This window comes from Monodon monoceros, unplaced genomic scaffold (assembly GCF_005190385.1).
Source record: "Monodon monoceros isolate NGI ecotype Baffin Bay Population unplaced genomic scaffold, NGI_Narwhal_1 Super_Scaffold_13, whole genome shotgun sequence".
NCBI classification, from domain to species: Eukaryota; Metazoa; Chordata; class Mammalia; order Artiodactyla; family Monodontidae; genus Monodon; species Monodon monoceros.
The window spans coordinates 27636824-27697771 of NW_021703769.1; the positions used below are offsets into that span (position 1 = coordinate 27636824).

The 60948-nt window shown below is 42.0% G+C and overlaps 1 protein-coding gene across 2 annotated transcripts; it reads left to right on the plus strand.

The window, feature by feature from the left end:
* The first annotated feature begins 7547 nt into the window (after positions 1-7547).
* Positions 7548-60137, plus strand: PSMF1 (proteasome inhibitor subunit 1). Of its 2 annotated transcripts, XM_029220371.1 has the most exons (7): positions 7548-7838; positions 14036-14188; positions 15693-15775; positions 27565-27747; positions 57456-57509; positions 58647-58805; positions 59339-60137. In XM_029220371.1, exons 1-7 carry the CDS (start codon positions 7710-7712, stop codon positions 59388-59390), a joined length of 813 nt encoding a protein of 270 aa, XP_029076204.1. In that variant the 5' UTR covers positions 7548-7709; the 3' UTR covers positions 59391-60137. The 2 variants fall into 2 exon arrangements, with proteins under 2 accessions (XP_029076204.1, XP_029076205.1); XM_029220372.1 differs by lacking the exons at positions 57456-57509; positions 58647-58805; positions 59339-60137 and adding an exon at positions 52462-53610 and having other exon boundaries at positions 7572-7838.
* The last annotated feature ends 811 nt before the right edge of the window (positions 60138-60948 follow it).

A 60948-nucleotide genomic window follows, 5' to 3' on the forward strand; every position in this document is an offset into this window, starting at 1 on the left:
CTCTTTGGCCCGAGTAGTGAAACCAGAAAACCGTGCAGTCATGGCAGCTGCTCCGTCACACATATACCAGCACAAAATGACCAATTCCGTTTTCCTGATATGTAATCATTCAAATACTTGAATAATTATTCAGCTGTGGTGTTCCCTGGCAACAAAAGTGCACATAACATAGCCTCATGCATATCCTCCTGAAAAATGTATCTCACAAAAACAAGCATTGTTGCCTTGTTGTCAACATCGGTAGACTTGTCATCCTGGATTGCGTACCACGGTGACTCATTAATCCTCTCTAACAATTGTGCCTCAATATCCTCTGCTATTACAACAATTCGTCTAGTTATGGTGGTAGCCGAAAGAGGAACACGTGCCACTATTGAACTGCAGCCTCTCCTAATAGTTCACGACAAATGTCCTTAGCAGCAGGCAGGATCAACTCTTCACCAATAGTAAAGGGCTTCTTAGCTTTAGCAATGCAGTTAGCCACTAAGAATGATGCTCTCAGTGCAGACGCATTTGATGAAGTAGTGGCCTTCAATAATTGCTTCTGTTCCTCGTGTCCACATTTTTTCTTTTGAAAAACTCCAAAGGCTTGTCTTTTAACGCAGGGTGCTTGGTCTCCATGTAGTGAAGCAGTTCTGAAGGTTTCATGGCTTCGTTGGATGGCTGGTCTCCACATATTATACAAAGCGGGCTTGGAGAATGAGAATCACCTGTTGCAATGAATCCATAATTTAAGTAGGACTCTTGGTATTTTCTTTTAAATGCAGCTTTCTTTTTGTTGGCGGTCTTAGAGTCTTCTGCTGTCTCATCATTGGGTCTTTCCTCCTTTTCAAAGAAGCTCTCCAGCGATGCTTGTGTTTTACTCATTTTGGCTAGAGTTAGCTTGTGGGCTTACCAAAACTGTGACTGAGACAAGTACGCAGTGCGGGAAAGAGGCACGGACAGAAGTGGTAAATAAAATAATGGGCGGGGGGTCACATGCAGACTAAAATAAGTGTCGGATTCTGTCTTAAAACCTGCCACCAGATGCAGCTGTATGATTGAAGTACATCAACTCACTTGCCACTTTAAAGCCTGCCACCAGATGCAGCTTGTCACTTACTGATAGGGTTTTGATATGAGTCTGCAAGCAACTGATTTATTATGGTTTCTGTGCAGTCACACCTCTCTGCTAATGATAATCTGCATTTGCAGCCACTCCCCAGCACTAGCATCACGGCCTCAGCTCCACCTCAGATCATCAGGCATTAGATTCTCACAAGGAACACGCAACCTAGATCCCTCGCATGCGCAGTTCACAGTAGAGTTCGCGCTCCTATGAGAATCTAATGCTGCTGCTGATCTGACAGGAGGCAGAGCTCGGGAAGTAATGCCAGCGATGGGGAGTGGCTGTAAATACAGATGAAGCTTTGCTGGCTCACCCGCCGCTCACCTCCTTCTGTGTGGGCCTGTTCCTAGCAGGCCACGGACCGGTACCGGTTTGTGGCCTGGGGGTTGGGAACCCCTGATCTAGATGACCTACAGTCTGGCAATAACTTCTTAGATACAATACCAAAGGCACAATTCATGAAAGAAAGAATCAATAAGCTGGATTTCATTAAAATTTAAAAAGTCTCCTCTGCTAAAGACGCTATCAAGAGTATAAAAGACAAGCCACAGACTCGGAGAAAATATTTGCAAAAGTCATATCTGATAAAGGACTTTAATCCAAAATGTACAAAGAATTCTTAACAACAATAAGAGTTGTTCAACAATAAGAAAATAACCTGATTAAAAATTGGGCCAAAGACCTGAACAGACACCTCATCAAAGAAGATACACAGATGGCAAATAAGCATACGAAAAGATGCCCCACATCATATATCATCAGGGAAATGCAAATGAAAGCAATGAGATACACCTATTAGAATGGCCAAAATTCTGAACACTGACAACATGAAATGCTGGTGAGAATATGAAGCAACAGGACCTCATTGCTTGTGGGAATGCAAAATGGTACAGCAGCTTTGGAAGCAGTTTCTTACAAAACTAAACGTACTCTTACCATACTATTCAGGAATTATGTTCCTTGGTATTTACCCAAAGGAACTGAAAACTTATATTCACACGAACGCCTGCCCATGTATGTTTATAACAGCTTTACTTATAATTGCTAAAACTTGGAAACAACCAAGATGTCCTTCAGTAGGTGAATGGGTAAACTGTGGTACATCCAGATAGTGGAATGTTATGCAATGCTTAAAAACAAAAAAACAGACCAAAAAAAAAAGCTATCAAGCCATGAAACATATGGAAGAATCGTAAATGCGTATTACTGAGTGAAAGAAGCCAGTCTGAAAAGACTACATACTGTATGATTCCAGCTCTATGATATTTTGGAAAAGGCAAAACTGTGAAGATTAAAAAGAACGGTGCTTACCAAGGATTAAGAGGAAGGAAGAGATGAATAGGTGGAGAGCAGAGGATTTTTAGGGCAGTGAAATTAAATTTCTCTGTATGAAACTATAATGGTGGAAACATGTCATTATACATTTGTCCAAACCCATAGAATGTACAACACCTAGAGTGAACCCTAATGTAAACTATGAACTGTGGTAATAATGATGTGTCAGTGTAAGTTCACCAATTATAAAAAATGTAGTACTCTGTGGGGGATATTGATAAAGGGAGAGGCTGCGCATGTGTTGGGGGAGAGGGTATGTGGGAAATCTCTGTCCTTCCTCCCAGTTTTTGCTGTGAATATGAAACTGCTCTAAAAATAATGCCTATTTGAAAACAACCTAATTCAAAAATGGGCAAAGGACTTGCACAGACAGTTCTTCAAAGAAGATATACAAATGGCCCATAAGCACGTGGATAGATGCTCAACGTCACTAATCATTAGGGAAATGCAAATCAAAACCACAATGAGATACCGCCTCATACCCATTAGGATGGCCACTATCAAAAAATAAAACCAAAAACAACAAGCGCTGGCAATGATGTAGAGAAATGTGAACCATTGTGCACTGTTGGGAATGTAAAATGTTATAGCCTCAGTGGAAAACAGTATGGCAATTCCTCATAAAATTAAAAATAGAATTACCATTGGTTCAGCAATTCTACTCCTAGGTATATATTCAAAACGACTGAAATCAAAGTCTTAAAGAAATATTTGTACACACATGTTCACAGAAGCATTATTCATAATAGCCAAAAGATGGAAGCAACCTAAGTGTCCACCAACCGATGAGTGGATAAGCAAAATGTGATATGTATAGATATTCCATTAGATAGATAGATATATAAATATAGATAGATAGATAGATATCTATGATACAGATATATACATGGAATATTATTCAGCCTTAAAAAGGAAAGAAATTCTGAGACACGCTACAACATGGATGAAACTTGAAGACATTAAGCTGTGAAATAAGCCAGTTACAAAAAGACAATACTGTACGATTCCACTTAAATGAGGGATCTAGAGTAGTCAGATCTTTAGAGACACGATTCTACAGAAAGCAGAATGATGATCATCAGGGACTGGGAAGAGACGGGAATGGGGAGTTAAGGTTTAATGGATACAAAGTTTCAGTTTTGCAAGATAAAATGAGTTCTGAAGATGAATGTTGGAGACTGCACAACAATATGTATGTACTTAATATCACTGAACTGTACACTTCTAAATAATTAAGATAGTTAAATTTTGTCATGTGTATTTTACCACAATAAAAGACTTTCAAAAAACTAAGTTATATTATATATATACATATATATAATTTTTTTTAAGAGTTATCTCCTCCAGGTGTCAAATATGCTGGGCACCCCATCGACAAGGGGAATGGGAAGTTCAGATACTATTGAACAGTATTAATCACGGAGGGCTTCTCGGAGGAGGTGTAGTGGTTGAGCTGATGCTAGGCCAAAGGGGTAGGATTCCAGTGGTGAATGATTCCACCTCAGTGTTCATCTGGATCCTGCTTCTCAGCTCACTGCTTCACAGTTTCCATGGAGACAGTTTCCAGAGAACTTGGAATACCCATGTTGCTGTCACTTGGCAACCAAGAACTGGTAGCTGCAGCAACCTGCCACGTTCTTTCCATCATCCTGGGCCCTCATCTCCGGCATGGGCTCTGTACAGCCCAGGCACTGGGGGCCCAGCTAGGGAGGCACCTTCCACCTGCTTTCCTCTCAGCCACTCACAGGCCTCACGGGGACAACTGAGACTCTTGTTGATGGAGGTAAGTCCACAGAAAATGCTAGATGGACTGGGGTCAGAACACAGACAACCTCCAGCCCCACAGGATTCTCCCATTTGCTTCCATCCATGGAGGACCCTGGGGTCCAGTGTGGATGGAACACAGTCCTGATCTCAAGGGACTCACAGCCTGGTGCAAGAGACAGAGCTCACTTCATTCTTTCAGTACCCAGATGCTAGTGCCTACTCCATGCTGGCTGCTGACCCACAGACTAGGGTGCGGGGGATGAGGCACAAAGCAGACTCCATGGTGCCCCACTCACTCCTCAGCAGGCACCTCTAAGAACCACAGACTTCTTTCTTTAAACTTCGCAATTCTCTGCCTGAGGGCTTTTCATGCCCCCAGAAGCAGCCCTTGACCTGTGGCAGATGGGAGTCAGTGAACAAAACACACCAGTTCCCTTGCCTTCAATTGAAACAACTCTGAGACATGTCCTACACTGTTTGCCAGAGTTGCCTGGCAGGACTGAGCTCCAGGTGCCCAGAGCTCCTGGCTTGAGCACATAACATACATTGGCTGCCTTTCATCCCGTGTCACTTCTCTACTCCCTTATTGCTATCTCCTGGAATCAGCTCCCCAATAAACCACTCAAATCCTCATCTCAAATTAGCTTCTGAGGGAACCCAAGCTAACAGGGATGATGTATAACAAGGAACCAAAGTTCTGTGAGATGCGAGCTCTAACCGATTGCACGCAAAGCAGTGGCTGAACCAAAGGGAGCTGTCTGCCCGGGGCAGGCAATAGTGGTAGGGGGGACATTGTCTTTAAAAACTTAAAAGCAGTAATAACATGGACCAACAGCCAGTCTACTTTTTATTATCACCATGAACCAGTCATTCTAACCAACTTCAGTGATAAAATTCCCCTCCCCACTGAAGCTGATAGATCTCACTGTTCCATGCCTGCTCCTTGGCACTCCACTGAGGCCAGCTGCACTGAGGAGAGAGTCACTGTGGGCAGAGGAGATGGGGGAAGGCCTCAGTTTGTAGCAGTGACCTTCTAATCACCCAGTACCAGCTGCCTGGTACAGTCCTCCAAGTGTCCCTCTGCCATGGCAGTTTTCACTAGGTTACCTCTATCTGTAATTTTTTTTAACCACTAGACAGTGAGCTCCATAGAGGCAGGAACTACGGCTTGGTCGTCTGGGACTTGCTCATAGTAGACACTTAGGAATGGGGCTGCTACTGGGTGGGTACTTTTGTGCAGTGCACAGCCTGCATCACTATCCATGGCAACCCGGCCTATGGAGGTTTAGTGAATTAGTGAATGAACGAATGAATGAATTGGTGAGAACTTCCAATAAGTGGGGAAAGACACTGCAAGCGGAAGAGACAGAGCAAGCAAAAGTAGGAAGCTTGTAAGTGCAAAGCTTCTTAGTGGAAAGGGCAAATAGCTTTATGTCACAGGCAGTACATCTCAGGAGTTCCATAGCCACCAGCTTTAGCATCACCCAGAGTGTCGTCAACATACCTGCACTCCACCTCAGAAATGCTCAGCCAGAATCTCTGCAGATGGGGTTCAAGAATTTGGGCATCCCAGGGGAACCCCAAGAACACAAAATTTGGAAAAGTACAGGGCCAGCTAACAAAGTGAGTGGTGGACTGCAAAGTGGTGAGACTGGCCCAGTTGGCCTGAGCCCAGGCCAATAATTCATTCATTCAGCATTCATTCATTCAATAAGTATATATTGAGCCACGAAGGCATTCAGGTATATACCTGTGCACAAGACAGACATGGTCCCTTCTCCCTTGTCACAGTTTAGTGGGAAGACAGTCATTAAATAATTAAGCAAATAAATATCTAATATAGTGTCAGCTTATGAGTAATGCTTTGCAAGAAAGAAAGCAAGGTAAGGGGTTAAGAATAGAAGGTTATTTTAGATGGGATGTCAGGGAAGCCCTCTGCTGAGACTGACAGGAGGTGAGGGAAGGAGTCACTTAAAATGAAAGAGCAAACCATGCAGATGTTTGGGGAAAGAGCAATCCAGGCAGAGGGAGTATATGCAAAGGCCTAGAGAATAGAACATGTGGAAGAGGGAGACTGGTTAGGAAGCTTCTGCAATACTCCAAGTATGAGATGCCAGAGGCTCAGACCAGGGTGGAGGCAGTGGAGGTGGGTGGAAGTGGTCCGGTTCAGAATATATTTTGAGGGTTAAGTTGACTAGCTTTGCTGTTGCATCAGATGTGGGTGTGAAAGAAGAGGGGAGTCAAGGTTATTGCAGTCAAGAGTGCAGGGAAATTGGAGGGAGTAATGTTAGAGAGAGACATTGGGGTGGGGAGCACAGACCACAGGAAGGTTCCTGCAGACCATGGGAAGGACTTACTTTTCTTTTGAGTGTGATGGAAGCCCTGGGAGGGTTTTGAGTAGAGAAGCGATGTGATCTGGCATGTGTTCTAACAGCATCTCCAGTTGCAGAGCGTAGAACAGACTTCAGGGAGACAGAGGTGGAGTATGGCAGTTTAGAGGCTGGTGCAGACATCCAAGCGAGAGATGATGATGGCTTGCAGTGTGCTGACTGGGATGGGAAAACTCAATTTATTTGAGTAAAAACAGTAAGTGGTCAAAATCATGAAGGAGACAGACAAATAAATGACTGACGTTTGGTAGTGGATCAGGAGCGCCAGCTCTCCAGTCAGCAGCTGCGTCTTCTTGGGGGAAGCGGCTTCCATTCTCCAAGCTGGTGACAAATCTGCAAAATGGGAATGATAATGGAACATACCTCATAGAGTTTTTGATAGGGTGATGTGAATGTTTTGACACAGGATCTAGCACACAGTAAACATTTAATAAATGTTATCCAAGGAGCCAGACTGCTAGATCGCAGTACCATCTCTGCCACTCACTCATCTTTGTGACATTTACCCCTCTGTGTGTCTGTTTACCCATCAGTAAAATGGAGCTATCAAATACCAACTTTATGGGGTTGGGTGGTGAGGATTAAATAAATGAATACAAGTAAAGCATTTAGAATAATGTTCCATGGAGCAAGTACCGCATAAGTGTCAATTATTATTCTGAATATATTATAGCCCTATTTCATTACCTCTTCTCCCACCAGCATACGTCCGCCCCATTCTGCAGATGGGAGGTCTGTGGCTCAGAACAAGGTAACCTCTCTTCAAACGATGCCACAACCTACGTGTAGCGGATCTGCCCGCTGCAGGGAAGACGGAGATTCCAGCTTTGAAGGACCTTGTCCCCAGGGGTCCTGTCCCGCCCACGCGCTGCCTGTCGGAACCCTTTAGCGTCTCCCTTCTGTTTCCAGCCGGGCGCGCTGGCGCAGCAGCGCCGGAGCGGGAAGCTACTTCCGGCGGCCACACCCCAACGCAGAGCGTCTCCATTTTGGCCGCGCAGGTGGAGACTCGACGAGAGCACGCGGAGTAGGGGAGTGGAGTCCACAGAACTGTGAGGGCCGAGTCGGCTCACCGGACTTTCTTCCTCCGCCCGCAGAAGCCGGGGGCTCTCATGGCAGGCTTGGAGGTACTGTTCGCGTCGGCGGCGCCGGCCATCATCTGCGCGCAGGACGCGCTCGTCTGCTTCCTGCACTGGGAGGTGGTCACGCATGGCTACTACGGCTTGGGTGCCGGCGACCAGGTACGCCACGGAGCTGCCCCGGGGCCAGTGTGGAGGGGGTAAGGTGTCTTCTGCCCAAACCCAGAGGACCGGAGGCTCGGTCCAAAGTGCCTGACCTTCCCTCCTCCCAGGTCTGGGTCCTAGGAGTCATGACACCATGGGTACCTGTAGTCTACGGGTCGGGGAGGTGCTCTGTTGTCCTAGCCTAGCTGGCACAACACGATTTGAAAACCCAAGGACAGAACTCGCTGCAGCACAGGCTGGCAGTCTCCGAGGCCGGGATCGTGCGGATCTGGCAGCGAGACAGGGGTTCCTCTCCTGAGTACTCCTCACCTACCCGAACTCCGCCAAGCTCCTTCCCACGCTGCTGGGTGGGGTGGGGCTGTACCCAGTACTACCTTCCTCATACTGTAGTCGAGCGCCCACCAGACATCTGGATCCAGGCACAGGTGTGGGGGGAGGTTGGGCCGACTCAGCTCCAGTCAAGGGCCCTTAGAGCTCGGACAACCCTTCACGCTTTAGTGAAGGGCCTGGTGCAGCCCACTCACCGTTATGGTCTTCACTCAGGCTCCGGGGGAACAGCCACCTCCCACACACGTACAGACATGCACCCTGGGTGTAGGGCCAAGTAAGTTTCCTCGCCAACAGCTGTCATCCCCACAGAGCCCCAGGACTGGCGGGCCCGGCCGACCTCACTGATTCTTTGCCGTAGCATTCTCCCATCTTCCCTGCCGCTTCCCTGTGACTCTCCCCGTATACGTCATTGCACACACCAGCTTCCTGTGAGAACTGGGCCTGGGCCCCTTACTGCCCCTTCGTTTCCCTTCTGCTCCATCCGAGGAAGTATCCTCCCATACACACGCTCAGGACTCACTGCCTGCCCCTGACTGTCCCTCTCGCCTCGCTCTCAGAACCGGGACCAGCTCTGGGGAGCGGGGCGCTTCACTCCTTTCGTCTCACAGTGAGCTTTTAACCTCACTCGCATTTCTGACTGCTTTAGCTCTCAGATACCCTAATCCTTTGTTAGTTTCTCAGGTATACATCCAGCGTCTTAATCTTCCCTCTTCTGACACAGAGCTTTAGGGATCCCTCCTCAGACAGTTTACACATCCTGGGCTTCTAGAGCCAGGTTCGCCCCGCCACCCCCACTGCTCCATTTCTCTGTCCCTTAAAACTCGTGACCAAGACTATCACACCCCCTCATGCTTTACCCTCACCAACAGGAATAAGAAACACAAGAACTGTCATGGATTTCTGGCTCTTTTTTTCCCCCCCTCAGACCTCAAGTGTCTCAGTGGGACCCCAGATACACAGAGTAAGCTTCTCCACCACCACCTCCAGGCTCACGGGAAAAGAAGGACCAGCCTTACACACAGACACACACTCACCCACCCACACACCCTGGAAGCAGGAACCATTCTCCCTCCCAGATGCCTTTGTTCCTGGCCTTTCTGTTCACCTTTTGCTTCCTTCCACTTACCTTGCCTTTCAACATTTCAGACCTTGGGATCAGGTAGAGGCAGGGCCCGGAATCCTGAGTGTCAGGTTTCCACTTCCAGTATGTAATCACCCCAAAAGAAACCTTATGTCTCCTCGCTTGCCTCATTCCAGCTTTCTAATCTTTAACAGCTCTTTCACTTGCCCCAGGCATTTCATTTCACCTTTTCCTGGGACATTCTCCCAGAAAGCTGATGTGTAGGATGGTGCAGGGGACGGTGGAATTGGAGAGGGGGTAAGACTTGTTCCTGACCTTGGGGCTCCCCTTTCGACTCTCAGCGCTGCCCCCCCACCCCTCCCTGCCCCTTGCCCTGTCCTTCAGATCTAACAGGTTTGCCCTGCTTTCTCCCCTCCTCATATACCTCACTCTCTGTATTTTACTCTCAGCTAGCTACTGCTGCCCTGACACACTGTTAGAACCTCTCCCCCCAGGAACAGGAACTTGTTACAGAGAGCCTGTGTGACTCCCTTCTCTTCTTCCCCTTCAGCACTGCAGATCTGCTCCCACCACTCGTCCCCTCACAAATCCTGTCAGCAACTCTGTCTGAGTCACTTTGACAGCTTAGGGACATCAGTTCATGTAGGTCATTGCCTCCTCCTAACTGGCACCATCCCCTTGCCATGTACTCCAGGCTTCCAAATTTTCAGAAAGAACACAATCTCATTTCAATTCTGGTCTAAAAAAATAAATAAGAGATCCTTAACTGAATCCCAGAGGTCCATCTAATTCTAGTCTGTTGATGATGCCACATGTCGAGTTCATGCAAGCCAGAAAAAGATGCTGGCTCCAGACATCCTAGGGAGGCCCGGGGGAGTGTGGATGGTGATTTTGAAGGCATTGCCCACTGTCCATCTGTCCACACCAGTGCTGAATCAAGCATGTTCCCCCATGGTGGGGGATGGGCATTTGTTCTGCGCACTAGAGCATGGTGTGTTTTTGCTTCTCTCTGCCCCTTAAGTGCCACTGGAGTTCAGGTTGCACTTGTCCTCCTCTCGCTTCTGCTGAGTTTACTTTCATTCAGAGTAGAAACCTTTTGGAGGCGCATCTTTCCTGTTAGTTTATTTAAGAGAGGTTTTAGTTTTCCAGTGTGGGGCCAGCAGTCTCAGCTGAGACCAGTAGTATTTGCCAAGTTCAGAGGATGTTTATGTTGCCTCTCCAGCCACCTCCTCCTTCCCACCCTTCTGGGGATGATAAGAGAGAGAGGAAGGTCCTGAAATTGTGTACTTGATCATTTAATATGTTGACAGTTAAATAGAAAGCTAAATTGTCTGCTTTTCTCTTTGGTTTTGTGTCCTCTGGTACAGGGGAATTGTGTACATAAAACTTGATTAGAAGAACGATACAGCTTCAATAAAAAATTCAATATTTGAATTTGGATTTCTTTCTTGAAGTCAGCACCGCTCCTCATAAGAGCTTTACAGCTGGGTCAGGTGGCTTAAGTAGCAAGGGAATGGAGATGGCTGTAGACTTAATTTTGAGAATATTGTTTTCTGTTGTAGGAATCTAAAGATTATGACAAAAGAGAGAAGATGCCCCAAATGATCTTCTTTGGGTGCATTTTAGCCCAGGGACGCTGGAATGAACTCATGGCCATTAAAGAATGCTTCCAGCCCCAGGATTTTGCCTAAGGGGACAACTATCTTTACTTTTGGGGGGCCCATCTGGGGGACTTGGCTGGGAAAATCTCCAGCTATAGCATGGGCAATCAGGAGCTCTGAATGCCAAACTGAGCTCTGCACTTGACTTACCATGACCTTAGGCAGTTTTCAGCCCCCCTTAGATTTTTTTTCATCCGAACAAGTTAAACAGCACAACCATGGCTGCTTTCCAATCGTAGCTCTTTGGGAGGTCTGATATTTGATGTCCCGCTCTAGAGGGCAGTTGAATGCCATGTTTGGCTTGATATCACCAAGGCCAGTCTCTTTCAGTCCCACCTGTTTTCCCATATCAGGGCAGCCCTTGAGCTGGGGAACATTGGTTCCACTGCAGTGAGAGGTATCAGTCTCACTAGGCCCTAGGATTCTCTCTTGCTCTGGAAGCCTGAGGTTATGGGAGAGTGAGCAGGCTGAATTATTTATACTCCAAGAAGAAATTCTGGTGGGTTGAATGCTGTAATGGAGGGTATAAATATAAATTCAAAGGCCCTTGATAGAACAAAGACAAAGCATGTCATCAAATTCTTGGCTTCCAAAGTAAACCTTAAATCCAGGACACTAAACATGGTTATAGGAAATTTACCCAGTTGAGGGTGAGGGGATAGTTTCTCTTTCTTTTAGCAGAGTGGGCTGATTAGTTTCACTTTTGTTTTCTGTCACTCTCATTTCTCTGCTTCAGGCCTGAGTTTCCTTGTCATTTAGCCAGGTTTGAAACCATGCCAGTTGCAATGTCTTGAATTTTATTTGGGACCACTTTCCCAGTTTGATTCCTGAGCCCCAGAGGTGACCAAAGCGGCCCACGATCTCCATTCTTGGCCTTCCGTTGTCCTTGGTGAGGTGTGAGGTCTGTGTTGCTGGATCTTTGTCTTTTGTTGTTGTTTTTCATCTTTGGTCGCACTCCCTCCCGCCGTAGTCTCATGAATACAGATCTTCCCAGTCCACTTGCTGCGTGTTTAGCTGTAGAACTATGCTTCTATGAAAACAATATATAGATTTTTTGTGTGTTTTAAAATTTTTTACATAAATGGTACCTGGCTGTAAATCTCATTTTTAAAAAATTTTTCTTTGTCACATTGTTTACTTTTATCTATAATACTGCAGTTAGATCTAGTTTGTTCCTTCTAACTGCTATACAGTATTCCACTGTGAACATATTTTGCATTTTAACTCCCATTTGGTTCCTCCAACAGGGTTGTGATGAAGATCCCTTGTCATATTCCCTGTGCCTCTGTGCACAGGATTTCTTCCAGGAGTGAAGGTTTTGGGTCACGGGGTGTCAGCTTACCTGATTGCACTGAATATTACCAGATTGCTCTCCAAAAGGGTTGTAAGAGTGTGGACGGCCACCAGCAGCGCCTGGAGGTTGCCATTCTCCCCACACCCACACAAACACTGGCAAAAAAATAGAAAAATAGATAACAGCAGTCTAATGGGTGGATCCTGGTATCTCATATTTTAGCCTATGTGTGTCTGAGTGCTAGAAAAGTTGAATGATCCTATACACTGTTAGCTGCTCTTATCTTTTGCTTGTTCATACCTTTTTCAAGTGGGTTCCCAATTTTTATTGTTCATTTTCCAGGCATTCCCTTTTTGTACTAGTTATTAATTTGTGTTGTGCCAGCTAGGCTAGGACATAGCTCATCCTAGCCCGTGACTGCCTGTTAACTTTGTCTGTAGTATCTGTTGTTGATCTGGAGCTTTAAATTATGAGCAGTGTCAAAGACAGCACTTTTTTTTTTGTGGACTCATTTAAGAAATCTTTCCCCACCTGGAAATCACTGTATTAGTTTTTACTATCGAGGTAGTTTCAGAACTATTTCTCAAACGTTAGTATGTAAAAAGAAAGTCCTAGGATTTTTTTTTTAAAGAGATGAGGCCATCACAACTCACAGTGATGCATTTTTACTCCCATTAGGTTGGCAAAAATTTTTAAATTGGACAATAGCAATGTTGCTGACCTCGTGGAACAAGAACTCTCATACATACATTGCTCATGGGAGTGTAAATCCATACTTCTTTTGAAAACAATTTGACTTTATCTTATAAATTAAAAGTTCTTCCCCTAGAGATACTCTGTAGGAGTTCATCCATATGTGTACTAGGAGATGTGTACAAGAATGTTCATAACAGCATTGTTTATAATAGCAAAACAAATAAACTGGAAGCACTCCAAACATCCATCAACAAGTGAGTTTGTAACTTGCAGCATATTCATGCAATGATGGGCTATATGGCTGTGAACTATGTAGCAAAAACTGTACAGTGAGTCAGCTATAGTTAAGTGCATTGACATGGATGAATCTCAAAACAATATTGATTGAAAACGGCAGATAAAAGTGATGCTGTTTATATAAAATTCAAAAACATTTGAAACAGTATATTTTTAGGGTTTGTGTATAGTAACACAACTATAAGGAAAAGTAAAGAAATTTTTAAAACAGCTTAGTGATTACCCATGAGGAAGGAGGAGGGAGATTCATTGGGGATAGGCTACTCAAGGCTTGAACAGGATTGGCCACGTTCTGTTTCTTAAGCTGGCTGTAGGTACGTACATAGGTGTCCATTTTATAATTCTTTTTTTATCTTGTACGTGTGCTATATTTTGTTTGTATGAAAGTTGTTCATAATTTTTATTAAGGCACTACAGTAGTCTGGAGAGGTGTACATTAGAATCTGTAGTTTTACTCAACACTTTTGTGATCCCTTTGCACATGGCCTGAATTCCAAACTTCGAGAAACACTGTCTTAGAATTTCACAGTATCCCTTTAGGTGACTGGCCTTATTCTTGACAGGGGGATAGAGAAGAGATTGTTAAACCAAGGCTACAGATTCTTGACATGTTCCAGTGCTCTGTCACAAAGGCAGTCAGATATGAGGGAGGATCACTAGAGCAGGAGTCCGGAGACCCCAGACCTCTGACTTGCTGTAAGACCTTGGACATTTTACTTCTCCTGACCTCCGTGTCTTCATCAGTGAAGTGAGGGAGTGGGATTAGATTATCTGTAAGGTCCTTTTTAGATCTGAGGTCATGATCTTTCACCTCTCATCTCTGGTGTCTTCTCAGCCGGGTCCCAATGATAAGAAATCAGAACTGCTGCCAGCGGAATGGAACAACAATAAAGACCTGTACGTCCTCCGGTATGAGTCAAAGGATGGGTCCAGAAAGCTCCTTGTGAAGGCTGTCACTGTGGAGAACAGCATGATCATCAATGTGCTGGTGAGGCCCTAGGACACAGAGGGCTCTGCTGATGGGAGTAGACCTTGGGATCGCCTTTTTGAAACCCATTTAAGAACCCTCAATGTTTGTGAAGACTTTACTCAGTGATCCTACTTCCAGAACTTTATTCTGAGGCCAGGACCCTAAATGTAGAAATGCTTTGTGTTCAGAGATGTTCCCTGCCTATTACTGTAAGAGGAGGGACTTTCCTTCACAGAGGAATAGTTAAGGTAAATCCATTCAGGGACAGCTTGGGAGAAAAAAGCTTATTGTAGCCTTGGGGGCTACTTTTAGTTCTTTAGATAAGCTTAGCTTTCTGCCGCCTTGGAGCCTGTATACTTCATGTTTCCTATGCTGGAAAGCTCTTCCTCTGTACCATTGCCACCTCACACAGATACACACCCTCCACCCTTCCTTTAGCCTGACTGACTCCCTCTTGTTTTTCACTTACTCAAAAAGTTCAGTCCTGACTACTTACTCTCATCTGCCAGAAAAATCTAAATTATGCCTCTGCTTCATCATTTTATTTTCCTGCCTGGTACTTAACACAGTTTGTAATTAGTGTGCTTATTTATGCTTTGGTGTAATATTTGTGTTCTACCACTATAGCAGAATATTCTGTAGTCTATGTAATATAGACTGTAAGCACCCTGAGGGCAGTGACTCTTTTTTTAAGTTTGGCCTGGTTGTCTGTATTTATACAAAAGTATCATGCAGTCTGTATTGTGCTGCACTTTGCTTTTTTTCCCTCAGTGTGTTTTGGAGGTCTTTACATGGGAATGCATATAGCTATACCTTATTCATTTTAGCCACTATGTAGTATTCCATAATACCATAATTTGTTTATCCGTCTCCCTTTTGATGAACGTTTAGATTTTGTATCACACAGGGTTCTTAGTTATAAACGACAGAATCCCCTCAGGTTTGTTTAAACAGTCAGGTTTATTAAAAGAACTGGGATAACTCACTGAATTGTTGGGAGGGCTGGAGAAACAGTTTCAAGGCTGGGCTTCCAGGGCATTGCTCCAAACCATGCCATGGAAACCACTGCTGCTGCCACCACCCCAGGGCATTAGGTACTGGCTGACTGCCAACCCAGGTGCCCCTTCTCAGGAGCCACTGATGTTGTGACCCCTGCTGCCTCTGCTGCTACTCTTGATAGCAAGACGTCTGCCCCTTACTCAGCCTGTTTATCCATGGTGCTCACCTCCAAGTTGAAGTTGTGCATCCATTTGGCACCTCAGTTACATGCCTGTGTCCAAGCTGCAAAAGAGCCTGGGAAGTAGGTTTTTTTGGGCTCTGCCTCAGAAAGGCATTATTCCTAGATCAGAGAAGTCCCCAAGCATGAGACATGCACTTCATCTATTACAAACAGTCCTTATATATGTCTCTTTGTATTTCTTTAGGTTGAGTATTAAATTGTTCCTCTCCCCCCACTGCCCCGCCACTTACTCATTAGACCAGAAATACCCCAGTGTCTCATTTTCTCTTTTCATTTTTCTAGGAACATGGCTCACAGCAAGTGTCAGACTTGACCCTGAACTTGAATGATTATATCGATTCAGAACACCTGGTTGACTTCCACAGGTATTTCTAAGGGTTGGCCTTTCCCTGGGAAAAAGAAGAGAGAACCAGTGGCCAGATAGATATAAGGAATGGACTTGAGGTGTCAGAGAATGGAGGAGGGTTAACAGAAGGATCTTTCTCTCTTGGGCACAGTCACTTCTCATTTCTCTTTTCTGTTTATTTGAAGAGAAGATTCACGTGGGAAATGCCACTTGAAATAAAATGATGCAATCAAGAGTCCACAAGTCTACAGGGTAGAGATGGGGCCTAGCCAGTGGAGTCAGTCGGAGTGAGTTCCTAGGAGGAAAAAGTGTACCTAATCTGGTACACTCCATCCCCCAATTTTTAAAATAGACTTCATTTTTTACAGCAGTTTTAGGTTCACAGCAAAATTGAGTGGTAAGTGCAGAGAGTTTCCTTGAACCTCCCCCCTGCCCTGCACTCTCACAGTCCTGCCCAGAGTAGTGCATTTGTTATAGTTGATGAACCTACGCTGGCACACATTATCACCCAGATTCCATTCTTGGTGGTGTTGGAATGTGTTTACTTTTGTAAGAAACTGCCAAACTGTCTTCCAGACTGGCTGTACCATTTTGCCTTCCCACCGGCAGTGAATGAGAGTTCCCTGTTGCTCCACATCCTTGTCAGTGTTTCAGATTTTGGCCATTCTAATAGGTGTGTAGTGGTATCTCATTTTTGTTTTAATTTGCAGCTCCCTGATGACATATGATGTTGAGCATCTTTTCATATGCTTATTTGCCATCTGTTTATCTTCTCTGGTGAGGTGTCCAGGTGTTTGGCCCATTTTTTAATCGAGTTTTCTTATGGTTGAGTTTTAGGAGTTCTTTGTATATTTTGGGTAACAGTCATTAATCATATATGTGTTTTGCAAGTATTTTCTTCAAGTCTGACTTGTCTTGACTTTTTATTTTGAAATTTGCAACCCCACAGAAAAGAGGGTTTGCAAAAATATTACAATGAACACCCATATACCCATCACCTAGGTTCACCAATTTTTAACATTTTGCCACTTTTGCTTAGTTTTTCTGTATGCTTTTTTGTTCTTGAACCATCTGAGAATTATTTCCAGACTTTATAAACCTTAACCCCTAAATATTTCATCATGTATCTCCTTGTTCTTACACAGACATCCTCCTGTTAACACAATCAGGAAATGTAGAATTGATGCATTAATGTCATTTAATACACAGTCCATGTTCAGATTTCTGTAGTCATCCCAGCAGTGTCCTTTTTAGCTAGTCTTTTGGTTTTAGGTTTGAGGTATTTTTTTCTTATCCAACCAAATACCACACACTGCATTTATTTTCACATCTTTTCAATTACCTTTCATCTAGAACAGTTTCCTAGACTTTTGTTGTTCTTAGCATTGGTATTTTTGAAGACTTGAGGTCAGTTGTTGTGTAGGACATTCAGATTGTTTCCTCACCATTTGATCCAGGTTGAACATTTTCAACAAGAACACTGTGTAAGGGAAGCTGTGTTCTCCTAAGTGTTTTACATCAGGCACGTGGCATCTATCTTATTGTTGATTTTGTTCAGTTTGATCATTTGGTTAGGACAGTATCTGCCACCTTTCTCTCCAGTAAAGGCATCTGTTTTCCTTTGTGTTTAATAAGTGATCTGTGGTATTATATTAGCAGACTGAATTTTCTGCCTCCCAACAGTCTTTTACCCAGTGGTTTTAGCATCTGTTGATGATTCTTGCATGAATCAGCTATTACTGTGATGATTGTAAAACAGTAATTTTCTATGTTTATAATTCTTTCTACATTTATTAGTTAGATTTTTTAATTAAAAGCTTTCTATTCTCCCCCTTATTTTTAATTTTTTAAATTTTTAAATTGATTTTTGGCTGCATTGGGTCTTCATTGCTGCACGTGAGCTTTCTCTAGTTGAAGCGAGCAGGGGCTACTCTTCATTGCGGTGTGCGGGCTTCTCATTGTGGTGGCTTCTCTTGTTGCAGAGCACAGGCTCTAGGCACGCGGGCTTCTGTAGTTGTGGCACACGGGCTTAGCTGCTCCGCGGCATGTGGGATCTTCCCGGACCAAGCTCGAACCCATGTCACTTGCATTGGCAGGTGGATTCTTAACCACTGCGCCACCGGGGAAGTCCCTATTTTTAATTTTTAAAATATCAAAATAGACTCCTGGGTTATTTTTTATTCAAAGTTATATTCCATTTCTGTCATTCTTTGAATGCTCAGCTTGTTCCAGAGTTGACCAGTAGGAATTCCCTCGAGCTACCTCAGCTGTCTTTTTGACATGTCACCATGTCAGAGCGTTTTCACACTTCTTGGCACAATGAGGTGTTCTGCCCTCACCTTGTACTTTACTTGCCCCTGCCTTGAAACCAGGGATTTTTCTAAAGAAACATGATTTCTGTTGGTGGGTAATAGTTTCCAAAATCTGGGCCCTGAGTGTGCTCATTAATATGAAGGATGTCATTGCTTTCAGGCTTTTTCAGAGAACAGAGCTAGGAAACTTTCCTGGAGTTTTTTTTTTTTTCCCTTAACATTTCAAACTGATACTTTTATTTTTAATTTAACACTGCAGAATTTGTATTCTCTTATTCTGTACTTGTAACTCCCTTCTGTGTTGAGAACCCTGATGCCCAACAGCCTCAAAATACTTACTCATTTGTTTGATTCTAAAATACACACAGATAGTTTTTGAACTGCTACATCAGTGCCGACCAAGAACAGATCTACTAAATAAAGTCACAAATACAATTTCTTTCCAGTTCTTTTTGTCCTTTGACTGTGTCCCACTGAGCATGTATATTGTCAGAGTATTGTGTTCAAAATGTACTTAGATTTAATGCTTGTTGGTCCATCAGTGTAATGAAATTATCTGTTTGATAGATAGTTGGGCCCATTTGTTTCCACTTTATTCCATTTTGGGGACTTTATCCCCATCCTCATTGACCTCTTCAGGGTTTTGGAGGAAGCCTGGCATCACTATAAATTCAGTCGTGAGAACTGCCTGGAAACCCTGTTGGATTTAATTGCATCTAATCAGCGATAACCATCTTTAACCCGCTCCACTTCTCTCAGACTTCGGACAACCTGCCCGCATCATTCTGGCCACCCCTCTTTGTCTCCATCCTTCTTTCATGCATCCTCTATGTGAGGAGATCCCAACTTCCACTCCTGGTCATCACCCTCCAGTCAGTTTCCCACACAGCAGTTGGACCAGCGTTTTTAAAACACAGATCAGGTTGTGATTAAAAGTCTTGCTTGGGGACTTCCCTGGTGGCGCAGTGGTTGAGAGTCCGCCTGCCGATGCAGGGGACGCGGGTTTGTGCCCCGGTCCGGGAGGATCCCACATGCTGCGGAGCGGCTGGGCCTGTGAGCCGTGGCCACTGAGCCTGCGCGTCCGGAGCCTGTGCTCCGCAATGGGAGAGGCCACAACAGTGAGAGGCCCGCGTACCGCAAAAAAACAAAACAAAACAAAACAAAAGTCTTGCTTGAAATCCCTCAGTGATACCACCTCACACATGTTAGGAAGGCTACTATCAAAAAAACAAAATAACAATTAGTAAGGATGTGGAGAAATTGGAACCCTTGTACACTGTAGGTGAAAATGTAAAATGGTACAGCAACTATGAAAAGTGGTGTGGTGGTTTCTCAGAAAATTAATTACCATATGATCCAGCAATTCCACTTCTAGACATAAACCCAGTAGAACTGAAAGCAGGGTCTCAAAGAGATAATTGTGCACCCACGTTCATAGAAGCGTTTTTCATAGTAGCCAAAAGGTGGAAGCAGTGTAAGTGCCCATGAATACCTAGGACAGATGAACGGATAAACAAAATGTATATACAGACAATGGAATATTACTCAGCTTTAAAAAGGAAGGAAATGCTAACAAATGCTTCAGCATGGATAAACCTTGAGGACATTGTGCTAAACAAAATAAGCCAATCACAAGACAAATTCTATATGGTAATACGTATATGAAGTACCTAGAATAGTCAGACTCATAGAGACAGAAAGTAAAATAGTGGTTGCCAGGGACTGGAAGAGGGGAGAATAGGGAATTATTGTTGAATGGGTACAGAGTTTCAGTTTTGTAAGAGGAAGCGTTTTGAAGATAGGTGGTGGTGGTGGTGATAGCACAACAACGTGAATATACTTAATACTACTGAACCGTACACTTAAACTGGTTACAGAGTTGGTAAATTTCTTACAAATTAAATCTAAAAAAGAAACCCCAAACCCTTCAGTGAGTGTTCATTTCTCCAGGGATGAAGAACAAAATCCTTGATGAGGCCTAAAGCCTAGGGCCCAGCCCCTCTAACCTCATCGTTTGCCACTTCCCACTTAGTTCCGGTGTCTCAGCTGTGGTGCCATGTGCCTCCTCCCTCTTCAGAGCTCTCCCCTTGGCCGAGAGTGCTCTCCCCAGCCTCTTCCCACAGCCAACTACTCTTCTTCCTTCAGTTTCCATTTAAACATCAGCTCCTCAGAGTAGCCTCCCCTGCTCCCCCCATGTTTGAACCTTTTAAGCATTTAATAAGTGGGTATTTTATGATTAACTGCCTACTAGCCTGTGATCTCCTTGAGGGCAGGATCTGGGTCTTTTTCACACAGTAGACAAAGGAATGAAGGAGTGAAGTGAGGCCAGGCCTGGCCTTGGCAGAGCTGCTTTTCTGGCTGCCGCCCACACCATGACCCTACCTCACCCCTTAAGAGGGTAAAGGGAAGGACACTGAGAGTGTGGTCTCTCTCTTGACTTTTCCATTCTGGAATTCCATTGGGAGAGCAATTGACAAAACCTCTGGAAAAACCCAGGCCTGTACACCAGGCTGGTCATGCTCCTGAGAGCATTTAGTCCCCTCAGCAATACTGAGAGAGAAGCGGTGATAATATCTCCATTTTTTTTTTTTTAATTAACATTTGTTGTTGGAGTTTTGTGTGTGCTTGGGGGTGTGTGTTTTGATTGCTGTAAAATGACATAGTAGGACTACCTCAGAGTGTTCTGAGATGAGATGAGATGTCAGCAGAGTGCTTAGTGCTGGGCCCAGCCCTTCATGAATATGCAGACGGAAAGAAATCTGATCACAAGGAATCATCTCCATGGAAACTGAGGCTCAGAGAGCTGGGGTATGGATCTCTCTCCTGATCATAAGGCCCTCCCTCTCTCCTCTGCCTTTCTGGCAGCAGCACTGAGCTGCCTGCTTCTGGCCCCCTTCCACCATCTGGCCCTCCTTGTTAGGTCGTCATGGCATGTCATGTTTGTTCTAGGTAGAAATCTGTGCCCCTAGTTGAGCATACTGATTTGCTAAGGAGTATAAACCTGTTCCTTTCTGTCATGCCTCTACTATGTTAGGATGACAGGCTGTCTTTTGCTACTACCAAAATGGCAGTTCTCCTAAGGCTTAGAAATCATGCGAGAACTTCTCCTTCAGGACTTAGTAGTTTTTTAATCAGACCTGAGTTCTACAGGTAAACCTTTTGCATAGGGAGATCAGAGGGCTTCCACCTGTATCACACACAGTTCATCTGACTGAAAGGAAAGAGGAGTTAGATATATCCCCGCTACCCAACTTGGTCAGGGAAGCAGCATGGTGTACAAAGTTCTGTGTTCTAAGTAGGAACCTGATCTTTGTAGGGATGTATGGATCACAGGCCCTTAGAACTTCTAAACCATTGCAGGTATTACACTTTTTAGTCATGGAACTCTTTATTCAAGCACGCATAATATTCCATTGTCTGTATTGACCATATTTTGTTTATCCGTCCATCTGTCCTAGGTATTCATGGCCACTTACATTGCTTCCACCTTTTGGCTACTTTGAATAATGCTTCTTTGAACATGGGTGTACAATTATCTCTTCATGTTCTTTAGGATTTTGGAGGAAAGAGTAGGGACAGCAAATGGAGGTCCTTGTGCCCTATCCATTTGGCTTTCTCCATTGCCCTTCCTGGGGCCAGAGAAGCCCTGAAACCACTGATCTAGTCTAATCTTAGTGATTTTATGGTTATGTAATAAGTGATTTTTTAATTAAACTTTTTATTTTGAGATAACTGTAGACTTACATGCAGTTGTAAGTTGTAAGGTATAATACAGAGAGACTTGTATCCTGTATACATTTTACCTTTATACATTTCACCTCAATTATAACATTGTATAAAACTACCTTAAATATTAATAGTAAGGATATTGACATTGATACACTGACAGTAAGTATTTCCATCACCACAAGTATACTTCCTGATGCTTTTTTATAGCCACACCCACTCCCCCTCCCCACCCCTCACCCCCTGGCAACCATCATTTATTCTCCATTTCTAAAATTTTGTCTTTTTTTTTTTTAATTTTCATTGGAGTATAGTTGATTTACAATGTTGTGTTAGTTTTAAGTGTACACCAAAGTGAATCAGTTATACATATATATATATATATACCACTCTTTTTTAGATTCTTTTCCATATAGGTCATTACAGAGTATTGAATAGAGTTCCCTGTGCTATATATAGTAGGTCCTTATTAGTTATCTGTTTTATATGTAGTAGTGTGTGTATGTCAATCCCAATCTCCCAATTTATCCCTCACCCCGCCGATAACCATAAGTTTGTTTTCTACATGTGTGACTCTGCTTTGTAGACAAGTTCATTTGTACCATGTTTTAAGATTCCACATCTAAGTGATATCATATGATATTTGTCTTTGTCTGACTTACTTCACTCAGTATGACAATCTCTAGGTCCATCCATGTTGCTGCAAATGGCATTATTTCGTTCTCTTTTACAGCTGAGTAATATTCTATTGTATATGTGTGCCACATCTTCTTTATCCATTCCTCTGTCGATGGATATTTAGGTTGCTGCCATGTCCTGGCTATTGTAAATAGTGCTGCAGTGAACATAGGGGTGCATGTATCTTTTTGAGTTATGGTTTTCTCTGGATAGATACCCACAGAGGGATTGCTGGATCATATGGTAGCTCTATTTTTAGTTTTTTAAGGAAGTTCCATACTGTTCTCCATAGTGGCTACACCAATTTACATTCCCACCAACAGCGTAGGAGGGTTCCCTTTTCTCCACACCCTTTCCAGCATTTATTGTTTGTAGATTTTTTGATAATGGCCATTCTGACCCGTGTGAGGTGATAACCTCATTGTACTTTTGATTTTTGTTTCTGTAATGATTAGTGATGTTGAGCATCTCTTCATGTGCTTTTTAGCCATCTGTATGTCTTCTTTGGAGAAATGTCTGTTTAGATCTTCCACCCGTTTTTTGATTGAGGTTTTTTTTTGATATTGAACTGCATGAGCTGTTTGTATACTTTGGAGATTAAACCCTTGGTCGTCTAGTCATTTGCAAATATTTTCTCCCATTCTGAGGGTTGTCTTTTTGTTTTGTTTATGATTCCTTTGCTGTGGAAAAGCTTTTAAGTTTAATTAGGTCCTACTTGTTTATTTTTGTTTTTATTTTTATTACGCTAGGAGACGGATCAAAAAAGATCTTGCTGCAATTTATGTCAGAGTGTGTTCTGCCTGTGTTTTCCTCTAAGCGTTTTATAGTATCTGGCCTTACATTTAGGTCTTTATTCCATTTTGAGTTTGTTTTCATGTATGGTGTTAGGGAGTGTTCAAAAATGTTATATAAATGGAATCGTACAGTATGTAACTTTCGGGATTGGCCTTTCTCACTCAGCATAATACCCTTGTGATCTGTCTGAGTTGTTGCATGCATCAATGGTTTGTCCCTTTGTCTTGCTGAGTAGTATTTCATGGTATGGTAGGCATGGCATTTCACAGTTTGTTTAACCATTCACTAGTTGAAGGACATCTGAGTTGTTTCATTTTTTGCTATTACGAATAAAAGTGCTATGAACATTCATGTACAGGCTTTTGTGTGGATATATTTATTTCTCTACAATAAATGCCAAGAGTTCAAAGGTAATTGCATGTTTAGTTTTTTAAGAAACTGCCAAACAGTTTTCCATAGTGTCTGTACCATTTTACATATCCACCACCAGTGTATGAGTGCTAGTTTCTCTGTATCTTCACCAGTTTCTGGTGTTATCGCTATTTTTCATTTTAGTTATTCTGATGTATATAGTAGTATTGCATTGTGGTTTCAATTTGCATTTCCCTGATGGCTAATGACAGTTCCTTGTATATTTCAGATGCAATTCCTTTGTTGGATGTTGGTTTATAAATGTTTTCTCCCAGCCTGTAGTTTGTTTTTTCATTCACTTAACAAGGTCTTTTGCAAAGCATACGTTTTTAATTGATAATAGCTATTTGATAAATTTTTGCTTTTATGGATCAAGCTTTTGGCGTCAAGTGTAAGAACTCTTTGCCTTGTTCTAGATCTCAAAGCTATTCTCCTGTTTTTTTTTCCTAAACATTTTATAGTTTTATGTTTTACATTTAAGCCTGTGGTCTATTTTAAAGTAATTTTTGTATAAGTTGTGTGGTTTAGGGAGAGGTTCATTTTCTTGCCTGTGGATATCCAGTTGCTCCAACACCATTTGTCATTGAATTGCTTTTGCAACTGTGTCAAAAATCAGTTGTCTGTACTTGTGTTGGTTTATTTCTGGGTTCTCTTTTTTTTTTTTCCATTGATCTTTGTGTCTGTTCTTCTGCCAGTGTCACACAGTATCTATTATTGTAACTATGTATCAGTAGTATACCTGAATATTGAGTAGAGCCATTCAAGATCGCCCAATTCTTCTTTGTCAAGATAGTTTTCACTATTCTTGAGTCTGTGCCTTTCTGTATAAACTTTAGAGTAAACTTCTCTTTGTCCATAAAAAACCTTGCTGGGATTTCGATAGGATTTGCATTAAACTTACAGATCATTAAACCTAAAATGGGAAAAGTTGACATTTTTACTATGAATGTGGTATGTCTCTCCATTTATTTAGGTCCTCCTCTGTTTCTTTCATCATCATTTTATAATTTTTAGCATATAGGTCCTGGACATGTGTTTTGTTCTTTTGGGGTGTGAGAGGTGATTATAAATGGTGTTCTGTCTTTGGTTTTGATTTTAAAATGTCCATTGTTAGTATATAGAAATGCAGTTTATTTTTGTGTGTTGATCTTTTATCCTGTCACCTTGCTGAATTCGTAGTGTTCTTGGAGGGGTTTTTTTGGTAAATTCCTTGGGAATTTCAAGGTAGACTGGCATGTCATCTGCAAATAGGAACAGTTTCATTCCTTGTTTTCTAATCTGTGTGCATTTTCTTTGTCTTGCCTTACTGAAGTGGCTGGAACTTCCAATATTATGTTAAATAAGAGTGGTTAGAGAGAACATCCTTACCTTGTTCCCAGTCTTAAAGACAAAGTACTCAGTCTTTCATTACTAAGTATATTGTTAGCTGTAGTTTTTTTGTAGATGCTCTGTATCATGTTGAGGAAGTTCTCTTCTATTCCTGGTTTGTTGAGAATTTTTATCATGAATGGATTTATCGTGTTGGATTTTGTCAAATACCTTTTCTGTATCAATTGATATAACCATATCATTTTTCTTAGCTTATTGATATGTAGGGATTTGTAACTATTGAACCAGCCTTGTGTACATACAATAAATCCTATGGTATTCTTTTATATATTTTTGAATTTAATTTGTTAATATTTTGTTGAGCATTTTTGCATCCAAGTTCATGAGAAATAGTGGTCTGTAGTTTTTTGTTTGTTTTTTTAAAATTTTTATTTATTTATTTATTTTTGGCTGTGTTGGGTCTTCGTTTCTGTGCGTGGGCTTTCTCTAGTTGGGGCAAGCGGGGGCCACTCTTCTTTGCGGTGCACGGGCCTCTCACTGTCGCGGCCTCTCTTGTTGCGGAGCACAAGCTCCAGGCGCGCAGGCTCAGTAGTTGTGGCTCACAGGCCTAGTTGCTCCGCGGCATGTGGAATCTTTCCAGACCAGGGCTCGAACCCGTGTCCCCTGCATTGACAGGCAGATTCTCAACCACTGCGCTACCAGGGAAGCCCTGTAGTTTTCTTTTTTTTGTACTGTCTTTGTCTGGATTTGATATCAGCATAATACTGGCCTCATAAAAATGAATTGGAAAATGTTCCCTTCTCTTGTATTTTCTGGAAGTGACTGTAAATTGGTGTTAGTTCTTTAAATGTTTGGTAGGCTTCTCCACTGAAATCATGTGGACCTGGATATTTCTTTTGGGGGGTGCTTACGTAGGAATTGTGTTACTTTAATAGAACTATTCAGATTATCTATTTCATTTTGCCTAAGTTGTTACAGTTTGTGGTTTTTGAAGAATTAGTCTATTCTAAGTTGTTCAATTATGTTGTTATTAGTATTCTCTTATCCTATCAGTGGCAACAAATTTGTTATAATATCCCATTGCATTCTTGATATTGGTGATTTGTGTCTTCTCTCTTTTTATGTTTGCTGCTCTTGCTGGAAGTTTATCAGTTTTGTTCATTTTTTAGAAGAACCAGATTTTGTCTTTTTAATTTTCTCTTGTTTTTCTGTTTTCTCATTTATTTATTTTTATTCTTTATTATTTCCTTATTTCTGCTTGCTTTTGGTTTAATTTGCTCTTCTTTTTCTAGGTTCTTGAGGTTAGAATTTAAATTGTTGATTTCTTTCCTCTTTTCCAATGTAAACATTTAGTGCTATAAAGTTTCCTCTCAACACTGTTTAGCTATAATCTCATTTAGCTATAATCTCACATAATTTAATACGTTGTACTTTTATTATTATTCAGTACTTTGTATTTTTTCAGGACTTCCTCTTTGATCCATGGATTATCTAGAATTGTGTTGCTTAACACCATGTATTTAGAGACTTCCTTCCAGTTTTGATGCTTAGTATGATTCCATGTGGTTGAGGAACATACTCTGTATGATTTCAGGTTTTTTTTGACATTTATGAGGTTTGCTTTTTTTTTAACTTATTTTTTATTGAAATATAGTTGAATTACAATGTGTTAATTACTGCTGTACAGTAAAGTGATTCAGTTATACATGTATATACATTCTTTGTCATATTCTTTTCCATTATGGTTTATCACAGGATATTGAATGTAGTTCCCTGTGCTATACAGTAGGACCTTGTTTATTCATTTTATATATACTAGTTTACATCTGTTAATCCAAACTCCCAATCCAACCCTCTCCCACCTCCCCTCCCCCTTGGCAACCACCAATCTATGTCCCTGATTTATACGGTTTGCTTTTTGACCCCGGATATGGCTCATTTTAAAACACCAGATTTTTAGGAACTCTGTGGAGTCCTGCCCACTCCCTGTTACCTCAGTCTGCCTCAACACTTCAGCTATAGCTCACATTGCTTTTCTCTCACCAGCAGAGAAAAAAGGCCTAGAGCAGCCTTCCAAGAGCCCCTGAGTTAGTGACAGAATTGGACATTAAGCCCTGAGAGCCCTGCTTACTTGGACTAGGAACCTGGTTCATCATCCCCATGGAGACTTTGCCTTCCATGACCCCTCCCATGACATGTGATGAACACACAATGAGGCTGAGGGTGGGGTGGGGTGGGGTGGGCAGGGTACAGAGGAGTAGCCAGTCTAAGCCCTGTGCCCCTACACCCTCACCGCTTTCTAATGGGGTGGTAAACGAGAAGGGGCAACTCAGATGCCTAAGAAGCTTAGGCCCAAATCTCGGAGACAACACCAGGCTGTTACTCCCCTCACCCAGGTCCGCCGGGCAGCCCGTTCCCACCCTTGCAAACAGTCCAAGCGTGACGCCAAGAGCTATCAGCGCCACTGCCGCCATTGCCGCTGCCGCCGCCGCCGAAATACTAAACGCAGGGTTGCCAACCAGCTGCAAGCAGTTGATACCTCGTCTCCTTCCTGCAGGGTCTACAAGAAGAGTGAGGAACTTCGGTCTCGTCTTGTGTCTGGGATCATCACACCTATCCATGAACATTGGGTCAAGGCTAGCGAAAGTCCCCACCAGGAGTTTCCCCCTGCCACTGCCAGAGAGGTTGACCCACTCCGGATTCACCCACACCACCCACATACCAGCCGGCAGCCTCCCTGGTGAGTACAGAGCCCACAGTGGCAGTCCATGCCTCTGAAGAAGGAGTCCCAGCCATGACCATCTTGCCACTTGACCCCCCTCTGGCCCCCATGTGTCTTCAACAGAATTGTCAGAGTCTTGGTATATGGAGATAGAAAGTGGAGATGTAAGTGGAGCAGTGAGTTCTTGTACTGCTACTAGTCACCCCAATAACCCAGCATCCTAAGGCTGCCTGCCTCCTTTCTAGAGGCCACACACAGCCTCTGAGTCTGCCTAAGGGTCAGTGCCTCTGAGGCGTGTGTGCAGTCCTCCAGAGTTGCTGCCCAGGTAGTTCAGTTTTTTATTCCAGAGCTCTTCGTATGTGCAGGACCCTGGACCAGGCTTTTGGGGAAAATGTAGAAATACTGGAAGTTCCTGGAGGGAATATGTTCCCAATGTTCCCTTTCTTTGCCTTTCACTTCATTGTAGTCCCCTGATCTCTTTTACAACTTGAAAACTTTGCCAAAACAGCATGAGGCCTGAGCAAGTCATATACAGGGTCTTTGCAGATGAGGATGGCAGCACTTAGGACTGGAGACTTCTGCTCTGAGGGAGAAGACAAGGACCAGGGACACCTTAGCCTCTGGTTGAGATGGCATGTTCCAGTTTGGAGTCCACAGTGTGGTAGTAATGGTGGGGTTGGTGGAGTTGTGGGGGAGGGCTCACTGTGCGGCCATAATAAGCACTCAATAAGTGTTAGCTGCCGTTGTTAAAAATGACTCTGTTTTGCAATTATATACCTTTGGTTAATTAAATAGGAAATTTGTTTAATTACTATAATAAGTAATAATTGGCAAGTCTTTGGCAACCTTTGGAAATATTGGGTTCTGTGGGGAGAGTGGAGGATAATAAAAAGTGGTTGAAAGGTTGGCAACAGCTTGTCTGATCTAACCTCTTTATTTAAGATGACCTGCCTAAGGTCACCAGCCACTAATAAAGAGACAGAGCCAGGGCTAGGGGTCCAGGTGTCCTCACTCCAGCACAGTGCTCTGTTGTGATGCAACCAGAATATGGTGGGAAGATTTAAGGGTAAGCCCTGGACAGCAATCAAATTGGGGGAGACTTTTAGACCTTAAGTAGATAGTAATTCTCAGGTCTCTCAGATTCACTTCCTATTTCAAAACAAATATTCTCTGAAGTCTCCTTCACTGTCTCAAAATGGAATTCATAGATGATCTATGAAACTGTACCAAATGGACAGTTTCAAAAAGGATCAGTAGAAAGTCCTGACTATAATATAAATGAGAAATAAAAAGTGAGTAATTAATAAGATAATGTATGTTCCATTGTGTAGATTCCTGAGCATGATTACACTGGAAAAGATAGGCATTTGCACTTGTATATGGAATTATTTTGAATTCGACAGTAACAAAAGCAGGCACGTGCTATGTTATAGTTACATTTCTGGAAAAATTTTTATTGAAACAGTATAAAAATACTTTGTGTTCACATATAAAATGGCCTTAGACTAACTTATGGTAGGTAATTTTATGTAGGCTTTACATCTCTATGAATGTCTAACAAGACTTTGGCAAGTTGTGTAGGATGTAGATTATTCATTATGTGGATCTCTACTGTGGATTATAGAGCATGAAGCATCTCTGGTCTTTGCCTATAAATGCTATAAGCACTCTCCAATCACTGTGACAAACAAAAACACCCCCAGGGCTTACACAAAAACACCTCCAGGGCACCTGGAGACTCTGCCATCCTAATTGGGAATCATAGACCTGAATCTGGAATTATGAAGGTAAGAAATCCTAGCCTTGGAAGAACAGAAATAATGAGAAAATCACCATATTGCAGCTTCTACTGAAATAATGTAGTGACTAGGCACAAATTGTCAATGGTTGCTAAAACCATTAAGTAAAAGGTTGATGAGCAACTTTATAATGGATGAATCAGACTGATAGCACCTGAACCCATACGTCAATCTTAACACTAAAAGTGGGACAGCCAGACTTTGTGAATTCTAATATAATGCAATAGTAGGTTCACAACAACATGAATCTAGATTGAACTCCCAGTTTAAAAGAAGCATGAGAGGTAGAAGAATGAGTTAAAGAGACACATGAGGATACATGGGTTCCAGCCAATGTATGGAACATGAAAAATTTTTACAGGATTAATTGATCTTGTTTTTTTTTCATCAAATAATGGCATGGGGAGAAAAGGGAGAGGGGGATTGTTAATTAGAGTCTTATCAACTAAATCCAGTGTGTTGGACTTTGTATTGATCTTGATTCAAATAAACTAATTCTAAAATTATTTTTGAGATATTTGGGGAAATTTGAACAGGGACCAGGTATTTGATAATGTTACTGCTAACTTTCTTAGGTGACATAATTAAATTCTGGTTATGTTAAAAAAAAAAGAAGTCTTTGTCTATTGTATATATATAATTTTATTAACTGAAATATTTAAGGGTGAAATGATATGTCTGGGATTTGCTTTAAAATAATTTCACCCCCTAAAAGAGTGAGACATTGGGAAATGAGTGTAGGGGAAATAAGAATGGTAGAATATTTTGTTTTTTAATTTATTTATTTTATTTATTTATTTTTGGCTGCTTTGGTTCTTCTTTGCTGTGTGTAGCTTTCTCTAGTTGCAGCGAGCGGGGGCTACTCTTCAGTGCGGTGCATGGGCTTCTCATCATGGTGGCTTCTGTTGTTGTGGAGTACAGTCTCTAGGCACGTGGGCTTCAGTAGTTCTGGCACACAGGCTCAGTAATTGTGGCTTGTGGGCTCAGTAGTTGTGGCTCGCGGGCTCTGGAGCGCAGGCTCAGTAGTTGTGGCGCATGGGCTTAGTTGCTTCACAGCACGTGGGATCTTCCTGGGCCAGGGCTTGAACCTGTGTCCCCTGCATTGGCAGGTGGATTCTTAACCACTGTGCCACCAGGGAAGCCCAGAATGGTAGAATACTGATAATTATTGAAACTGAATGGAAAGGTACATTGGTGTTCATAAATTAGACTTTGTACTATTTTTTGGTCCCTTTGAAAATTTCCTTAATAATGAGTCTTTTATTGATACCAGTCCTTCAAAAATCCTTCCAAAAAATAGAAGAGGGGGCTTCTCTGGTGGCGCGGTGGTTGAGAGTCCGCCTGCCGATGCAGGGGACACGGGTTCATGCCCCGGTCCGGGAAGATCCCACATGCCGTGGAGTGGCTAGGCCCGTGAGCCATGGCCGCTGAGCCTGCGCGTCCGGAGCCTATGCTCCACAACGGGAGAGGCCACAACAGTGAGAGGCCCGCGTACCGAAAAAAAAAAAAATAATAGAAGAGGGAGGAACACTTCCCAACTCATTCTGTGAGGCCAGTATTACCCTGATACCAAAACCAAGGACATCACAAGAAAAGTACAAACAAGTAGCCCTTATGAATATAAATGTGAAAATCCTCAACAAAATACTAGCAAAAGAAATCCAGCAACATATAAAAAGGGTTATACACCATGACCAAATGAAACTTATTCCAGGAATGTTTGGTTTAACATCTTAAAATACATCAGTGCAATATACCATATTAATAGAACAGTAGACAAAAAACACATGTTCATCTCAATAGAGAAAAAGCATTTGACAAAATCCAACACCCTTTCATAATAAAAGCATTCAACAATAGAAGGAGACTTTCTCAACTCCCAAAGCACACAGCTAACGTCCTACTTAATGGAGAAAGATGGAATGCTTTCCCCATAAGGTCAGGAACAAGATAAGGATACCTGCTATTGCTACTTTTCTACAACATGGTACTTGAAATTCTAGCCAGCATAATCACTCAAGAAAAAGAAATTAAAGGTATCTTGATTAGAAAGTTAGAAGGAAAGCAGTCTTTATTTGCCAATGACATGGGATCCTGTATATAGAAAATCCTAAGGAATCCTTTTTAAAAACCTTCTAGAGCTAATGAATGAGTTCAGCAGCGTGACATGATATAAGATCAGTAAACAAAAATCAATTGCATTTTCTATACACCAGTAGTGAACAATCTGAAAATGAAATTAAGGAAATAATCTCATTTGTAATAACCCCCAAAGGTATAAAACACTTAAGAATAAACTTAACAAAAGAAGTATAAGACTTATATACTGAAAACTACAAAATGTTGCTGAAAGAAGTAGGAAGATTTAAAGAAAAAGATATCCAGTGTTTCATAGATAGGGAAACAGTATTTGGCAATACTCCCCAAATTGATCTGCATACTCAGTGCAATCCCAGTCAAAATCCCAGAGTTTTTTTGTTTGGTATGGGGTAGGGGGGTTGGGGGAGGCTTGTGCGTGTGGGTTTTTCTGGTAGAAATTGGCAGGCTGATCCCAAGATTCATATGGAAATGCAAGGGAACCAAAATAACTAAAACAATCTTAAAAAAACAAAGTTGGAGGACTCACAGTTCCCAACTTCAAAAGTTATTACAAAGCTACAGTAATTAAGACAGTGTGCTATTGGCCTAAGGATATGTAAAGCAAGGGAGTAGAATTGAGAGTCCAGAAATAACCCATACCTTCATGGGCAATTGATTTCAAGAAGGGTGCCAAGACAGTTCATAGGGGAAACAGTAGTCTTTTCAAATGGTGCTGGGACACTGGATATCCACATGAAAAAGAATGAAGTTGGACCCATTCTTCAAACTATACACAAAAATTGACTCAAAATGGATCATAGACCTAAGTGTAAGAGCTAGATAGAACTATAAAACTCCTAGAAGAAAACTTAAGAATAAATCTTCATGACCTTGTATTAGAGGTGGTTTCTTAGATACAACACCAAAAGCACAAGCTACAAAAGAAAACATAGATGAATTGGACTTCAACAAAAATAAAACCTTTTGTTGCATCAAAGAACAGCATCAAGAAAGTGAAAAGACGGCCCACAGAATAGGAGAAAGCATTTACAAATCATATATCTGACAAGAGACTTGTATCCAGAATACATAGAGAACTCTTGCATCTCAGTAATGAAAAGACAACCCAATTTTAAAAAGGTTAAAGGATTTGAATAGACATTTCTCCAACTAATATGTACAGGTGGCCCATAAACATGTGAAAAGATGTTCATCATTAATCATTAAGGAAGTGGAAATCCAAACTACAATGATATACTACTTGTTTGTGCACATATTCATGTACAACTTTTGTACATGAATGTTCATAGCAGCATTATTCATAATAGCCAAAAAGTGGAAACAACCTAAATGTCCATCAACTGATGAATGGATAAAGAAATGTGATATATGCATACGATGGAATATTTCAGCAATAAAAAAGGATGAAGTACTGATACTGATACACGTCACAACATGTGTGAACCTTGGAAACATTATGCTAAGTGAAAAAAGCCATTTATGTGAAATGTCCAGAATAGGCAGATCCATAGAAACAGAAAGTCGATTAGTGGTTGCCAGGAGCTGAGGTGGAAGGATTAGAGAGCATGAATGGGGAATGACTAATGGGTACAAGGTGTCTTTTTAGGGTGCAGAAAATGTTCTAAAATTAGAATAATTGCACACTGTGAACATCTAAAAACCATTGTTAAGTGGCTGAATTTTATGATACATGAAATATCCCAATAAAGATGTAAAAAAAAAATTAAAAGGTCCTAACCTTGGCTTAATTGGAAATGTGAATATATAACAATAGAAATGAGGCTCCCAGGATCAAACTATAAGAGAACTGATAATAATCGCCCATGATTGAGACTTTTGTATTTTTCCTTCAACTAGAGGGTGGTTTGGTAATACCTAAAAAATATTTTATGGGACCAACATTATACTAGCAAAAGGATTCTTGCCCCCTAAGAAACAAGGCAAGGATATCCACTCTCACCAGTCTTACTAAGCATAATACTGAAAGTTTTGCATTTGTCTTTGTCTTTCTTAAGGCAAGAAAATGAAAAGGCATATAGGTAAGAAAGGAAAAAATAAAAGTTTATATTCACAGATGACATAATGGTCTATATGGAAAATCTCAAGGAATCTACCCCAAAAAATAATAGCAAAGTTGCAGGATGCCAGTTCAACATTCAGAAGTCAATTATATTTCACTATATTTCAGTAAACACATGGAAACAGACATTTAAGATACAATACCGTTTACAATCACTGAAAAAAATACTTAGGTATAAATCTAACAAAACATGTTTAAGACTTTTATGCTGAAAACTGTAATCAAAGAAGACCTAAATAAGTGGAGAGACATAACATGTTCAAGGACGGAAGACTCAACATAGTAAAGATGTCAAATACTCCACAAATTAGCTTACTAGTTTAATTGAATTCCTATAAAAAACCCAACAAAAATTTCTGTAGATAGAGCAAGATTATTCCAGAAGTTATCTGGAAAGGCAAAGGGATTTGGAGTAGCTAAAACAATTTTGAAAATGAATAAAGAGGGAGAAATCACTCTACCCAATGTTCAGGCTTATTATATAGCTACATTAGATGGATGGACTCATAGATCAATGGAACAGAATAGAGAACCCAGAAATAGGCCCACAGACATATAGCCAGTTGACTTTTGACTGGGGTGCACAAGCAAATCAATGGAGCAATTGGATAGTCACAAGCAAAAATAAGAGCCTTGACCTAAACCTCACACCTTAAATCCAGTTTAACTCAAATTGGATCATAGATTTAAATGTAAAACTTAATATTACAACACTTTTAGAAGAACTCAAAGGAGAAAATCTTAAGGATCCAAGGCTTGGTGAAGAGTTCTTAGATATGACTATAAAAGCACAATCTATAACAGAAAAAAAAATCAATAAATTGGACTTCATCAAAATTAAAAACTTTTGTTCTGTGAAAGACCCTGTTAGAATAAAAACATAACCTACAGATTGGGAAAGAATGTTTGCAAACCACATATCTGGCAAAGGAATTGTATCTAGAAAGATAATCTTAAAACTCAACAGGTTAAAAAAATGAACAGTCCAATTAGAAAATGAGCAAAGGATATGAAGAGATGTTACACTGAAAAGGATATACAGATGGCAAATAAGCACAGGAAAATGTGTTCAGCATTACTGGCCATTGGGGAAATGCAAATTAAACCACAGTGAGATACTTCACACCTGTTAGAAAAGCTGAAATGAAAGTAATGATACCAAATGCTGGAGAGGGTGCAGAGAACTGGGATCTCTCATACATTGCTGGTGGAACATAAAATGGTACAGCTACCCTGGAAAATTGTTTGGCAGTTTTTTAAACTAAACATACACTTAATGGTAAGACCCAGGAATCACACTCCTGGGCATTTATCAGATATGAAAATTATGCCACACAAAAACCTATCCACAAATGTTCATAAATAGCTTTGTTTGTAATAGCCAAAAACTGGAAACAACCTGGATGTCCTTCAATTGGTGAATGATTAAACACACATCCATTCCATGGAATACTACTCAGCAATATAAAGGGATGAATTGTTGATACACAAAACAGTTACATGGATCTCAGGGTCATCAGGCTGAGTGAAAAAAGCCAATTCCAAAAGGTCACGCACTGTATGATTCCATTTATATAATATTTTTTGCAATAACAAAATTATAGAGGTACTAAACAGACTAGTGTTACCAGAGGTTATGGATGGGACAGGGCTGTGGGTGTGTTAATAAGAGGGGATAGCATGAGGGAGATCTTTGTGGTGTTGTAACTTGGGGAAAACTGGGTGAGGGTACACAGGATTTCTCTGTACTACTTTTCCAACTTCCTGTGAATCTTTAATTATTTCAAGGTAAAAAAGTTTATTTTAAAGTTTAGATGCTGAGGAGTCACGTAGGTTCTTAAGTCCACTGTATTTACTGAGCTCACTATATGCGGGGCACTAGATCTCCCGCTGGGTGCTTCACAAAGGCCAATGATGCCATTCATGCTCCTGCTCTTACCTCATCTCATGGGGATGAACAGGATACTTGGGAGCGTGTAGGAAGAGGAACCTGAACCACACTTGGTGTTCAGGGAAGGCTTCCCTAAAAAGGGACTCACCTCCAAGCAGGAGGAGATGTTAGCCAGGCAAAGAGTAGGGTAGAATGGGTGCTCCAGCCTGAAAGCCTGTCCTGTGCAGAGCCCTCGAAGGACAGGTGGTGTGGTTAGAGCCGGGCAGGGGTACAGTGGTGGTGTTCCTTTGGTTGGCTAAAACTCCTGGCCCCCTAGCCCTGGCATTCACCCCATCTTTGACAATACTACCACTCAGTTATTTTTTGTCTAATTGCAAGATTATTGGCTTTTTCCAAGTGCATATCCCCTTTGCTCTACTTTTTCACCTCTTTGTATCTCCATCACCCGGACCTATGCCTTGCACATTTTTGGTGAATTCTGTGTTCAGCAACTGTTCCCCTCTGGGTTCAGCGATCCCTGGGCCTGGGCTCCTACTCTTGAGGCATGTGCTCTCCCTCTGATGTGGGAGACAGGTGAGTAAATAAGAGTGCCATTGCAGAGGTTAGCACAGAGATCCTTCATAGGTAACCTAGGAAAGGCTTCTTGGGGGAGGTGCTGTCTGAGCTGTGTCTTCACGGGGAAGAGGAGAACTATTCCTTAAGCTCCTTTTCTTTTTTCCTTTTCATGTGTCTGAATTATTTCCGAAGATTCCTTTCGTGGGGAGGTTGTTCCAGGTTGAGACCAGCAGGCCAGAGGCATCAAGGTCTGAAAGCATGGGACTGTCCCTGAATTTTGTCTAGAGAAAGAATTCATGTCAGAATCCTAGGATATAACAGCTGTGAAGGAAAGGACCCTGATGCCATGTACATGAATCTTCCCCCATGGGCAGTTGGAAACCATTGAAGGATGCTGATGAGAGAGGGTGTTAGTGTCTTTGGCTCAGGATCCTGGTGGATTGGAGGGAGTGAGGCAGAGGGCCAAGCCTCATCACTCCTGTATACCACTCTTAGCAGATGGGACTTGTTCCCTTCTTTCTGCTGCCTCACCCACCTCCCATGTCAAGAAGAGAGTATTATATGGCAGTTAGCAGCACAGGCTTTGGAGGTTGATCAGCTGGGTTCAAACCCTGGCCTTGTAGCTTTGCCTGTCTCTCAGTGAGCACAGTTAGCCTTGGTTTTCTCATCTGCACCTTGGGAATTATACCTGTCTCAGGTTTCTTCGCATGGAATATGATGTCACGTATTGAGCTCATGGCTCAAAATATAGTAGATGCCTAAGAAATACTCCATGGATCCTATTCAGGTAGCAAGCAGAGATGAGAACAAGACTGAAGGTATAATGACTAGAGGGTTTCCCGAAAGAGAGAACCTCTTTTATTTTTTTAAAATACATAGTCTGTTCCTCCTAGAAAAGGATATGATGCTGTGGAACCACTTAGATGTGAGAGTATCGACCCAGAGGGTGTGCTGGGCAACTACATTTAGGCCCAGGACCTTTATGGACATTGTTTCCTCTGTCATCACGTTGGCCACCACTTATCGAGGATAGGAGAAACTGCCATTTCTTGGCTGTCCACCATGTGTTGACCCCATACCAAGTGTTTCCATTTATGGTTGCTCATCTTCCAGGCGGTCCTACACGGAAATCAGCAGCATCCCTACTTTTACAGAGGGGTATACAGTGGATAAGGGAGGTAGCATAACTTCCCAGAATTATCTAACTGAGGGGGTGAAGACTGGGGTTTGCCCCTACGTGGGACTCAGAAGCTTATGCTTTCCCCACTGCACCCTTCAGTGTTAGTTCATGTAATCAATTTGTGTACAAGTTCAGTGTAGTGAGTGCACACTGATTATGGAGAAAAATCCATCCCCTAACCCCCCTCAGTTTGATCTTTCTTAGGCAAGCTTATCTCCCGGGACTGGAACACTGAACTAGAAGACGAGGAGGAATGTTTAGGAGGCTTTTTGTCAGCCACTAGCGAATTGACAGGTCTTGCCTCTGTAGTCCCCTTCACTCTCCACCCCCACCCATTGCCAGCCCCCTTCCTCTGTCAGCACAGATGCCTATAATGACGACTTCTTTGTGAGAGCCCCATCACTACCATGTTGCTGGGCAATCAGCCACTCATACTTTCACCTTTTTGTTTTTCCCACAAATGCCAGATTTAAGGGTGGGGCCTTAGGGCAGGAAGGAGGGAAAGGAGAGCAGAGGGCCCATCTGGCTGCTGCAGGTTGTTAATTACCCTATCACTGAACAGCCTTGGTTTATATTCTGAGTAGGAAACAACAGCCTCTGCCCCTTCCCATAGGATACAGTTCTGTGTCTCACCCCTCACTTTCCACACCATATTGCCTGTCCCACACCTGGAAACCTCCAGATGCTAACTGAAGTTGGGATGTCTTGCTTCACTAAGTGTGTGGTGATGTGTGTCCAGACCTTGTCAGAGGCTATTGGGGTGATGCTGGTATAGATGGAGAGGACATTCCATTGTGATAGAGAATTGAGGGTGAAAATTAGGTCTGTTCTACTCCTCAGATCTCTAGGGAAGAAATACTGAAAACAAGCCATCTCTAAGGGAAGTTTTTTTCATCTGAGCCTAACTTTTTATTGTTGTTGTCATTACAATTCTAACCCATTTCCCTTTGCTCCATCTGTCCTCAGTCAGGAGACTGTATGCCCCAAATCTTGTTCTTTGTTTTGAAAAATCAAAATTTCTGTGCTTAACCAGCTTTGCTAAAACTAATCCTTAAATATAAAGCTCTTATTTATGTCATTCAGAATTCATTTTTAATCCCATTCAGTCTTTATCTTTACATATTTTCTAAATGTTCCCGATATTTGTGTTCCACATTTTCTTTTCCTTTTTTTTTGTTTTTGTTTTTTTCTTTTTTTTTTCATTTTAACATCTTTATTGGAGTATAATTGCTTTACAATGGTATGTTAGTTTCAGCTTCACAACAAAATGAATCAGTTTTATATATATACATATGTTCCCATATCGCTTCCCGCTTGCGTCTCCCTCCCTCCCAACCTCCCTATCCCACCCCTCCAGGCGGTCACAAAGCACCGAGCTGATCTCGTGCTATGCGGCTGCTTCCCACTAGCTATCTACCTTACGTTTGGTAGTGTATATATGTCCATGCCTCTCTCTCGCTTTGTCACAGTTTACCCTTCCCCCTCCCCATAGCCTCAAGTCCATTCTGTAGTAAGTCTGTGTCTTTATTCCTGTTTCACCCCTAGGTTTTTCATGACATTTTTTTTCTTAAATTCCATATATATGTGTTAGCATACGGTATTTGTCTCTCTCTTTCTGACTTACTTCACTCAGTATGACAGACTCTAGGTCTATCCACCTCATTACAAATAGCTCAATTTCGTTTCTTTTTATGGCTGAGTAATATTCCATTGTATATATGTGCCACATCTTCTTTATCCATTCATCCGATGATGGACACTTAGGTTGTTTCCATCTCTGGGCTATTGTAAATAGAGCTGCAATGAACATTTTGGTACATGACTCTTTTTGAATTATGGTTTTCTCAGGGTATATGCCCAGTAGTGGGATTGCTGGGTCATATGGTAGTTCTATTTGTAGTTTTTTAAGGAACCTCCATACTGTTCTCCACAGTGGCTGTATCAATTTACATTGCCACCAACAGTGTAAGAGGGTTCCCTTTTCTCCACACCCTCTCCAGCATTTATTGTTTCTAGATTTTTTGATGATGGCCATTCTGACTGGTGTGAGATCATAGTAGTTTTGATTTCCATTTCTCTAATGATTAGTGATGTTGAGCATTCTTTCATGTGTTTGTTGGCAGTCTGTATATCTTCTTTGGAGAAATGTCTATTTAGGTCTTCTGCCCATTTTTGGATTGGGTTGTTTGTTTTTTTGTTATTAAGTTGCATGAGCTGCTTATAAATTTTGGAGATTAATCCTTTGTCAGTTGCTTCATTTGCAAATATTTTCTCCCATTCTGAGGGTTGTCTTTTGGTTTTGTTTATGGTTTCCATTGCTGCGCAAAAGCTTTTAAGTTTCATTAGGTCCCATTTGTTTATTTTTGTTTTTATTTCCATTTCTCTAGGAGGTGGGTCAAAAAGGACCTTGCTGTGATTTATGTCATAGAGTGTCCTGCCTGTGTTCTCCTCTAAGAGTTTGATAGTTTCTGGCCTTACATTTAGGTCTTTAATCTATTTTGAGTTTATTTTTGTGTATGGTGTTAGGGAGTGATCTAATCTCATACTTTTACATATAGCTGTCCAGTTTTCCCAGCACCACTTATTGAAGAGGCTGTCCTTTCTCCACTGTACATTCCTGTCTCCTTTATCCAAGATAAGGTGACCATATGTGCGTGGGTTTATCTCTGGGCTTTCTATCCTGTTCCATTGATCTATATTTCTCTTTTTGTGCCAGTACCATACTGTCTTGATTACCGTAGCTTTGTAGTATAGTCTGAAGTCAGGAAGCCTGATTCCTCCAGCTCCGTTTTTTGTTCTCAAGATTGCTTTGGCTATTCGGGGTCTTTTGTGTTTCCATACAAATTGTGAAATTTTTTGTTCTAGTTCTGTGAAAAATGCCAGTGGTAGTTTGATAGGGATTGCATTGAATCTGTAGATTGCTTTGGGTAGTAGAGTCATTTTCACAATGTTGATTCTTCCAATCCAAGAACATGGATCTCAGGGTCATCAGGCTGAGTGAAAAAAGCCAATTCCAAAAGGTCACGCACTGTATGATTTTGTATCATCTTTAATTTCTTTCATCAGTGTCTTATAATTTTCTGCATACAGGTCTTTTGTCTCCTTAGGTAGGTTTATTCCTACATATTTTATTCTTTTTGTTGCAATGGTAAATGGGAGTGTTTTCTTGATTTCACTTTCAGATTTTTCATCCTTAGTGTATAGGAATGCCAGAGATTTCTGTGCATTAATTTTGTATCCTGCTACTTTACCAAATTCATTGATTAGCTCTAGTAGTTTTCTGGTAGCATCTTTAGGATTCTCTATGTATAGTATCATGTCATCTGCAAAGAGTGACAGCTTTACTTCTTCTTTTCTGATTTGGATTCCTTTTATTTCCTTTTCTTCTCTGATTGCTGTGGCTAAAACTTCCAAACTATGTTGAATAAGAGTGGTGAGAGTGGGCAACCTTGTCTTGTTCCTGATCTTAGTGGAAATGCTTTCAGTTTTTCACCATTGAGGACGATGTTGGCTGTGGGTTTGTCATATATGGCCTTTATTATGTTGAGGAAAGTTCCCTCTATGCCTACTTTCTGCAGGGTTTTTATCATAAATGGGTGTTGAATTTTGTCAAAAGCTTTCTCTGCATCTATTGAGATGATCATATGGTTTTTCTCCTTCAATTTGTTAATATGGTGTATCACGTTGATTGATTTGCGTATATTGAAGAATCCTTGCATTCCTGGAATAAACCCCACTTGATCATGGTGTATGATCCGTTTAATGTGCTGTTGGATTCTGTTTGCTAGTATTTTGTTGAGGATTTTTGCATCTATGTTCATCAGTGATATTGGCCTGTAGTTTTCTTTCTTTGTGACATCCTTGTCTGGTTTTGGTATCAAGGTGATGGTGGCTTCGTAGAATGAGTTGGGGAGTGTTCCTCCCTCTGCTATATTTTGGAAGAGTTTGAGAAGGATAGGTGTTACCTCTTCTCTAAATGTTTGATAGAATTCGCCTGTGAAGCCATCTGGTCCTGGGCTTTTGCTTGTTGGAAGATTTTTAATCACAGTTTCAATTTCAGTGCTTGTGATTGGTCTGTTCATATTTTCTATTTCTTCCTGATTCAGTCTTGGCAGGTTGTGCCTTTCTAAGAATTTGTCCATTTCTTCCAGGTTGTCCATTTTATTGGCATAGAGTTGCTTGTAGTAATCTCTCATGATCTTTTGTATTTCTGCAGTGTCAGTTGTTACTTCTCCTTTTTCATTTCTAATTCTATTGATTTCAGTCTTCTCCCTTTTTTTCTTGATGGTTTATCAATTTTGTTTATCCTTTCAAAGAACCAGCTTTTAGTTTTATTGATCTTTGCTATTGTTTCCTTCATTTCTTTTTCATTTATTTCTGATCTGATTTTTATGATTGCTTTCCTTCTCTAATTGCTCTTCTTTCTCTAATTGCTTTAGGTGTTCTTCTTTCTCTAATTTTTTTTCTCTAATTGCTTTAGGTGCAAGGTTAGGTTGTTTATTCGAGATGTTTCCTGTTTCTTAAGGTAGGATTGTATTGCTATAAACTTCCCTCTTAGAGCTGCTTTTGCTGCATCCCATAGATTTTGAGTCGTCGTGTCTTCATTGTCATTTGTTTCTAGGTATTTTTTGATTTTCTCTTTGATTTCTTCAGTGATCACTTCGTTATTAAGTAGTGTATTGTTTAGCCTCCATGTGTTTGTATTTTTTACAGATCTTTTCCTGTAATTGATATCTAGTCTCATAGTGTTGTGGTCGGAAAAGATACTTGATACAATTTCAATTTTCTTAAATTTACCAAGGCTTGATTTGTGACACAAGATATGATCTATCCTGGAGAATGTTCCATGAGCACTTGAGAAAAATGCGTATTCTGTTGTTTTTGGATGGAATGTCCTATAAATATCAATTAAGTCCATCTTGTTTAATGTATCATTTAAAGCTTGTGTGTCCTTATTTATTTTCATTTTGGATGATCTGTCCATTGGTGAAAGTGGGGTGTTAAAGTCCCCTACTATGAATGTGTTACTGTCGATTTCCCCTTTTATGGCTGTTAGTATTTGCCTTATGTATTGAGGTGCTCCTATGTTGGGTGCATAAATATTTACAATTGTTATATCTTCTTCTTGGATCGATCCCTTGATCATTATGTACTGTCCTTTGTCTCTTCTAATAGTCTTTATTTTAAAGTCTATTTTGTCTGATATGAGAATTGCTACTCCAGCTTTCTTTTGGTTTCCATTTGCACGAAATACCTTTTTCCATCCCCTTACTTTCAGTCTGTATGTGTCTCTAGGTCTGAAGTGCGTCTCTTGTAGACAGCAAATATATGCGTCTTGTTTTTGTATCCATTCAGCCAATCTGTGTCTTTTGGTGGGAGTATTTAGTCCATTTACATTTAAGGTAATTATCGATATGTATGTTCCCATTCCCATTTTCTTAATTGTTTTGGGTTCGTTATTGTAGGTCTTTTCCTTCTCTTGTGTTTCTTGCCTGGAGAAGTTCCTTTAGCAGTTGTTGTAGAGCTGGTTTGGTGGTGCTGAACTCTCTCAGCTTTTGCTTGTCTGTAAAGGTTTTAATTTCTCCATCAAATCTGAATGAGATCCTTGCTGCGTAGAGTAATCTTGGTTGCAGGTTTTTCTCCTTCATCACTTTCAATATGTCCTGCCACTCCCTTCTGGCTTGTAGAGTTTCTGCTGAAAGATCGGCTGTTAACCTTATGGGGATTCCCTTGTGTGTTATTTGTTGTTTTTCCCTTGCTGCTTTTAATATGCTTTCTTTGTATTTAATTTTTGACAGTTTGATTAATATGTGTCTTGGCGTATTTCTCCTTGGATTTATCCTGTATGGGACTCTCTGTGCTTCCTGGACTTGATTAACTATTTCCTTTCCTATATTAGGGAACTTTTCAACTATAATCTCTTCAAATATTTTCTCAGTCCCTTTCTTTTTCTCTTCTTCTTCTGGAACCCCTATAATTCGAATGTTGGTGCGTTTAATGTTGTCCCAGGGGTCTCTGAGACTGTCCTCAGTTCTTTTCATTCTTTTTTCTTTATTCTGCTCTGCATTAGTTATTTCCAGTATTTTATCTTCCAGGTCACTTATCTGTTCTTCTGCCTCAGTTATTCTGCTATTGATCCCATCTAGAGTATTTTTCATTTCATTTATTGTGTTGTTCATCATTGTTTGTTTCATCTTTAGTTCTTCTAGGTCCTTGTTAAATGTTTCTTGCATTTTGTCTATTCTATTTCCAAGATTTTGGATCATCTTTACTATCATTATTCTGAATTCTTTTTCAGGTAGACTGCCTATTTCCTCTTCATTTGTTAGGTCTGGTGGGTTTTTATCTTGCTCCTTCATCTGCTGTGTGTTTTTCTGTCTTTTCATTTTGCTTATCTTACTGTGTTTGGGGTCTCCTTTTTGCAGGCTGAAGGTTCGTAGTTCCTGTTGTTTTTAGTGTCTGTCCCCAGTGGCTAAGGTTGGTTTAGTGGGTTGTGTAGGCCTCCTGGTTGAGGGTACTAGTGCCTGTGTTCTGGTGGATGAGGCTGGATCTTGTCTTTCTGGTGGGCAGGTCCACGTCTGGTGGTGTGTTTTGGGGTGTCTGTAGACTTATTATGATTTGGGGCAGCCTCTCTGCTAATGGGTGGGGTTGTGTTCCTGTCTTGCTAGTTGTTTGGCATAGGGTGTCCAGCACTGTAGCTTGCTGGTCGTTGAGTGAAGCTGGATGCTGGCGTTGAGATGGAGATCTCTGGGAGATTTTCGCCGTTTGATATTATGTGCAGCTGGGAGGCCTCTTGTGGACCAGTGTCCTGAAGTTGGCTTTCCCACCTCAGAGGCACAGCACTAACTCCTGGCTGCAGCACCAAGGGCCTTTCGTCCACACCGCTCCTTAATTTGGGATGATTCGTTGTCTATTCAGGTATTCCACAGATGTAGGGTACATCAAGTTGATTGTGGAGCTTTAATCTGCTGCTCCTGAGGCTGCTGGGAGAGATTTCCCTTTCTCTTCTTTGTTCTCACAGCTCCCAGGGGCTCAGCTTTGGATTTGGCCCTGCCTGTGCTTGTAGGTCGCCGGAGGACGTCTGTTCTTTGCTCAGACAGGACGGGGTTAAAGGAGCCGCTGATTCGGAGGCTCTGGCTCAGTCAGGCTGGGGGGGGGGCGGTAGGGAGGGTCACGGAGTGCGGGGCGGGCCTGAGGCGGCAGAGGCCAGCGTGACGTTGCCAGCCTGAGGCGCGCCGTGCGTTCTCCCGGGGAAGTTGTCCCTGGATCCCGGGACCCTGGCAGTGGCTGGCTGCACAGGCTCCCCGGAAGGGGGGTGTGGATAGTGACCTGTGTTTGCACACAGGCTTCTTGGTGGCGGCAGCAGCGGCCTTAGCGTCTCATGTCTGTCTCTGGGGTCCGCACTTTTAGCCGCGGCTCGCGCCCGTCTCTGGAGCTCCTTTAAGCAGCGTTCTATCCCCTCTCCTCGCGCACCAGGAAATAAAGAGGGAAGAAAAAGTCTCTTGCCTCTTCGGCAGGTCCAGACTTTTCCCCGGACTCCCTCCCGGCTAGCCGCTGGTTTACTGCGGTGCACTAACGCCCTGCAGGCTGTGTTCACGCTGCCAACCCCAGTCCTCTCCCGGCGCTCCGACTGAGGCTGGAGCCTCAGCTCCCAGCCCTGCCCGCCCCAGCGGGTGAGCAGACACGCCTCTCGGCTGGTGAGTGCCATTCGTCCCTGATCCTCTGTGCGGGAATCTCTCTGCTTTGCCCTCCGCACCCCTGTTGCTGTGCTCTCCTCCGCGGCTCCGAAGCTCCCCCACTCCGCCACCCGCAGTCTCCGCCCGCTAAGGGGCTTCCTAGTGTGTGGACACTTTTCCTCCTTCACAGCTCCCTCCCGCTGGTGCAGGACCCGTCCCTATGCTTTTGTCTCTGTTTTTTTTTTTCTTTTGCCCTAACCAGGTACGTGGGGGGTTTCTTGCCTTTTGGGAGGTCTGAGGTCTTCTGCCAGAGTTCAGTAGGTGTTCTGTAGGAGTTGTTCCACGTGTAGATGTATTTCTGGTGTATGTGTGGGGAGGAAGGTGATATCCGCGTCTTACTCTTCCGCCATCTTCCCGGAAGTCCTCCACATTTTCTTTTTAAAATTTTGTATTTTGTTTACTAAGGTGGTAAACATATATATATATATTTATTATTATTATAATCATGTCATATTGTCTGCTTCTTTGTCCGCCTGATAATTTTTTTTTTACATCTTTATTTGAGTATAATTGCTTTACAATGGTGTGTTAGTTTCTGCTTTATAACAAAGTGAATCAGTTATACATATACATATGTTCCTTTAACATATATTTTTTAGTATCTGATATTTTATTCTACTAATATATGCTGTAGTTTGCCTAACCTCCACAGGGAATTTCAAGAATGTCCAATTTTTCATTTTAAATAGTACACTGTGAACATCTGTATATAAATTTTTTCTTTTGTTTCCTGGAGTTATATTTTCTGTGCTGGCAGATCTCAAGCTTTTTTGTCTCAGGAACTCTCTTGCATTCCCCCAAATTATTTAGGACCCCAAAAGAGCTCTTGTTTGTTTGAGTTGCATCTATCAATATTTACCATATTATAAATTATAGCTGAAATTTTTAATTAAAAAATTAAATTTTAAATTTAAATATACATTTATTCATTCATTTAAACATAATAATAAACCTGTTGTGTGTTAACCTAAATAACAAATTTTATGAAAATAACTATTTTCCAAATCAAAAACTTAATGAGAAGAGTGACATTGTTTTCATTGTTGCAGATATCTTTAATACTGGCATAGAAGACAGCTAGATTTTCATTTCTGCTTCTGCCTTTAGGCTGTAGGTGATAATGTTTTTGTTTAAGCCTTAACATAAGTTGTTGGAAAAGAGAGCAGTAGTAATTGTGGATATTCTTTGCATTACACCAAAACTTGATAAGTGATAGTTTCTTTAAGGTGTTAAGGTAAAACAATAAAATAGCCAGTTATTACCAACAAAACAGGTTTATCCAGGAGCAGCAAAGGATTGCAGTTTGGGGCATGCAGCTGTGGTTCACCACATGCAAGTCTGGTAAAGCAAAGGAGAAGTTCTTTTATAGAGAATAAGGGGAAGTTGGGAGGGGCTGTTATAAACCTAAAGTCCATTGGAGAAAACTGGGAGTTTGCAGTATAATGGCTTTTCATTGGCTCTCTTCCTTCTGGGGTCTATGTTGATGTCAAGTGATTCGTGCATGAAGGCTCTGCTCTCCCTTCTGGCCTCTTGATTCCATTTTAGTTAGTTTCCCTTTCTTAATTTTCACAAAGGGTTAGTTGCAATGTAGAATCTGAATCTGTATCAGTGAACTTTTTGTACATTATTACATTAAAATCCATTGCTCTATCATGCCCTTTTAATGGACCTTTTACCAGTGCATGCTATTGGGAGATCATGAATTGGTTATTTGGAAACTGTTGGTCCACTGAGATGTGCAGATTCGCTAAACGTTGACACATTTATTACACAATATTTTAAAAATCACATTCATCAATATTACTGATCTCATCAGCATCAGTATGGGAGAGCCGTCAAGCTAGTGGTGAATACAGATTTCCAAATTGCTAATTTTCACTTGAAAGCTTGAATTTTATCATTGGCAACATATACTGTCAGTTATTTTCCTTGCAGTAACAGGTTCACATGGTTTTCAAGAAAGTATCAACTGTGTAGCCCAGTCTGAATAACCATGGTTTGTTTGTCAGTCATTGTTTTGTATAAAAATGGTTTTCCATGAAAAAAACGGCTACTTCAGCTAGCAACTTAAACAACTGCACGAGTACTTCTCTTTGAGACAACCGTTGTATTTCTACATGCACAGAAGTACTTTATGCATATTTCCCATTTCATCACACAGAATATTAAAAAGAGGTGTACTCAAAGATTGAGAGTTTAGAATACTTGGTAATTTTTAACGATTCTTTAAGGACATTCTGAAGGAAAACTGGATGGGGGTGGGAGTGGTCAGAGTGGCTGGTGAGGGAGGTTACAGTGACTGCTAGATGAATGCTTCTGCTTTGATTCATGCTAAGTCATCAACTGTTTTACCCACCATTGCTTTTGCACCATCAGTGCAAATATCAACACGATGAAAAAGCAGATAGCTTCTAAGATGAAATAGTTTTGACCTCATGGACCCCCCCCTGAAATGAGAGTCTCAGGAACCCCCCAGGGGTCCATGGACCACATTTTGAATCTTTTTTTTTTTTTCCCTCTTGTAGTTTGTCTTTTCACTCTGTTAATGGTGTTTTTTAAATTAAAACATTCTTAATATTTTATGTAGTTTGGCTTATCAATACTTTCCCTTTATATGTGATGCTTTTTTGATCTGTTTGAGAAATTTTTGCCCTACCCCAAGGTCATGTAGAATTTCTCATATTTTCTAGAAGCTTTGTTGTTTCACCTTTTATATTAAGATAATCCATTTGAAATTAATTTTTATGTGTTGTGAGATAGATTCATATTTTAGCTTTGATCTAGCACCAAATTTTGAAAAGAATTATCCTCTACCTATGCCACCTTAATAATTTTCATTTTTCATTACTTGTGAAACAATAATAGTTGCCCTCATTCTTTTCCTTAGAATGGAAGAAATCTTTATCCCTTTGATCTTTTTCCCATGGATGGCAAAGCTAGTTCAGTAATATTTATATGGCTACTTTTTATTGAATGCCAGCTATTGCAGACAACATACTAGTCATTTCATCCACATGCTTTTATTTAATCCTCTCAACCCCATGAGATCAGTAAGGGCTATCCCCCTTTTACAGTTTACATGAAACTGAGGTTCATGTGTAAGTAACTTGACCACAACCATTAAGGAGCAGAAGTTGTGTTATAATAATAGAATATTGGATACTACTTATTAAACTCTTTATTGTATACCAGGTGCTAAGCTTTTATAAACATTCTCATTTAATCCTTATAACAACCCTGAGAAATAGATACTATTGTCTGTATTTTACAGGGGAGAAAACTAAGGCTTAGAGATTTCATGATTTGCCCTAGGTCAGACAGCTGTTAAATGGTGAAGCCAGAATTTGAACTTGGGTCAAACTCTGAAACCTTTGCTTTTATCCTTTACACAATTTCTTAGCTCCAAGTGGGTCTAAGTGTCAATTATGTGTCAGATACTGTGCTAGGCACTGGGAAAACATGATGAGGTATGGACCTAACTTTCAAGGAGTTCACAGTCGATTAGGGCTGATTGCCCCTTTTATTCCAGACCGTTAACTCTTTTTAAAATCGTGAAAGAAGTATGTCTGAGGTCTTCTGCTCAGAAAAGGTTGATTATTATGAAGGACTGAGTTGAGATAGGATATAGAAGGAAGGGCTTCACTGAGATAATGCATGATGAACTAAATTTTAAAGGACTAATAAAAAATCTGTAGTATTGGGAGTAATTGGCATTTGTGGCCAAGGGAACAGTGGATACAAATGGGCCTATGAAATCATCTTATCGTGTGTGTGTGTGTGTGTGTGTTTGTAGGCAGGGGAGGGATCAGGGGGTTATATATTACTTGTGCTGGCATGTGAAGGGAGAATAGGTGAACATGGGGGCCACATCACAAGGGGCCTTATGTGCTAAGGAGCTGGGTTTGATCCTGGGGTAATGGAAGCCATCAAAATGTTTTGGTTAGCAAGTGATCAATTTGGGACCCCTTTAACCATTGACTTTTTTTTTTTTTTTTTAAGGGATCCCACTTAGATTCTGGCAACTAACATAGGTAATATTTATTGAGCCTTTACTGTGTGCTGAGCTATTACGTTAAGTATAAAGTATAATCTCTTTTAACCTTCATTAACAAGAGAATGAGAGATAGGTGCTAGTGTTATCCCCATTTTATAGAAAAGAAAACTGAGACACAGAGAGGTTAATCAACTTGCCCAAAGAAACACAGCTCATAAACATTGGTGTGGGATTCAAAGGGATATTTTCTCCTTTTGGCACCTATATCAGCAGTTGCTTCAAAAGAAACGGTCTTGGCTTGGATTATTCCAAGAACAAAGAGAAAGCTAGTATGGTTGGAGCATGGTGCAGAGGAGTGATGGGAGATGACACTGTAGGGGTAAGCAAAGGACAGTTTGTGTAGAGCCTGGGTCATTGTTAGGAGCAGGGAAGCTACTAGGTGTATTTAGCAAGAGAGGGACTTGAGACTTGATATTATTTACCTTTTTTTTTTTTTTTAATTCTTCTGGCTCCTTTGTAGAGAATGGATTAGAGAGGGACAAGAGTAGAAACAGAAAGACCAGATAAGGGGCTGACACAGGCACCCAGGCAGGAAATAATGATGGTAGGTGGTAGGTGGTGGCAGATATGTAGATGATCTGGGATATATTTGGAAGTATACTATACAGGACTTGCTTATGGGTTGGCCTGATGATGGGAAGAAAAAGCAAGGATGATGCAAGGATGCGTTTTTTTTTTTTTTTAGCCCAAGTCATTTCTAATTTGGGGCTACCATAGGTAACGCTTCAGGGAACATACTTTTCGTGCAACTTAGAACACATCTGAATATTTCCTTAGCATGCATTCCTGACAGTAGAATTAATATGTTAAGGACTAAGCCTCTTTTTAAAGATTTTGATACGTATTGCCCAGTTGCCTCCCTAAACAGTAGTATTAATTCGCATTCCCCCTATATTTTGGTGTCATTTCCACATCCTTTTCACTGCTGGAGTTAGTCTTTTTCTTTTAAATTATTTAGAAAGGCATCATCCACATAACATTTGTAAGCTAACTGAACCCAAATTCAGTTTCTTGTTACCCCATTCCTCACTGGCTATTGGCTGGAGGCCTCTCTCTCACCTCCTTAAACCTCTTGCATTTCTTCTCACGTGGCTGCCTCCATATTTAAAGCCAACAGCAGTGTGTCAGGTTCTTCTCATGCTTCAAATCTTCCCTTCCACCTTTACTTCTGCCACCAGCTAGAGAAAGTTCTCTGCTTTTAAAGGTCCATATGATTAGATTAGCTCACCCAGATAATTCCCCCCCCCTTTTTTTTTTCCGGTACATGGGCCTGTCACTGTTGGGGCCTCTCCCGTTGTGGAGCACAGGCTCCGGACGCGCAGGCTCAGCGGCCATGGCTCACGGGCCTAGCCGCTCCGCGGCATGTGGGATCTTCCCGGACCGGGGCACGAACCCATGTCCCCTGCATCGGCAGGCGGACTCTCAACCACTGCGCCACCAGGGAAGCCCAGTCCCCCCTTTTTGAGGTCAACTGTGCCATAAAACATAAATGCAGGAGTGATTTCTCATCCCACTCACAGATTCTGGGGATTAAGGGGTGTGGAATCTTGAGAGGAGGACATTTCTACCAAAGGCAAAATACATTTCCCCTCCCCCAGCGTTCTGAGGAGGCTTTTGCCATTACTGTATCAGCTCAGCCTAAAATCTTATCTAAATCTCATCAGCTTAAAGGACCTCAATCTAACCTTGTAAATCATCTAAATCAGGTACAGTTGAAGCTCCTGAGTACAACTGCTTTCTGTCTCTTGACCAGAGAAATAGGTTGTCTGTTCCCATCATACAGTGGTCGGATGGGCAAAGAATAACAGTTATCGATTTCTAACCTGGAAAAAAATATGAGCATGAAAGTTATTCATTACAGCATTATTTATAGTAAACACACACCAGAAGCAATACCCCAATACCTACAGTAGAAAATTAAGTAAATTTTAAAAATTTGCTTCACTTGAGTGACTATTATTTGGCCATTAAAAATGTTAATAGCAAAGACAAACAACATGAGAAATATAGGACACAAGTGTAGGAAAACAGATCTAAAATTATATTATAATTGTCTAAAAATATGCTTCTAAAAAGACTAGGAAAGAATAGCAAAAATAGTCATGGTGTTAGAGTCAGATGACGGGTGACATTTTTCTTAAAATTTTTTAGTATATGCATATATTTTCTTTCTCTTTTGAAAATCTTTGTTCACTTAGCCTAAATGTAGTATTTTCCAACCATTCTCAGTCCCCAGTTCACCTTTGAACTCATAGGATATCCTATCCTATGAGTTCATCGAGGGGTGGGGAAAAGGAAAGGTGTAGTGCCCTGCTTGCTCAGAGCACATAACTGGTGCTCTCCTTGTTTATGTGCACACACTGTTGTCTATGGCTATCAGCATTTCCATTTTCCCAGTCCTAAGTTTCCACACTTGGCAGGACAAAGCAAATAAACCCAGACCACAAAAATTCCCCAGCTTGTACCCTCGCTGGGATGCAGCCTAGCCATTGGTGGTCTGCAGACCAGCAATGCCAGATCATGTGGGAGCTTTCAGAAAATGAAGGATCTCAGGTCCCATCCCTGATCTTCTGAATTAAAACCTACATTTTAGCAAGATTCTCCCACTGATTCATGTGCACATTACAACTTGAACAGAACTGGCCTAGGTGGTTCAAACAATGCCATGAAAACTGACTCAGGGATCAGGGTCTAGAAATCTTCAGGTAATTGCTGCTGGATGCACTGTGAAAGCACAGCCGGCACTCCTAAAGAATTTTGATGTGCATATGGAGAGCTTTGCGTTCATGCCTGGTGATCACCAGTGGGTGCAGACCAGCAGCTGTGTTGAAAGCAGCCATATTGATGTTCTGTACTGGTTAAGAGCCTAGGTTTGGAAGACTCTGGTTCTGGAATAAGCACACTCCTTCCTGACTTTCCCACTGACTGCAGCTATATAGAATGCATGGAGCAATTATTTGAGGATACTGAAAAGTAGTAGCAGATAGATTGGGAAAGAAGACCAGAGGTTGAAATACCACCATACTGGCCTCCAGTATGAACTCAAGGAAGCCCAAAACAAGGAATTAGATATTGGCATGGAAAGAGAGCACTCCAGGACAGCCCTCCATTCTGGCTAAAGGAGTGGGAATGGGGTCTAGTGCTCAAGAGAGAATGAGGAAAATCTCCCGTGTTTCTTCTTCCTTTTCTCCATTGTTTTATACCCCAGCATGTGACAGTCCACAAACTTAAAACTGAGGGAGAAGACCCTTCCTTTCCAATAAGACTTGTGTCAAGAGGATGGAGTGAACCACTGTTGCTTTTTTTTCTTTCTTTGTTCTCCCTCCATTTGATACAGGCATGTGGACACAGGCACTGTCAGGGGAAGTACATGGCAGAGCAAGGTAAGCAGTGTCCCAGCTTTCTGGCCAGAGGACCAAAAGAGGAGCCCCAGGGAACTGGAAGGTATCAAGGAGATAGATCACAGAAACGGAAGAGTTCAGAAAGCAACTCCATAAACTTATGGACTCCAGGCCTTACCTGCAAACTGTACATAAGTGGATCTGATTGTAAATAGCACACCAAAGACTTTGAGAACAGAACTACAGGATAGCCCACTGCCAGGTCTCAGACTGACCACTGGTTAGCACATACGTGGTACACAGCTGGATAGCACTGCAAAGGCTTTCCAAACAGAACTGACATTGAAACCTGAACTTGGATCCCAAACCCAGCTGGGTCGATTGCCTGCTAAGACAAAAATACCAGGATTCTCCCCAAACCTCATGACAAAATGTTCAAAATTATTGGGCATACAAAGAATCAAGAAAATTTCAGCTCACAAAAAGACAATCAACAGATGCCAATATTCCAATGTGATGCAAATGTTGGAATAATTACGTGACAGAGATATAAAGCAGTTATTATAAAAATGCTTAGAGAAGTGAGGGCAGTCTAGAAACAAATGGAATGATAGATAGTCTCAGCAAAGAAACAAGGTACAAAAAAGAACCCAATGGAAATTTTAGAACTGAAAAATAATAATGCAGTAATCAAAATAATTTCACTGGATGAATCAGTAGCAGAATAGAGATAACAGAGGAGAGATTAAATACTTGAAATAAATCAGTAGAAATCATCTGAACAATAGAGAGAAAAAAATATTTTAAAATAAAGTTTCAGGAACCTGTGGGACAATTATAAAAGAGCTGACACTGTGGTCATGAAAGTCTTAGGAGGAGAGGAGAAACAGTGAAGTACAGAAAAATTATTTGAAGAAAATAATGGCTGAAAACTTCTCAGATTTGGCAAAAGACATAAACCTACAGATTTAAAAAGCTCAGCAAATCCTAAGTAGGATAAACCCAAAGAAGTCCATGCTCAAACATAATCAAATTGCTAAAAATGAAAGTCATGAAAGCAACTAGAGAAAAAAACACATTGCTTATAGAGGAATAAGAATTTGAATGATTATGGATTTCTCATCAGAATACATGGAAACCAGAAATAAGTAGACCACCATTCTTAAAGTATGGAGAAAAAAGGATTGTCAGACCCAGAATTCTATGTCCAGCAAATACATCATCTTTATTTCTGAAGGATTTTAAGATATTCTTAGTAAAAGGATATGAAGAGAATTCATAGTCAACAGATCTTCTCAGAAGGAATTGCTAACGAAAGTTCTTCAGACAGAAGGGAAGGGATACCAGATAGACACTTGGAACATCAGGAATAAAGGAAGAGCAATAAGAATGGTAAATATCTAGATAAACATAATAGACTGTTCTCTTGAATTCTCTAACATGTTTTATAATTGAAAGCAAAAATTAGAACAAATTCATTGTAGTTATATATGTCATATAATACGACAATATTGTATGTTATATAAGACAAGGAAGGTGAATGAAAGGACTTACTTACGCTGATAAGGTTTTTACCTTCGACTTGAAAGGGTAATATGTAATATACTGTTTCTCAGTAGACTGTGAAAAGTCACATCTGTTTATTGTAATCCCTCAAGCAACCACTGAAAAAACTACGAAGAGATCTAGTCAAAAACTCTGAAGTTGAATTAAAAAGAGAGAAAATAGAGGAAAAAAGAGAGAACAATTGGAAAAGCAATAGTAAAATGGCAGATCTAAATCTAAACATACCACATTAAATGTAAATGATCTCAACACACCAATCAAAAGGTCATGGCTTTTGAAGTTGGGTAAACCTAGTGTGAATTCATTCTTGGCCACTTACTACCCATCTGGCCTTGTGTAAGAACACTTCTCTGAGCCTCAGTTTCCTCACTTGTAAAATAGGAAAAAAATTGTACTTCCTCAGAGGGCTATTGCAAATATAAAATAAGGTAATATTTATAAGGAGCTCAGCACATCCGTCTGTTTAAAAAGTAGGGGAAATGCATATTTGCTCATATATGCAAAGTATCTTTGGAAGAACATACATGAAACTGATGTCATTAGTTGTCTGTGGGTAGCCTGGAGGACAGGGCTAAGAGGGAGATGTTTTTTACTTGTACGGGTCCACAATCTCTTATCTTACAACTCTGAAATCAGAAGAGCTTTGAAAACCCGGTGTTGTTGATTGTTTTGTTTTGTTTTTTTCATAAGATTGGTGCCACACCTTGTTTGGTAGCAAAACCTGAACTGAAGTGGCATTAAGCTCCTTATATGTTCATTTTGTGTGAATTCTCATTCATTTTGCAGAAATATTAAGGTATTGGTTATAGGGTACTACACAATAATATGTTAGGTATATTCATCTGACCTTTCTGAAACATGAAAAATTGTGAATTCCAAAACACATCCAGCCTAAGATTATGGATCTGTGTATCCTTTGAATTTTGAATTCAGTCTGTGTATTGTTTTGAATTTTGAAACTGGTGAAGGCATTACCTATTCAGAAAATTAAATTTTAAAAACTAAATTTAGCATGGTGCCCGACACAAAGCAAGCTGTCAGTAAATATCGGCAGCTGCTATTATTCCATTCTTCCAGGCCTTTCCTGTCAACAAACCTGTTCATGTCCAATACTATGTTTCACCATGACAGCAGACTCTTTGAGTGTTACTACTTAGATTTTCCATCGTAGAAGACTGAGGTGCAAACCAGCCAGACCCCTGCCAACCAGCCAGACAATCCCCCACCCAGAGTCCTGAGGTTTTTCCTGTTCACCAGACCACCTCAGCCATAAGAATGGCGTCAACAGGATTTGTGTGCCCAAGAGAGGCGTGTTGTTTTTATCTAAGAGGAGAGGAGAGCACATAAGGAGGAATTGTGTGCGGTCAGGATCACCCCCAAATCCCAAAGGGCCTTCAAAGGGCCCCAATCCCAAAGGGCCCGTTTTGAAGCTAGGCCTTACTGTCCAGTGGGCCCACTAGGCAGTTGCGCCTACAGCATTTAGTGTACAGCACTCTCTTTCAGCTGATTACTAGATGAAGTTTTAGGGGCTTGATTCTAGAGACCATTTACAAAAATTAGCTTCTTTTTTTTTTTTAATCCCGAGAGCCTCATTCAGCATATCCAGTACTGAGACTGTTGTATAATAGGATCTGGGCGTGTATATAATGAGCTCACAGAAGCGTGCATGTGTTGCAGTTAGACTGTGTTGAGTGTGAGCCTAAAGGATATGCCGTGACAATTGCAAGAAAGCAGATTGTTGGGGTGGGCCTGTCAGCTGCCTTTCTAGCCTCCATTGTTCTCTATCTCTTCTTTCCTCCCCATGCTCTGTGGCCTAGGAGAGAAAACAGAGGTGGCTCCATGTTTCAGGAGCCATCAAGGCTCTGTTTTCCAAGTCATTTTTATAGCCACTAGAAGCTCCTTCTGCTTGCTGCTCTGTAGGGGGCAGTTTGTGGAGACAAGTGTAAAATGCTTGCTGTCCTCTGCACCACTTGGTCTGTCCAGTGAGGCAGGTTGTTGGGAGGCCACCAGAAAGTTTGAACTGCCAGCTCCGTGAACCATGGCTTGGAAACAATAACCTAGGTCGGGAAAAATTGCTTCCCTTGGAAGCCATGTCCATCTAAATCATGGTGTCCTTTCCAGCTCATAAGGTAGAACTACCTGGAGAAGCACCTACTTTTGGATTATTTTCCTAGTTGCTTAATTAATGGCTTCTTACCTGTAAGCTTTGATTAGCTGCTATTTACCAGGCTTTTCTGAGGTCTCCCATGCCCCAGAACTGTCAGGTTTGTATTGCTCACTGGGGCTCTAAGCAGATTCCAAAGCACACTTTTTCAAATACCAAATCTTCTTTGTTTTATTATATCCATAGCCATATCCTATATAGAAAAAATAGGAAAATATAAAGAAGAAACTTCTCCCAGGTTTAACTGTCACTGTTTATATTTTCAGTTATGCTTCTTTCTAGTTTTATTTATACACACACACACACACATTTTTCATAGTTGATTTCCTAGGCTGTTGATAATCCCCTTTTCTCCCACAGTTAACACTGGAGCATAAACATTTTTCCACATCATTTTAAAACATTCTAAGAACATTGTGTCCATGGCTGCATTACCATGATCTGCCTAACTGGTCCCCATTTACAGCCAATCCTGTTCCCTTGGTTAAAGTCTTTATGGTGATATTTTCATTTGAATTATGTATTATTTTTTTAAGATGGATACCTAGGCATAAAAGTATCAGATCACAGAATGTAAAGATACAGAAGGCTTTTGAGAGACAGATATATTTTGCGTGTATATATATATTGGTATAGACTTGGTCTCCGCAAAGCACACACTAATTTATTCTCCTGGCTCCTGCAGTCTCAGTGTGGGCAAAAATTGGTTCTTGGTTGGGGGGTGAAAAAAATCTTAGAAATTACAATGGTTTGTGGCTATCCAGTGCAGTATCTGTGATATTAGCATTTCATGCAGGGGCCATAATGAGAAAAAGGTTGAGAAGCACAGTTCTAGTTGTATATGAGCACCCATCTCACTCCACCCTTCTGAGCTTTTGGTTTGGGGTTTTAGAATAGTATTTTTCTGATCTAAATGTTCTTGGTTCTTTGTACAAACTTTAGGAGCCTGGGAAAGGTATGAATAAAATAGAATTTATCTGGTTGCCACTGTTCATATTTTTATCTTTCTACATTACTGGGATCCTCCATGTTTCTAGTTTTATGTCCAGCTCTTTTCGCGTAATTGCCATTGTAATAATTTCAGTGTTAGTCTGTGCCAAGGACCACTTTGAAATATCCCTTGTGTTCTGGTCTCACGCAGGGGCTTCCCCTGTCCCCCATGCCTGGGAGTACATTTGTGTCCCCAAAGGCATCGGGTTTGGACCTCTGGGAGCCCAGGCTGCTCTGGGACTTCCAGTAATTGTCCCTTGTTTGTTTCAGGTGTGATCCCCTGGGCCCGTTTGCTGTCGGGGGAGAGGACCTAGACCCCTTTGGGTGAGTACTGCTGGGGAGGTGACAGCAACACGACTTGCTCTTACGGCCTTTCAGCCCAAGCTCATCTTCTAATTTTAGAGCTTTTCATCAGTCTTCCTTTGGGGTGAAGGAAGCAGTTGTTGCTGAGTGGCTGAGAAAGCATTGCCACCGCTCTGCTCTGCTGTACCTGGAGCAGTGCGGGAGGGCTCTGAGTGTTGGGGAGTGGCTGAGCAAGCCCAGTGGGCAGCTCCTCTGTTGTTTTCTGGCCCTGCTTGTTTTGGTGGAAGACAGCAGCTGTCCCTTGGTTGGAAGGATACCATGGGGATCTATCAGGTGCAGACTGAAGAGCACACGGTGGGCTACAGACCTGAGGGCAGTTCAGGGCTATTCAGAGGTCACCTCACTCGGTAAGGGGAGTCTCTGATCCCCATTAGACTCTGGTGTGGTTCTTGTCAAGTCCCCAACAAAGTTATTTCAGCCTCAGCTAGGCACTGTCTTCTCTGAATGCTTTTAGATTTTAACCTCTGCTGCAAAGTGTCCCCAGCTTGAGTGTCTCACCTTTAGACCATGGGGAAATCATAGACGTCTGCAGTTAAGCTTGAACAGTGACTTCAAAGTCTGGGGAGCACCGGCTTATTCATCCTAGTTGGAGCCCTGAGGTCGGATGCATGGAATTCCATGAGGGACAGATGCTGTCAAGAGCCAGACTTGGACAACCAAAGTATGGATTGCCCCGAGACCTTGAAGGAAACAGCAAAAGAGCTAGCATCATGAATTATCTCAGTTCATTAGTCCTTAGACCTAAAGTAGTATCCTGCAGAGCCTTGTGATGGTTCTGCCTTGACCTTGACAAGTTCTGGCACACGCTCTTTATCGAATTGTCCCCCTTGGGTGCAGGAGATGGCAGGGATCTCAATTTTGTGGGTTCAGGGAGCCTGTAGAGCTGAAAGTACAGGCCCTGATGGCCAGAGAAGGTGTGCTCTTTGTGTTGTTGCTCTTGCCCACTTCCTGCTGGCACTCAGGCAGCCATCCGTGTATGTCTGCTTGAACCATCCAGAGTTGATGTCCCAGTCATTTTTAGTCCATTCTCACCACCATCACCCCTTCTCCAACAGCTGCTTGCCACATTTGCTTACCCATCGTTCCTTCTTGCTTCAGGCGTCAGAGAGGTGGCATGATCGTGGATCCCCTGAGATCCGGCTTCCCAAGAGCACTTATTGACCCATCATCGGGCCTCCCAAACCGGCTTCCTCCAGGCGCTGTGCCCCCAGGAGCACGCTTTGACCCCTTTGGACCCATTGGGACCAGCCCACCTGGGTAGGTATTCACTCAGGTATGCTGAGAAGTAGGACCTGATGGCAGCTCAGCTCAGCATTGCAGGAATGAAGGCGTCTGACGCCAGGCGCAGTCACCACTACCTCTGTCCCCTGCTGCCAAGAGAGTGGAGCCTCCTCCAGGCACCTGCCTGATGCCTCCCTGGAGCCTTCCAGGAGCTTCCTCAGTGCCTCCCTTCCCCAGCTCCCGTCACGGAGGACTCAGAGGAGGGGTTGCTACTCACACTTAATGGACTTTTTGTATGTGTCAGGAACTCACTGGATCCTTATGTCAACACTTGTGGGTAGATATTACTGTCCACATTTCACAGATGCAGAAATCAAGGCCCTGAAAGGTGGAGTAACTTATCCAAGGTGGGAGAATAAGAATTCAGACCCAACTGTAGAGTGCATGCTCTTGAACTGCACAAAGCACCACATCATTCTGAGGCAGGCTCCCTCCATTCAGGACCCTGTGTGCCCGTGCGCCGCTGGCTCTCCATCGCCCCAACTCACCAGCCCCTCTTTCCATTCCAGACCTAACCCAGACCATCTCCGCCCGCCGGGCTACGATGACATGTACCTGTGAAGGCCTCAAGAATGTAACATACCATCCTTCCCTCTACTCTCCTGGAGCTGCCACTGCTAGCCCCATCAGCAACCGTTTTCTTGTGGGCTGGGGGCAAGGGACTCTGCCCATGTGTTTGCAGGCCAGCTGGGATTGCCTCCCCACCCCCTGCCAGGGCCAAGGTACCTGCTGTAGCTGTCCACCTGGCTGCATATAGGTCCCAAAGAGAAATCAGTGTCTCTCACCACCAGCTCCTCCCCACTTCCCAGGGAAGACTCCGGCAACATACACCCTCGACCCGATGCAGTCCCGGTTGCAGCACTGTAAGAACAGAACACATTTTGGATGTTATTATTAGGAACCAAATGTCAATACAAAAATCATGTTGCCAGTCTCCCACTCTTCTTTGCTGCTCAGTTCCTTCCATTTATGAGACTTGAGAGTTTGAATGTTTGAGGGGCTAAATGACTCTTTTTTCCTACCCAGGGCCTGTTCTTGCTTCTCAGGCACCTTCCTTTCATAAATTGCTCTTGCTCCTGACACCACTAAGAATGGGTCCCAGTCTGGCTTCTGGATGAAAATGAGTGACTGGAAACCCCATAGGCCACAAGGATGACTTTCTCAAGGACAGGCACATTGTGGAAAGACTGCATCATTCTGAAAAGGGCAAAATCTTCCAGTTCTGCTTGTCTGAGCCAGTCCTCTGGGTCCCTCTGTACCTGGGCAATGGCAGCCTATGAACAGAGGGATAAACAGAACAGACCTGAAGGCTAGTCTCCTTTTGCCACTAACTTACTGAGTGACCCTAAGCAGGTCCCTTCCCCTCCCAGGGCCATCGTGTCTACCTACGAAATCTGAGGTGTGCCTTTCTTGCTCTAAAACATTCTGGTGTCTGCTTCTATGTCTGATGACCCCTGGGAACTGGGGCAAAAGGGAAAGAATAAAGGTTCAAGGCTTTGTGTGGTACTTACCTACAGAGTCCGCAACTGTGTGCCTCTCACCCCTCTTGCGGCTCAGACACAAGCATAGCAGCGTGGTGCTGAACTTCAGGATAAGCAGGGAGCCTGGTCTCTGAAAGCCAGTGGCAGGGGGCGGGTTGGGGGGAGTGTGAGATAGGGGTGAATGAAGGAGCTAGTGATGCAAGAAACAACCCAGGAAGGCTTTTCAGCCTGAGGCCTGACAGATGTGGTCAGGGATGAACCCCTGTGCTGGAGTGGAAAGAGCACTCTAGAGCACCAGACTCAGAGGCAAGAGATCAAGGCACTAGTCACTGTCACTCCCTGACTAGCATTTCAGCCACGGGTGGGTCCTTAAACTTCTCAGCTCCTTGGATTCCTTCCCCTAAATTAGGATGTATTATTTATCTGTGGGCAGAGGGCCGCCTGAGGCGTCTGCTAATATGCTGTAGCCCGAATTGCCTGTCTGTTGTGTCCGAGAGTGGGTTAGGAGTAAACTAAACAGGCATATGTGCCCAGGGGCAATCCAAGATGGAGGCTCGCGTGAGCTGGCTTCCTGGGCATTTCTGGCAGACCCCATTTCAAGCACTGATTTAGTTAAAGACCACCTTGAAGCTTTTACA

Bases quoted from the DNA above. Each gene is read 5' to 3' on its own strand.
- PSMF1 (XM_029220371.1), top strand. From the start codon at position 7,710: ATGGCAGGCTTGGAGGTACTGTTCGCGTCGGCGGCGCCGGCCATCATC. The intron at 15,776-27,564 runs GTATTTCTAAGG...TCCTTCCTGCAG, and splicing joins CACCTGGTTGACTTCCACAG to GGTCTACAAGAAGAGTGAGG. The intron at 27,748-57,455 runs GTGAGTACAGAG...TGTTTGTTTCAG, and splicing joins ACCAGCCGGCAGCCTCCCTG to GTGTGATCCCCTGGGCCCGT.